We start from the raw sequence: 72,089 nt of genomic DNA on the forward strand, positions 1-72,089 counted from the left end.
TGATTGGTGGCTCGAATCCTGGTACGTCACACATCCCGCGGGGTTCCCGCATGTGGTATTTTGGGGGTGTGACAGTTTTGTCTACTGATAAGCCTGGTAACCTAGTTTAAATAATGCAAACGAAATGAGGTTAGTAACTTAATACAACATTTACGATAAATTCACGAAATAAAAACCCTCACGACGAATGACAAAGTATAGCCCGAATTCAGGCAACACTTAAACATCCATCGGATCGGTTTCAATCGATCGGACATTGTATCGTAGCAGTGATCGAGTTATTACCCTGTAATCGTAGCAGCGTCTCGACCCTTAAACCCTGGAATATAAGCAGAAATTTGTTGTTTTGAAAGGTTTTTTCGAACACAGAAGCCAGGCTATTCAACGTCCAATTTATAACAACTTTTTGAGTTTTACGCTGTCACACCCCCGAAATACCACCCGCGGAAACACCGCGGGGCGTATGACGTACCAGGATCCAAGCCACCAGTCACATTGAACTCATAAATATTTTTAAATAAAACTTTCATTCATTAACATAAAGTGTTGTAAACATTACATATCATTCATTGTATACAGCGGAAGCATAACTCATTTGCTAAGTATTTCGTAAACCATGTGTACATGAACCACTAAGCTTGTATTGAGATTCCATGTATCTCGACCCATGAACCACTCCAGCATCCCAGACAGCAAGTCCCAATGATATAAACCTACAAACCTGCAAGCATGCAGACAAGTGTGTCAGACGAAGCTGGTGAGTTCAAAGTTTTGTTAACGCGTTTAGTTACCAGATGTGAGTGTAAAACAGTTCAACGATTGATTTGATGTTGTTATTAACTCGATTATCGCAGATGGCTACAAGATGTATTTGCCCAACCCCAATGTATCTATCAAAACATTGGTCATGCTTTAAGGAAATTAGTTCACGCCCGTCCTCCCCGGTACGGTGTGAGGGTGCCAAACCTAATAGCGCTATCAACTAATAACCTCGTTGCCTCCCCGGCAACTATCGGTAGATGTAAGGGGTCTTATATGATAGAAACTGAGTATAACAACAAACATCCCAATAAACTAGCGTTCCTCCCCGGAACGTTGCCCGATATCCCTCCCCGGGATGCATACTTGGAAAAAGAGAGCAGTGAACTCACCTTTGATTTGCTCGGTAAGACTTAGTTACGAGTTCAAATTGGTCAAAACGATTGATGCGTGTGTAGTGCGATATATTTTAGATGTATATTTAAGACCTTTTTACACTTTTAGCCAAGTTTTAAATTTATAAAAACACGATATTTACTAACACTAAACACACATATGGGCAAGTGCACCCATCGTGGACGTAGTATAGTGTTGGTAAGATACCGAGGTCGTCCAAGGACACAAGAGCTTTTAATACCGGTTTATCCTCAACGTCTAATCAAATCAAAAAGTGAGAAAAATGTTTTAGTCTAAGAAAATAAAAACTAACTAAATGCTGAAAAATAAAATAAAATAAAAACAGATAGACAAGATGAATCACTTGGATCCGACACGTGTATTAGTATAACCTTTGATTATTTTCGCACTTTTGCACTTGTTTAAGAGATTATCTTAGTTATTGTAGTAGGCCCCTCTTTTGAAGGCGACGTTACCCTCAACCCAGTAGTTTGAGTCAGCAAGGATACAATCCTAAAGGGTCGGATTATTGAAAGATAATGAATTAAGTTATTAATGCAAATTGTGGTAGGCCCCGCTTTCGGCGGTGACGTTACCCTCGGCTAAGTAGTCTGAGTCAGCAGGGATACAGTCCTAAATAGCCGGGTTATAGTATTAATAGTAGTTAACTTATGAGGGGGTCAAAGAGTTTGGATCCCCGCCATCCAATACCTATGGGCATTGAAGGAGATCCTACTAAATTTGACCCAGGTCCCAAGCAGGACCTCTAAACGCTGAACAAGGGCAAGACCCTTACCAAACCGTTCCCTTAACCCCCGACCAGGTAGCCAACATACCTCCATATAGACCGTGGAGATATGAATGGTGAAAATCTTTTATTTTATATAGACAGTAAAATAACGCCAAGACACCACGGACAAACGATAAGGAAAGATCACCTTCAACATAAGTAACTAGTTATTAAAGTCATTAATACAAAACCAAATAAAAAGTGCAAAAGATTAAAAATAAAAAGTATTATACTAAACACTTGTCTTCACCAAGTGATGTAAGAGACTTAGGCAAACATGGCCTTGCTTGTCAAGAACTCTTACGATCAATCTTGGATCCCGAGACGACTCACACACTCTATGATGGACAATGGATGATGGTGGTGGATGATGGTGTTATGGTGGTGGTGGGTGGTGGATGAAGTGTGAGAGAGGTGGTGTGCCAAGGGATGAGATGGAATGAAACCAAGCACTCCTATTTATAGGCTGAACAGAAGTCTGGGCACGGCCCCGTATCCGCTGGACACGCCCCCGTGCCCGTCTGACACTCTCTCTCCTCATTAATTGTAATTGCGAATTACAATTAATGCGCCTGCTGTACTTTCACCACGCCCCCGTGCCCGCTGGACACGGCCCCGTGGTGGGCAATGGAAGCTTCTATAGGTTTGTCTTTTATGCTGCTTCTTGGGCACGGCCCCGTGTCCGCTGGACACGGGGCGTGTTCAGTCTTCTGCTTTCTCTTCTTTGCCTTGGAGGATGCCGTTGAGGGTCCGGGCAGTCTACTTTTATTCCTTTTCTTGTATTTATGCTAGAATTAGTTGTCTTTTTGCTTCTTTTGTGAATTTGAGCTCATTTCATCCTGAAAATACAAAAGAAAGACAAAAACACTCTTTTTCCAACATTAGTACTTAAAAAGGGTTAGTTTTATGCCTTAATTGATGTGATTTATATGTTGCATTTTACACACATCAACGATCCTAACATGATTACCATTGACAATCAGTCATATATTACTCAATCACATGTTCCATACACACATTACCAAATAACACCGTATGATATTATGCAAGTTATTTAGGCACCTATCTAAATGCACAACCAACACATAGCAAGTACTTTATTCGTATACACACAAAACACTTAGTTACTGTCTTGCCTAAGACACACATACCACCATGATAACTTTTATCATTCAGTGCACACATCGGCTTGAGTCTCGGCTTCACAATTTCATCTAATACCATAGTTTAGTACACCATATAGTTAATCATGTTTTATGGTTTCATTACTGTTTGGGTCGCATATCGGTCATGCATTACCAGTCTCTCCTCATTACTCAATGAAATATATAAACGAGATTGGCCCAAACAGGTTCGGCCCACATCGCCTACTCGGCCCAATCCCTTCCCTTTTGTATAAACCCGGCTAGCCCATAACCTAAGATCCCTGTTTTACTTTTGGTTTATGCGGCCCATTACCAACCTGAAACCATGTGGCCCTATTTCAAATAAACAGTGTGCGGACCATTTATTACTCCTATCCCCTGAATTATATCTATTCAACTTGTCAACATGGGGGGGGGGGTCATCATGTGTCAGTTACGAAAATAACATGCAGATTGCAAGGGTTCCATGCACTTTTAACAAATCCACCTTATCATGTAATAGACATTTGAACGGCATATTATACTCATCCCTAAATTAAAATAATGAATCAAACATTATCACCTAAAGACTAACATTTAATCAGGCATTCATCATTCCACAAAACAATTGCTCATCACAGTTCATGCACATAATCATATCATTATTATTGTGACTCTAGCATGGAGAAATCCTGATTTGTTTATAGTTACAATCATTACAATCCAGCACATATTACATGTTTCAACCTTGATCAAACCTATGTGAGCAAACAGTAATCATACCACATCATCTATTAGCATAACATCAATTATTTTAACTATCACCCTAATCTTTGATCTTCAAGAACATCTATATGCAATAAGTATATGTTTAGTAGCATATAAATGCACACCATGAAACAAGAATTGAATAAGCATAATAGACTAACCGGAATAAGGATGATCTTCAAAAGAAAGAGACTTTGACAACAGGGGGGTCCACTGCCGTATGTATTCTTAGGGGGAAAATAGGGTTTACAAGTGGTGATGAAATCTAATACTAAATCCACGTAAATAAGAGAGAGGTAAAGGTGGGCTCGGATTGGGCTTATCTCAAAAAGGGTTATGGAACTTAATTAAAGATGTGTAAATAATATAAGGGATTAGGGCGGTTTGGTTTAGTCCTGTGGGCCGGCACATAGTGATATGGATTGGGGTGGCCTAAAAGTGGTATATGTGGGCTTCACTCACAATGTGCATGAAATATACAAGTGGTTGTGGTTGTGTAAATAATATATGTAACATAGATTCTTGATAACTCCTACTGACTTCTGCCGCCAATAATATATTCTTCGATATGGTGTTGTTGACTTCCTGTACCTATGATGACTGCCGCCCTATATGAAGCCCACGTGGTGCCTCCTTCACAAAAGTCCAGCCGCTGCTAAAACCCAATGATTCTTTGTATTGGTAACGGCCCAATCCAACTAGTTATATGTAACATAACACATGTAACATAAAATCAGCTAGTTATAGCAATACCATAATTAATCCACTCGACTAAATTAACATGAAAGGGAAGCCATCAAGTTATGGTTCGGTCTCATAAGTTCTGAACTACGCGAGTGGATTCCAATAGTTCGGGTCGGTTCTCGCGACGTGAATTAATTCCTCGAATAATAACATAAAGGAAACAAAATAAACGGTTTCTACATTGAAGTTACGAGCTGTCACATCATCCCCGACTTGAAAGAAATTTTCGTCCCGAAATTTAATAAGCAACCCAAAACAGCACGGTGTTAGATCAGGATGGCTGTGGATTTTCCCCAAATGCCACATCATCCCCAACTTGAAAAGGAATTTCGTCCCGGAATTCGCCAATGATATCAGGAGTTGATACAACCGTTTGAACCACTGAGGATACTAGAGCTTACTCCGGTTATTGCACTCCCACGTGAACTCCGGTCCACGTCTTGAGTTCCAACGAACTCTCATGATTGGAAATTGGACTATGCTAACAAACCTTACCTCCTCGTCTATGTCTTTGATTGGCTCCTCGACATTGCAACTTATCTAATAAAGGCGTTACAAATGTTTCATTAAGCACTGCCTTAGATTCGAGACATCAAGGTCATTGTGCACATTACCCAATTCGTCGGGTAACTCGAGTTTGTAGGCCACGCAACCGATTCTTTCCAGAATTCTGAATGACTCAACGCATCATAAATTAAGCTTGTCACGCTTCCCAAACGTACCACACCCTCCCAGGGTGAGACTTCCAGTATGACACGTTCGCCTGGACCGAACTCCCAGTGTCTCCTAAGTTATCAGGTTTCCTGGCGGTCACGCATTGTCGCCACACGATTTCCAGTCTAGATAATCTTCCCAAGAGTTTCTAGTACAAGTCCTGGTCCTATGATTAGGTTGTCACCCACTCTAATCCAACAAGGAGATCGGCACTATCGTCTATACAATGCCTCAAACAGAGCTGTCTGATTACTAGAATGATAACTGCTACGGTAGAACTTAACCAAAGGTAAGTATCCTTCCAATTCTTACTAAAGTCGATCACACACATGCTCGTAGCATGTCCTCGAGTGTCTGGATGGATCGTTTACTTTGACCGTTTGTCCAATGCTCATGGCTAGACGTGAGTCAAGGGTGTTGTGTGTTGTCTGTCATAAATCAAACATAGATCAAAATCAGAGGTAATAGGAGTTGACACCTCGTGGCTAAAAGCCGCCTCTCTCAGAGGAACATTCACAGCTGTGAAGACTCGTCAGTTTCCTTAATTGCAAGAGGGTGTACTGGTTCCATGAGACAATCGACGATCACCCAGGTGATATTGTTTCCGTTTCGAGTTATAAGTAGACTAGAGATAGAATCCATAGCAGTCTGTCCTCATCTCCATATGGGTGTTTCTGATTGCTGATACTCCATCTTGACTTTCCCACAAGTCAAACATCATTCACATACTTTGCTAAGTGGGTCTTCATGCCCGATCACCAGTATAAGATTTATAGGTCCTAACATGTTTCATCAAAATTCAGATAACTAGAATATCGAAGCCGGTGTGCTTTGCCCAACACAAGTTTCATGTCATTTCATACATACTTAACTGAGAAATCTAACATGGGTTAGTGGTAAGGACCATACGAGTGCAAAAGTTGCAATCACCAGGATCACATATGTAATTATTAAATCATTGGCACCAAGCCTAAAAAAATAACAAACCACAATCACCAACTAAACATTTAACTCTTGTTATAATTTTATACCGTATCGACAAGATCTCTCGTATCTAGTTGTGTATCAAACAAAATAAATAAAGTGACATAACTTCAAGGTAAAAATCACACACAAAAAAAAGAGTTAATTGCCAAAATCGTCCATGAGGTTTGGGCACATTTGCCATTTTCGTCCAAAATGACACTTTTGTACCATTTTGCCCCCCACGTTTGTAACTTTTTGCCATTTTCATCCAAACCACTAACTTAGTTTATTTTTCTGTTAAGTTGAATGATATTTGGATGAAACTGTCAAATATAAATCACAGGGACAATTTTGACAATTTACTCAAACTATTTTTAATTTCTTTTATTTAATTAATTTTGTCACATATATAATAAAAAAGAATATACGATTTTGACAATTTACTCAAACTGTTTTTAATTATATATGTGACAAAATTAATTAAATAAAAGAAATTAAAAAAAGTTTGAGTAATTAATTAATTAAAGATTGTGACAATTAACTCAAAAAAAAAAAAATATGAAGCTTTTCCCTCTTTAAAACCCAACGGTACCACTCCATGTCTCCATCATCCCAAACACACGATTACCACTCTCTCTCTCTCTCTCTCTCACACACACACAGTCTGACACACACTTCTTCATGACTCAACGATCCTTTCAATCATCAGTTTCACACTCAATCTTGCATAGTTGCATGATGCTATGGAGAAGATCGAGGAAAAAGAAATGTGCATCATATGTGTTCGACGACATTCAGTAGATCTAACTCGTATCAGTATGTTATTCAGTCGATCAGGTTCGTTTCTTACATGCATTTGCCGATTCTGTTATTTTTAACCTAATTGTTCTCTATTCCTTTTTTCTTGTTATTTTTTGTTAATTGCCTCTCATCAATCACTAGATTATTTAGGTGTTTTTGGTGCTGATGTTTGATTTATTGACAGTGTGTTGTAATTTACCGGACAAATTATTGCAAGTCGGTATCACACGCCAATTACAGGCGGCGTTCGACATTCAGGAGTTGTTACTCGTAATCGGTATAATATTCAATTGATTAGGTTGTTTCTTACTAGCATTTGCATATTCTTTAACCTAAATTTTCCCTCTGTTCCTTTTGTCATGTTATTGTTTGGTGATTGTTTCTAATCTGCTTGTTAATTACTGGTTATTTAGGCGTTTTTTGTGCTGATGTTTGATTGTATTTTAAAAGAAGAAGATGAGAGAACACTAAAAGTGTGCTGGATACTCTCTCAAATGGACAACACTAAAAGTTTTAACTAACTTTTAAAAACTATTAAATGTGCTTAATCTAGGGATTCCCTCCAAAAACTATATAATACTGCCATCAAAGTCAAGTAGGAAATACATTAAATAAATATCTTTAACTAAACATGTTATTTTGCCTAAAATTTAATAGTACAATATTATGCCTCAACTTGTTTGGCACTAATATGGCTTTTTCATGCATGTCTACATGACAATATGACATGTCTCATACACAGTCATAGATAAGCTTCTTAGGTGGACAAACATTAGTATTTGGTAAACCTATTGCTATGGTATATGCATAATCGTGCTATAGTGATGTAATAATCCTATTTCAATTAGCCTTTTTAAAAAAAAAAATCTATTTCAATTAGCTACCAGGAATAATGTGCATGTATGCTCCAACTGTTGAGACTATCATCTTGATGAAATTTCAGCTTGTTATCATCATTGAATTGAAGTTTAAATAAGATTCTTAAACATTACAATATCCTGCAGCTAAAGTCTTCTGTAATATCATGTAGTAATTTCCGCATTATGAAAATCATGTAGTCAGACTCAGAGTTGGAATTTCCTGTTATTAGTCTTACATGTGAACTCCATGTGTTGGAATTTTCCGTTATGATGGTCTTCTTTGATTTTTTCTCTTTTTCATTCGTAACACAGATTAATATATATTCGGGTAACTGGAATGGATGATGGGTTAAACGTCAGAGAAGAAATTTGCTTTGTAATTTATCACATATTTTTGCCAAGTTCTACTCCTCCATAGCTTTATTGTTTGTTTGGCGCATCTCTTTAAGCCACTGACATTATAAACTTGCTTGTAGTTGATTTTTTTTAGTCATAAAAGATAGTACATATCATGTCTTCCGTATGTATTATGATATCTTTAATAAATTGATGAACTCATATGGATTGTATACAGTGGCGGACCCAGGAATTTTTTCATGGGGGTGCGGAACATTTTTAAAAATTTTAGGCCCCTAAGTACATAAGTAAAAAAATCGGTTGTATCGGGTCGGGTCGGGTCATGCAAGACAAAAGAATATCAAACTAAATTTATATATTTCGCAAACACGTCAAACTTTGTACAAACATAATTAAAACGTCGCCCTACGGGTTTTCATTTTTTGAAATCTATCCAAAACATCATCTAAAGCTACTTTCTTAAGCAAGTCTTTCTCTATATAGCATACACAACTATCACTTAAATTCTCATCCCCAATCCGATTACGCAAGTCGGTCTTCACATTCTTCATTGCCGAAAAACATCTTTCAACGGTTGCGGTTGCGACGGGTAATACGAGAACAAGCTTCAATAAGCGATATACCAATGTAAAAGTAACGTGAATATTTGTTGAAACCATTAACCTTACAAGACTTGACAAACCACTTCCGGTACAAAGTACGTCTTCCATTTTTTCCAATTGTCTTCTTTGGCTTTCACGAAGCATATCTTGTCGTTTAGAAGATGCACAAACGGCATTTGTTAAACATGTTATCGTTTCAAAAACTCTCCAAATTGGTGTGTGTTTGTGCGCCACCGCCACAACAACTAGTTGAAGTTGGTGTGCAAAGCAATGAATATAAAAGGCCGAAACATTTTCCTTTAAGATTAGAGCCCTTAGGCCGTTAAACTCGCCCGACATGTTACTTGCCCCGTCATAGCCTTGGCCTCTAATCCTTTTCAAACTTAACCCATAACGTGCCAATATATCATCAATAGCCGTTTTGAGTGTTATTACGCTTGTCTCTTTGACATGAACAAGCCCAATAAAACGCTCCTTAACAATCCCAACTTTATCAACAAAACGAATAACAACCGCCATTTGTTCTTTTTTTGATACATCACATGATTCATCTACTAATAAAGAAAAAACATCATCACCAACCTTTTCCCAAGCAAAGTAGAAGCACTAAGTCTAAGTCGGTATACACGTTTCTCCTTAGGGGTCCTATTGTCCCATTGTGTGTGTACCGCTTGATTTTCGTTAACTAAATCGGCACTCATTTGGAAACATTTGTTGTGTAAACTATTAACTAAACCAACATGTTTTTTAAGTGACACATGTACCTTTTTCCAATTGTTATACCCACCGCACACAAATGTGTCTCTACCATCTCCGAAGTGGCTCCTAAACAAATAGCAACATAAGCAAAACACGCGATCCGATTTTGAGCTATACTCTAACCATCCCTTATACTCATGTTTGTCATACCATTCTTCCTTAAATTTTCTTAACTCGTCACCTTGAAACTTTGTTTGTGGGAATTCGATACCTCTTGGTTGATACGGTCCTCTTAGTATATATGCCCTTCTAATCGCATCCTTTTGATTCACGTTATATGATTCTATCGGCTTGCGATCATACGGATCCGAAGGAAGAGTATCCAAGTCAATTAGTTCGGAAGATGTATCCGCTTTCCTCTTGAGAAATCGCGCCATAACGTCTCTACTCATGGTTCCTATCACAATCATATTGATCCATGACCATAAATTCATCGTTCCATAATCTTTTTGTTTAATTTTAATTTTTAACTTTCAACCATTCAAACAATCAAACCCTAGAATTGTTTAATCAATCACCCCTAAAAATCAACTAAATAACATAACCATCAAAAAAAATCATCTAAGGGACTAAGGGCAGTAAATCAACAGGAAAAATCATCAAAAAAACAATCATAAAAATCATCAAAGGCTAGTAAATCATCAAGTATAATCAATAAAAAAAACATAAAACTCACCTTTGCTGTTGTGTCGCTGCTGTGTTGTTGGATTCCGGTCAGTTTCCGGCCGGAATTCTGGTCGTGGCTGGCTGTTGTGTTGCTGCTGATGAAGATGAAATCGCTGGGCAGAAGGTTCTCTGGTCGTAGGCGGGAGGAAAGAAATTAAGGAAATTGAAGGGGTGTGGGCTAATTGTTAAGTGTTGGGTAATTATTGACTAATGGGCTTTTGGTTTATTGTTGGGTATTGGGCTTATTGTTTAAGTAGTATAGTAGTTTTTTTTTTGTTTTTTTTTATAAAAGATCAGACTTTAATAAAAAATTTATAATATAAATTCAAAATATTTTTAACCCAAGGGGTGCGGACGAAAAATTCCAAGGGGTGCGACCGAAAAATTCCAAGGGGTGCGGACGAAAAAATTCAAGGGGTGCGGACGGGATTTTTTTCGGAAATTTACATTAAAAATTTTTTTTCTCGGGGGTGCGCCCGCCCACCTTGGGATGGTGGTGGGTCCGCCCCTGATTGTATAATGATCTGAATTATCATTCTACTTTTGTTTAACTGTAGCTAAAGTTAAATGATGGGATATTGAGAGTGACGTTCAAGTTTGTGCTAAATGAGTCTGGGAGTGTATCAATTGCGATCGATTCTGTCCTGCAAATTATATTGTATCTGATCATAGTATTTCCTTTATTCATACTAGAACTAGAATCTACTGGTTTTTGTTAATGCTTTTCCTGTTTAAAATGCAGAAACAAATTTCTTAAAGCTGACTCTGCGTATCATGTTTTATCATTTGGATCTTGATAAGTAGCATTCGAGCACATGCAAAAGATAAAATGGTAAAAACTTTTTGTTAGCGATCAATAATCACCTACTCTTTGGCAACTTTTTGACCAAATCCATTGTAATTTGCTACCACTTCCATATATTTGACAGCTGAAGAAAATATAAGCATCTATGCATTGTATATCTTAGCATATCCTGTCTAATGGTATGACCCGAAGTTCATAAGGATGAAGTAACTATTAGACTATGAGCCCACGGGCTTAGTTAGGTTTCTAGGGTTGCTCGTAATCCCTATATATTGTAACCTACTCATTTAGTAACAATCATTCAGTCTTTAGTAATCTTACAGTAACATGTTCTTGCTTCTTTTTAGCTTGTATATTTTTCATTTTTCTTTTATTTTCATTACACGGATTTTATGTTTTTTTTTGTAGACAGGATGATGATGGGTTCAACATCGGATAAATAATGCCCTTTGTAAGTTATCTGATATTTTTTACCAAGTTTTCGCTCCCTCACTGTTTTATTGTTGGTTTACCACATTTGCTTGAACCGGTGATAGTTTAGTTGATTTAGTTAATCGTAATAACTAACTGCTGTAGTAAGTCACCAATTTTCTAGTTGGTTTTCTTAACCACAATATGGATAACTGATTTTCAATTACGTTTCACAATTTTATTATTCTGATTTATTGTTGTTTCTGTAGGTAATTGGTATTAGGAGACAATTGTGACTATGAAAGATGTTTTTTTGTGATATAAGCATCACATCTTTCCCACCATTTTACCTCTTTATTTGTATGCTCTGTTCTTTTGACAAAGCTTTCCTTCATAATTAAATGCAGTTGGATGAATGAAGGCAGATATAAGACCTTGCAAGTTACTGTGTATCTGTTCGGGTAATATGATCATATTAACTCTAAACTTGCATATCTATCTTACATGTCTAGAGATATATCTTCCATTAGTTGTTTATGTAAAACAAATAGGTCTATTATGTTTTTTTTTTATCATGTTTGATATTCTCTAGCACCTAAAGGGATATGAAAAGGAAAAGAACACACCTGGAAGAAGACACTAAGAATCCCATGTTTATTATAATCATTTGAATTCGTTGAGTATGTAATTAATGGATATAATAAGTTAGAAACATGATTGGAATATACTCAGCTCACTAATAGAGGCTATCAGTTCAACTTAAACATGGCTGCCCAGTATTCACAGGATTTAGAAATTCTCAAGGATGAAAACCAATAGAAAAAATAAGTCTTCACAGTCCCACATCGACTAAGTGAACTATACAAAGATGAAGGGACTGCCTATATAAGCAGCGGCCCAAGAAGTGGAAAAGCATACCTTTCTCGGCCTTTTGGCTAAGATCTAGTGTAGTATCTGTTCTTATCAGTTTAATATTTGATATGTGAGCCCCATACCAATCGATAGATGACAAATTTGAAGTAAATTGTCGACGAATTGATTTGGAAAATTGAATATTTATTTTTTCAAATCAATTCATTGACAATTTACAATTGAATATTATATTTATTTTTCCAAATCAATTCATCGACAATTTACTTTAAATTTGTCATCTATCGATTGGTATGGCATCTTTTGGCAAATTAGAAATCATGAACGGTATCGTTTATTTGAACATACCTACTACTACTACACAAAAGTCTACAAATGAGGACTATGTTAGTAACCACAAATTTACTAGAACCATTCCTAGTAACAAAAAATTTAGTAAACAAAAATTTACTAGAACCATTTTTAGTAAACAAAAATTCACAGGATTTAGAAATTCTCAAGGATGAAAACCAATAGAAAAAATAAGTCTATCACAGTCCCACATCGACTAAGTGAACTATACAAAGATGAAGGGACTGCCTATATAAGCAGCGGCCCAAGAAGTGGAAAAGCATACCTTTCTTGGCCTTTTGGCTAAGATCAAGTGTAGTATCTGTTCTTATCAGTTTAATATCTGATATGTGTATACCAATCGATAGATGACAAATTTGAAGTAAATTGTCGATGAATTGATTTGGAAAATTGAATATTATATTCATTTTTCCAAATCAATTCATCGACAATTTACAATTGACAATTTACAATTGAATATTATATTTATTTTTCCAAATCAATTCATCGACAATTTACTTCAAATTTGTCATCTATTGATTGGTATGGCATCTTTTGGCAAATTAGAAATCATGAACGGTATCGTTTATTTGAACATACCTACTACTACTACTACACAAAAGTCTACAAATGAGGACTATGTTAGTAACCACAAATTTACTAGAACCATTCCTAGTAACAAAAAATTTAGTAAACAAAAATTTACTAGAACCATTTTTAGTAAACAAAAATTCACAGGATTTAGAAATTCTCAAGGATGAAAACCAATAGAAAAAATAAGTCTATCACAGTCCCACATCGACTAAGTGAACTATACAAAGATGAAGGAACTGCCTATATAAGCAGCGGCCCATGAAGTGGAAAAGCATACCTTTCTCGGCCTTTTGGCTAAGATCAAGTGTAGTATCTGTTCTTATCAGTTTAATATCTGATATGTGAGCCATTGGCTCACTCGATATTAATCTAATTTTTTATGGGGAAAGGTCCATCACAGTAGCTTGCTATTGGGGCTTTTAAGCGTTGCCTTGGTGTTGCACTACTGCCTTGGCCTGGCGCACCCCTCCAAACCATAGTTAAGAATTTCCTTAAATTCCCATGAGATCTGGACAGCCTGTTAGAATGAACTTAAAACAGATGGTTTGAACTAGTGGAATGAGTGTATAAATTCTTTATTTAATATTATTTTTGTAGGTAATAGGTGTTATTGATGTAAAGGTTAAGGGCATTATTAGTTAGTGGCTTCTGTAACCACCCGCATTACTTCTAGTTCTTTATGTGTGTGTGCATTGTTTTGACAGAATTTTTCGTCATACTAAATTGCAGCTGGATGAACAGAGGCAACATATGAAGAATTGCCAGAATTTTGGATGAGGTGCTACTAATTCTTGTTACAAATTTTTTTTATCCGGGTTAGCGTTGTAACTTGAAACAAAATTATCAGGTAACTTCGTGTATCTGTTGCGCTTACATGATTATTTCATTGGAACTTGCACATCTTTCTTACATGTACTCACTAATAGAGGCTATCTGTTTAACTTAAGCATCTCTGGAGTTAGTCGGGTAGATAAGGGTTCTTAGAAAATTATCAGGCTCATTGTTTTGTACTGAGGCAGTTGAGTATTTACATCATGTTTACTATCTTCAATGTATGAATGATATAAACAATTGATTGCTTTTTATGCATCTGTTGTAGTTGATTATTTACAGGTATGTTAAATGACAACTTATGTTGCTTATACATAATATGACTTTGTTATTAACTTGCTAACAACTTTTATACAACCATATATGATTTTATCTGTAGAGCCTTTCTGCACTTCTGCATATTGACAATATATTTGAACTAGGATATTATGAAAATCTGCAGGAGCATGCTAACTATTTTGTGTAAATATTATTGAAAATCCTCAGTAGTAACTCTGCAGTTTTTAGTCTTCTGTTTTCAAACCGCTGGTTTAGTTGGTGGGCTATTAGCTTACGTAAATGGACATCCCTCATATCATAATTTGCTCCAAGTTAGGTTCAATTGCAGTGAAACAGAAAGACATTGTTACTTCCTTCTGTAAGTATTAGTTTAATACTGAATATTTTCTGAAGTAAAGACAATGGTTACGAGACGAACCGTGAAAGATGGTATCTGTGATGAGGTTAGGGACATAATTAATTGGTTCCATTCTCTGGACACAACTTTTCTTCATAATAAAGTGCAGCTCGAAGAGCTGAGGCAAATATATGAAGAACTGCCAGAATATTTGGAGGAGGTACTGTTAATTCCAGTTACAAATTGTTATAATAGAGTCGACATTGGAACTTGAAACATGAGAAGTAACTTAAACTGATTGTATAAATGCTTAACATGCAGGCGTTGTCATTGGAACTTGCACGTCAAATAGGTATGTTATGTTTTTCTTAACCATGTTTGATATTGTCTAGAACTTGAAGGACACGACAAAAACTAAAATATAGAGAAGTCACTATAAAACCCATGTAGTTTCTTACAATCCTTTTGGATTCAAGTGGGTATATTACCAACGTATATGACTTAACATCATGATCGTTAAAGGCTAGTTTTAATAGATATTAATCCCCATTATCTATAAAAACACAAAGAGCAAAAGTCACTCACAGTCCCACATCCGCTGAATGAAGAACACACAGATGAAGGGACTACCTATATAAACAGAGGCCTATTATGAGATAAAGCATACCTTTCTCGGCCTTTTGGCTAAGATCAAGTGTAGTATCTGTTCTTATCAGTTTAATATCTGATATGTGGGTCATCGGCCCACTTGATATTAATCTTATTTTTTATGGGGGAAGACCCATCACAATAGCTTGCTATTGGGGTCTTTGAGTGTCGCCTTGGTCTTGCACTGCTACCTTGGCCTGGCGCACCCCTCCAAACCCTAGTTTAAAGCCTTATATGGTAGGCTTGCACTACCACCTTGGCCTGGCGCACCCTTCCAAACCCTAGTTTAAAGCCTTATATGGTAGGGAAAGCCAATAAGTTGTTTTCTAAAAGGTGTTTGGCTTAACTTATTCATGTAAAATGACTTATTCCCCTTGTATTAAATAGTCATTTACAAAAGTTCTTAGGAGATTCTAAATGGAATCCCAAACATGGCCTTAGACTACTCTTATTGTGTAGAAAGTGAAGATCTCTTCTTCATGCTTTTATCGGTTAATATTTCCAAATTGGATATTGGATGTGCATTAAGAATTAGAGCTAGATGAATGTATTTTAGAGGAACTTCAAGACTGTAAATTTGCTGTAAGCTGGTTACTTTAAGCATGTCTTGTTTGCGAATGTTTTGTTACAATCCCTAATCTAGAAAACTTGGGTTCTATTTCCAGTTTTTTTCTAATGAAAATTTAGATGTTAAAAGGTTCCACTACCACAATGCGAAGGCAAGAGAACTGGACAGCCTTTTAGGAGAGATATATATATATATCATAAAATCCAAAACCTGTCACTTTCCCATACTGTTTTTATTGACGATGTAAGCAGAGATGCTTGGAACCAGTGGAATGAGTTATCCTAGGTACCAAGATTTGATCAAACATGTAGCAATCTTTGACCTTTTATATGTTCGTAAGTGATGGTGTGTTTTCAGGCAAAAAACACGCCTGGATATGTGGTTTGCTTCAGTATGTGAGTTTTTATGCGGTAACAATTTCAACGTGTATGAGGTAGTTAAACACATCAATCATGGTTACTCATGGGTCTCAAACAAAGGATACTGTGAAGTCATCACAACCAGAAAACAAAGTTTCAAAGCGGGCTTCAGCAATCACAATTTGTGTGACAATTTTTTTCAACCTTGCATGTGGATGTTTCGGGTACACTGCATTTGGGAATGATACACCGGGAAACCTCTTGACAGGCTTTTGATTTTATGAACCTTACTGGCTCGTCGCCTTTGCTAACGCGTGCAGGATATCAAGTATACCTTCTTTACTTCACATAAACAAGTCACCCTTTGACTTTTTAGGTCAAATTAATGGCTTTCTATTTTGATAAGTAATTTTCATTAAAACGATTACGAGGTTCATTATAAATTTTGAAATATCTAGCTACTAGTTTGACCTCAGAAGTCAAACTGTTTTTTACTATCTGAATTTTCTGGTCAAAGCACCAACTTTTCACACTGAAATTCTATTGAGTTTTATCAAAAGTTCTAAAAGACTACATAGTTCATGATCATATTGAATTTTCCACCTTTTCGTTTGACCTCAGTAGTCAAACCGTTCATCAAGAACAATCTTATCCTTCAAGTCAAGCCATGTCTCTTAGAGTTGAAATCCACGTAGACTTTATCAGCTTTCTTAACCATTTGAGTTTCGCTTAAGGTTTTATGTGGATTTTACAAAAGATATGGAATCATGATCTTCTAGTGGGCCTTAAAAGTCAAAATATTTATATTTGTAAACAATAGCTAACACAAACCTTGTCGATTTAAACAAAGGTTCCCCAGCAATCAACTTTTAAAAAGATTCCATGAACTGAAGTTGCCACTTTTACCGTGAGCTTTATCAATTTTTAAAATGATTATGATGTACTGACTTATAGTCTTATAGAGATTATCATATCAGTTTATGCTAAACATAGCTGGTATTAGTCAGGTAAATAAGGGTTCTTAGAAAATCAAAGCAAGATTCAGTTGATGAAATCACAGGGGTTGTATTATGATCAGGTAAATAAGGGTTCTTAGAAAATCAAAGCAAGTTCATTGATGGATATTGAGAGTGAAGTTCAAGTTGATGTCAGCTACCTTGCCATTATGATCCACTATAGCTAGTGTCAAGTCTATTAGTGTATTAATAACAGAAGAAGAATGATCTTTTCTGTATATGTTATGTGATATTATCTCCATCTTTTTCATTTCTTTGTCATCGAAGGAATTCAATCCCCCAAGTTCAGTATGTACCTGTGGTGATTGGACAGCGTTTCTGAAGGTAGCCTTTGCTCTTTGTTTCATCCTTCTTTTTAAGTTCCACTTAGCAGTACTCATTTAACTTAAATGTGCATAGTGCTCAATCTAAATCCTTTACTCTGGTGTCCAATCCTGATGTTTTTCGGCTGAAACCAAGTGTTTGGTTAAAATGTGAGACTCGTTATGATTGTGAAAAAAATAACGAGTCTCACAATCATAACGAGTCTCAATCATAACGAGTCTCACAATCATTTAGAAAAAAATAGTATATTTGTCAATGGGATCTTTATCAAAAGCCGTATCAATTTCAACTTGAAAGCCATTAATTTGACCATAAAAGTCAAAGAGTGACATGTTTATGTGAAGGAGTGAAGGTATACTTGATATACTTCTATTAAATGCATTATAATGCATGCGTTAGTAAAGGCGACAAGCCAATAAGATTCATAAAACCCGAAGCCCGTCAAGAGCTTTCCCAGTGAATTATTCCCAAATGCAGCATACTCGAAGCATCCACATCCAAGGTAGAAAAAACTCGTCACATGAATTGTGATTTCTAAAACCCGTTTTGTAACCTTGTTTTCTGGTGATGGTGACTTCGCAGTATCCTTTATTTGGAGACCCATTTGTAACCTTAATTAATGAGTTTAACTACCTCATACAAGACGAAATTGTTACCGCCTAAGCAACCACCATTTCATAGAAACTCACATACTAAAGCAAACCACATATCCAGGCATATTTTTTTTTTCCTGAAAACACACCATCACTTACAAACATACAAAAGGTCAAAGATTGCTAGATGTTTGATCAAATCTTGGTACCTAGGATAACTCATTCCAAGCATCTGCTTACAACGTCAATAAAAACAGTACCGAAAAGTGACGGGTTTTTTTATACCTTGGCTTTTATGATACATATATCCTAAAAGGCTGTCTAGTTCTCATGTCTTTGCATTGCGGTAGTGGAATGTTTTGACATCTCTATCTTCATTAGAAAATAGAAATCGAACCTAAGTTTTCTAGATTAAGGATTCTAACAAAAATGCATTCATCTAGCTTCTGTTCAAAACGCACATCCAAAATTCTCTTTGGAAACATTACCCAAAAAAGCATGAAGATGTCTTCACTTTCTACAATAAGAGTGGTCAACCTAACTCTAAACTTGTTATAAACCCACTTGTAATTGTAAGGCATAATAGGAAAAAGATACTTCTAAGTCTGTGAATGCATATTTACCAGTAAAACTAGCAAAATTTCAACTATGGTTTGGAGAAGTGCGCCAAGCCAAGGCAGTAGTGCAACACCAAGGCGACGCTCAAAGACCCCAATAGCAAGCTATTGTGATGGACCTTTCCCCATAAAAAATAAGATTAATATCGAGTGGACCGATGGCCCACGTATCAGATATTAAACTGATAAGAACAGATACTACACTTGATCTTAGCCAAAAGGCCGAGAAAGGTATGCTTTTCCTCTTCTTGGGCCGCTGTTTATGAAGGTAGTCTCTTCGTCTTTGAATAGTTCACTCGGCCAATGTGGGACGGTATATGACTTTTGCCCTTTGGGTGTTTTATATCTCAGAACTTAATACCATAAGTAATCCAGATGAATATCTAGTAAAACTAACCTCTGTCAGCAAGTACATCCCAATCCATTGAAGGATTTTTAAGTGGGATTCTAACTTAAATCCGTTGGTCTAACTTAAATATTAGGATACCCCTGAATTTTTTTTTCTAGATCCGCCAACATAAGTCATAATCTAACATTCATGTCAAAAATCAACAACTACAACAGATGCATAACGTAAGTCAGTTGATCATATAATATATACGCTTAAGATAGTTAATATGAATTCCTGACTCCCAAGGCACATTTTAACAAAACACTTGGTTTCAGCCGAAAAACATCAGGATCGGACACCAGAGTGAAGGATTTAGATTGAGCACTATGCACATTTAAGTTAAATGAGTACTGCTAAGTGGAACTTAAAAAGAAGGATGAAACAAAGAGCAAAGGCTACCTTCAGAAACGCTGTCCAATCACCACAGGTACATACTGAACTTGGGGGATTGAATTCCTTCGATGACAAAGAAATGAAAAAGATGGAGATAATATCACATAACATATACAGAAAAGATCATTCTTCTTCTGTTATTAATACACTAATAGACTTGACACTAGCTATAGTGGATCATAATGGCAAGGTAGCTGACATCAACTTGAACTTCACTCTCAATATCCATCAATGAACTTGCTTTGATTTTCTAAGAACCCTTATTTACCTGATCATAATACAACCCCTGTGATTTCATCAACTGAATCTTGCTTTGATTTTCTAAGAACCCTTATTTACCTGACTAATACCAGCTATGTTTAGCATAAACTGATATGATATTATACTTGTTAAAATAATAATAATTATTTTAACTTAACTTTTGTATTTAGGAAAATAGTTAGGTAACTATTTCGTATTCACACTTCTTAATTATTTTATAAGTGTATTTCCTTTCCAAGGATGGGGGTATTTATACATGTACACTTGTAATTCCGAAAAGTATATTTTAAGTCCCACTTAGAAAATATATTTAATTTACTTGTCTAAAACATCTTAATTCCAAAATATACATATTTTTCTCAAAAATATTATATTTTACTTCATAAGCTTTCCAAAATAATAATACTTTATCAAAATATACGTATAAGAGTATTTTTCTGAAATATACATAAGTGACGTTTTAGCGTGTCGTATCGCAATAATAATTTCTTAACTTAAATATTTATTTTGTGAGAATTTTGGTATTATTTTGGAGTCGTAATTTTCATGGTATATAATAGTTATATTATTTTTACCCTAAAAATAATATATCTAGTGCACATAATAAACAAACAATCACACAAGCGTTTTAGTATAAAATATATATTCTAAATATATATTTATCAAATTTTACTTACGAAAATCAACCTCCGGCACTTAGTATTTTTGTAATAAAAATCATGGCGAAGTTTATTTTGAAAACCAAGTTAGAAATTATATTTGTAACACTTGTTAGAAAAATATTTTCTAAGTGTTGAGATTTTAGAAAAATTTCGCCAGAGTTTTCTTTGTAAATGGAGGCGTCCATGCTTACTAGCATATCATTTTCTTTTGTAAAATCATTCAAACAATTAACAACCAACAATCTACAATCTTTAATCACCAATCTTGACAAAAATAAGCATGAACTATAAACTTATGAACTTGAAAAATTTATAAAAACATGTTGTAACTTACTAGTATGCTTAGTAAGTCTTGTTACCTTTAAAAATGCGATTGGTCCTTTAAAAACTTTATTTTTAAAGAGTTTGTATTTTCACAACTTATAGTCATAATTTCTTAAAATATTTCTTTGTGAAATTTTCTTTTTACACAAGTGTTTCTACACTTGTTTACCCATTAAAAGTGTGTTTAGTTTATGTAAGATCCAAGTTTTAACAAAACTTATACCTTTCACTTGGTTCTTTCGAAAAACCACTCATAGATCTTTAGATCTACAAGATTACAACTTATTTTGATCCTTATTTTTCAAGAAAACATGTATTTATTCAAGTTCATAGTTTATGTGTGGATAATTTCATCATCCTACACATCTTTAACTTTCACATCATGCTAGTTCATGTCTTTAAACATGATCTAGCAAGATCATATGGTAAACTATATCATTTTAACTAGCAAACAACAACAATAATCATAACAACACCAGAACAACATGATTTTATCTTTCATTTTATCACTACTTCATCTCATAGTTAGTTTTATGTGAAGACTTGTTTATGTTCTTAGAGTTTCTTAATATTTCACCATTCTTCTTACTATTAACCAACAAAAATGTGAAGAGTATGAAGATCTAAGGCACTTACTACTAGCACAAGGCTAGGGGAGTTCAAGAGCGTAAAAGTGATGGATAAAAGAAAACGAGAGCGGTCCTTGAGCTTCCGAACACACCAAGCTTACTTGTATGATCACTTACACCTTTGGATATCCTTAGATTGTATGAATGAAGCTTGATGGTGGTGGTATGGTGGTGGTATGGTGGCGGCCAAACAAGAAGAAGGAAGGAGAGAAGTTTGTAAGTGTTTGAGTTTGTGAAATGAAATAGGTTATCCCTTGTGCTTATTTATAAACCGATTTTACCATTAACCAATATGTATTATGCTTCTAATCCACCAACATCTACAAATAAAATAATGGAAAGAATTGTGGGGGGTGTCCCCACTTTCTTCAACCGGTTCGAGGGGGGGGGGTAAGGGGTTGGTTTTCAATGGATGTTTACTAATCTGGTTAGGATTTAAAGGTTAAGTTAGTGTGTTATGATGTGTAATATAATATAAGATGTGTTAGGGTGTTCGGGGACCCTAACTAGCTCAGAAAAGTAAAAACAATGTGTTTGACAATATTTTTGTATTCCGGGTAAAGTCCGGTTGTTCGGTTGGATGTTGATCCGTTAAAGTGCTAAATTAATCTTTAAAGTGTCTTTTATGTTACTTTTAGTGACACATTAAATTCCCAACACTTTGGAAAGTATCTAGGACTATTTTGCCAAGTTTTTGCACTTTACTAGCATTATTAAATGCTGAATTTTGGTTATTTAGTGCAGAATTCTGCATTTAAAGTGTGTTTTAGGTACTTCCGGGCACTATAACTATCATCTAGTGACACAGTTTTATGGTCATCACTTCCCTGCACTCCCTACTAGTGTAGTATTCTATCTCTGGCTCACACTGGCCTCAAAAACATTGTCTGTCTAGGTGCTGGCATTGTCAGCATGCTTTCTGGGTTATCCGTTCAGTGTGCTAACTGTGCTTTGTGCATCAAGGTTGTCACTAAGGTTTGTGTGTAATAAATGTAGTGACAGTATGAAATGGGATGCATATGTATGTATGTAACAGAAAACAGAATGCAGTTTAATCACAGTTGTAATCAAGCACAGTCATTACGCATAAATTAATTATTAATTAAGTGTACGTATACCTGTAAATGTGAGGGTTGTCACAAGTTTTCTCTGTTAAGTCCATTTCAAATTACTTATTTACCCCTTGATTTTATTAAAATATAAAAAAATCACACACACACACACACACACACACATATATATATATAAATACTCACTCTATCTAAAACACGCACACTCTAACTCACTCTCTATCTCTATCTTTCTCTCTCAGGAAAAGCCCCACCACCACCTACCATCACCAGCACCACCACTGCCACCACCACCTGCCACCACCACCTACCGCCTCCACGATTGTAATTAAAACCCCCAATGTAATTAAAACCCACAAGGTTGAAGATCTCTGTTAGAGAGAGGAACCGATGAAAGAGAGATAGACGACAGAAGAAGGGGTCGGGTGACAACAGTGGTCATGGGTTATGTTGATGGTGACGACGATGAAAGGGGATGATGATGATGGTTTTTCGGCGACTGAAACGTCAGAGTGGTAGTGATGATGATGACTGTTGACAGTGGTGAACCGTCGGACTAGTCGTGGATGACAGGTCTTAGTAAACTTCGGTCAACTAAGATTCCGCGAAGGTTATAGTATTCAGATCATCATTTTCCGGCAATAATGGTAAACCTGATAACCTATGTTCTTTTGGATTGTTGTGGTGGTGTTGAATGATGGTTTAAGGAGACAATTGTGGGCAATGAAAATGGTGGTCCGGTTTCCGTATTTCTCCCACAGAAGTGGTTGACGGTGTTGTCAAAGGTGGGGATAGAAGTTCTTGGGTGGTGGTGATCGGAGTTCTTTGGTCGTGGTGGAGGAGTTGATCAGAGAGGGTGACCAAAGTTCTTGGGCGGTGGTGATCGGAGTTCTTGGGTGGCTACGATGATGGTGGCCGGTTGTTTATAAGGGATGGGTGAATAAGGTTGGCCCACACTTTTAATAAATCCATGTTTGTTTTTTATTTCTTATAGGGAGGGGTAAATAAGTAATTTCAGATGAACTTAACAGAGAAAACTAACCCCCATCCACTCTAGGGACTATCCGAGTAACAAACTGTTGAACCACAGGGACCACCTGTGTAATTTCAAAAAGTTGGGGACTATAGGTCACTATGCAAAACCACAGGGACCATCTAGGCATTTTACTTGTCAGAGTTAATAGACACCGTTTACCAATACGCATCGTATAGCCCTATACGATGCGTATTAGAAGAGCATGTGAAGACAGTGTTAACCTTTAACAGACCTTGGAAACTGAAGTTACCCTAATGGTATTGATTTAATTTGGCAAAGTGTGCCAATATTATAACCCTTCTCTAATCCCTTTTCTGTTTATTACATATTCACTTTCTTTTTCTAAATCCAACGGTACAGTGGCTTATTAGTATAATACCGTTATAATGAATATTATATAACCCTACAAAAAAGCAACTTGGGTTGCCTCTCTAGAATGAAAGATTGCGACTTTTAAAAAAACCACATATATACCCAATGGTTTGGATATAGACACAATGGTTTGGATGAAAGGTTTTAATATATCACACCCCTTCAAAAAAGTCACAACCTTTCAAACTACTTTTAAATATATCACACCCCAAACAAAAAATCATAAGTTTTAAGTATATCGCACCCGTTACAAAAAGTCACAACTTTTAAATATATCACACCCTTTCAAAAAGTCACACTCTATAAACTACTTTTAAACATATCACGTCCCTTACAATAAATAAACCCATCTTATAAGGTGTGTTATTATTCAAGTGTGTTATGATGTGTAATATAATATAAGGTGTGTTAGGGTGTTCGGGGACCCTAACTAGCTCAGAAAAGTAAAAACAATGTGTTTGATAATATTTTTGTATTCCGGGTAAAGTCTGGTTGTTCGGTTGGATGTTGATCTGTTAAAGTGCTAAATTAATCTTTAAAGTGTCTTTTATGTTACTTTTAGTGACACATTAAATTCCCAACACTTTGGAAAGTATCTCGGACTATTTTGCCAAGTTTTTGCACTTTACTAGCATTATTAAATGCTGAATTTTGGTTATTTAGTGTAGAATTCTGCATTTAAAGTGTGTTTTAGGCACTTCCGGGCACTATAACTATCACCTAGTGACGCAGTTTTATGGTCCTCACTTCCCTACACTCCCTACTAGTGTAGTATTCTATCTCTGGCTCACACTGGCCTCAAAAACATTGTCTGTCTAGGTGCTGGCATTGTCAGCATGCTTTCTGGGTTATCCGTTCAGTGTGCTAACTGTGCTTTGTGGATCAAGGTTGTCACTAAGGTTTATGTGTAATAAATGTAGTGACAGTATGAAATGGGATGCATATGTATGTATGTAACAGAAAACAGAATGCAGTTTAATCACAGTTGTAATCAAGCACAGTCATTACGCATAAATTAATTATTAATTAAGTGTACGTGTAACATTTCGTATTTCTGAACTTTATATTTTTAGCAAGTCGTATCGTACTTTCCCAAATTAATCAATTGTACTCTCGTTGCACTTTATTTCGTTCCAAATTATAAACCGAGACTTGAATCATAATGAAAAATGCATTGTTTCGATCATATGCTTGTTTTAATACTATGTTATGTTATTTCATGTTAAAACACGTTAAACTATGTCGAACACGTAAAAACAGTGGAAAGATATCCTAATCTTGGCTCTCGAAACAAGCATTATCAAGAGACTACCCTAAATCGGGAATTCGTACGTTAATTCGATTAATAACCAGACTTTTGGGGATAAACCAAATAATTATATATATATTTTTAGTTAAATATAACATTTATATTAATTTAATTAATTAAATAAACTAAAAATTAAAAGGTTTACTAAGTTTTTGTAAAGTTGGTTAGTTAAACCTAACCTAGTTAAGTTAGAATCCATTTATATGCTAACTAGGTTAGCTATTTTGTAACATAGGATTAACTATGTTAGTTTTTGTAAGGGAATAACTAACTGAGTTAGAAAACTCAGTTAGTTCAGTTAAGTCTAACAAAAAGAATCAAAAAGGGGGTCTCCTGGGTGAGAACCGCCCTTATACGGATTCGAACTCGAGACCTTGACCTTAACAAGCAACACACTAACCACTCGGCAGGGCATGCCACATCCGTTTGTTTATGGAAATGTTCAACTCTTATACGCAGTTACGTGAACTTTCCTTTTTAAACATTTACCGCCCAAAACTCCAAAACGAGTACAGCCTTGATTTCCTTCTAATCGTCGCCAAATTTTCGGTAATTAATATCGATTTCTTATTTCCTTTCCTTGTTGGCTTGATTAAATTAACGTGTTTCCTTTTTTTTTAATCAATCACGCTCGTTTCCGAGTTTACGAAATTGGCGAAGACCCTATATAAACATCATTGAACAACCCACAAATTCACAAAACCTGTTTACGACACCCACACATCCCCTTTCACCCTCTCTGTCGTTAACAACACTCGCCGGAACCCTCAGCCGCAACCGGAGAAGGCAACCGGAAGAACTCGCGTCGTGTCATCAGAACCGCAACGAAGAACCGTCATTCGCCACTGTTTTCGGTATATCTTGACCCCCCACTTCACCCTTTCATTTTATACTTACCGGATTCTGTTAATGAAAACTAATCAGAAAGTAAAGATATTTGGCGTACTGTTGAATGAAGTTGTAATTGATAAAGAAGATGAAGCCTGTTAAACACTTAATAAATAAATTAAAAACCAAACTCTAGTCACCAAACTGGGCTTAGCCCAGTGGTGATCCGTTCCGATTGTCCAGTCATAGACTCGGGTTCGATCCCGGGCTGTAGCTGGTCTGCTGATATTGTTGTTCGGGCTACCGTTGGGCTCAGTGTCGGCCGGCCTGTTGGCCAATTTTTTTTTTTTAAATTGTTGCTAGCACTATAATTGTTATTATTATTATTATTATTATTATTATTATTATTATTACAAAATATCAGATTTATAATAATATTATTATTTATAATCAGAAATAGTAATATATATAAATTCAGGATTATTAATATTAATCAGATTTATTTTTCTATATTAACCAGAATTATTATTATTAATATATATATCCGAATTATTATTAACAGTAATATATATTATCAATATTGTTATTAATATATATGTTAATCAGAATTTTTATCATTTTTATTATTATTATTATTATTATTATTATTATTAATCAGAACTATTATCAAGCGTGAAATCAGTATTTATTACATTTAAGATAAATCCAATTATTTCTAAAACAAATTATTATAGAAACTATTTATTTTTATCAGTCATATTATTTATTATTATTACCATAACATACTTAATATTTACAATATTACTAAGTTTATCATTTTATTTTAATATTGATCATCACATCTTGTTATCACCATTCAACGAATTAATATCCCACACATTGTTATAAATTCCCATTATCGTATTAATCTTTTCTTACCAACATTAATTAACGAATTCCCAATCACAATAGGGTAAATCTCTTGCGCTTGTTACAACTCTCTTGGATCCAATTCACTCCCTAATCTCTTTTCCAAGAAACGCAACGCAATCTAAGGTGAGTATACATGACCCATTTTCTATTTTCCACTTTTGGGTGCAATATGTATTACATATCAAACATCACAACACATTAAACATTTTATGCACACTCATTCCATATTCTATGTGACACACTCTATTCATGTTAGACATGTTATGCTACTGTAAACACCTAATGACTATGTGTTCATTAACTTCGTACAAGCCTCCCCTAACAATGGTAGCGCTATAGGTTGAGAAACGCCCCTCCTGTTCTACGAGCAGGTATTGTTAGGTTAAACTATGTCAACCTACTCAAACTCGTTTGGGTACACTTTAATTGCGTTAAACTTTGGTTTGGGCACATAGAGTAACATCGTTTCGAGTATATACTGTCAATATGGTATGGTATTTCACATTTGGAATTGAGTAAACATTTTAAACATGTATATACTATGTATGAAAACTTGTATACTCGCCAACATGTTTTTGTTGACATTATTTTAATACATATTGCAGGTTGAAAGTACAAGATTCAAGAATCAAGCTAGGATGAACTCTAGAAACCCACATAACATTTGAATTATTGTTGAACAATATGTTGTGTTGTTTGGAACTATGTATTTCACTTTAAAGTTTATGAAATGAATTAAATAAATTATTGTCACATTTAGTGTTATGTTGTTTTGAGCAATTTGTTCGTCTCATCCCGATGTTTCCGCCATCGGTTGGGGTGTGACAGATTGGTATCAGAGCCATAACTATAGGGAATTAGGTAGGATTGCCTTACTTTTGCCTAGTCTATAGTAGGAGTACTCTGATACCAGATTGGTATCAGAGCCATAACTATAGGGAATTAGGAATGCCTTGCCTAGTCTATAGTTTAGGAGCTTTTTCATTATGTGTTGCTTAAAACAACTTCCCTTCTACCTTCTTTGCTTCCCTCTATTTTCTTTTGGACTCTTAATATACATGCCTTTCCTAAGGCTAACACAATACACTTGGAGGCTTTGAAGACACTCATGTAACACAATCGAAAAGACTCATCAAGATAGGGGTGATTCCCACACTTGGTGATGATTTTCACTCAGCTATACTTTGATTTTTGCACGAAATCTACCCTCAAGTTAGGAGTGAAATCCAAACCTTGATGGGAGTTTTCCATTTCATATTCTAGTGGACCCTTATCTTAGGATAAGTACCAACCACATTAGGGTACGATGTTATCAAGTTAGAGGTGATACTCGCATCTTGATTAACTAGTCCCACTCCTCGATTTTCGCTCTCGCCAAAGTTTCGATTTCCCAATCGATTAAGGACGTGTAGTAACTGGAAGGACAAACATCGTTAGTCGCTCCTCGATGAGAGTGTTTGTCTATTAGGCCAAAGCACGTTTCCTTAGTTCGAGAAGGTCTTCGATTCACTTTGGAAGTGTCATACGTTACGTTCCGTGACAATCCATATTTTACGTTAAATCTCTTTTTATGTATTCTCAATTACTATGTGTTTTACGTTTGAGCGTTTTTGTTCATTTCTAGCTAGTAGACACGTTACGCACTATTGGCGCAATCTAAAACAATTAATGTTACTCTCTCGTGAACACATTAAATTTATTATGCTTTCATCATACATGCTACACTATGTGAAAACCCATGTCACTTTATTCATGTTATATACTATGTGAAATTCTATGTGAAACAAGGTGCTATATGGTGCATTCATGAAAACAAGTTTTTCCTAAACAAACATTATGATCAAGGTCTCATCTATTTAAAAAAAAAATCACCTTTTCTAAATTCTTTCTCTTAGATTTCGAGAACGAAATCTCCTAAAGTAGGGGAGACTGTAACATTTCGTATTTCTGAACTTTATATTTTTAGCAAGTCGTATCGTACTTTCCCAAATTAATCAATTGTACTCTCGTTGCACTTTATTTCGTTCCAAATTATAAACCGAGACTTGAATCATAATGAAAAATGCATTGTTTCGATCATATGCTTGTTTTAATACTATGTTATGTTATTTCATGTTAAAACACGTTAAACTATGTCGAACACGTAAAAACAGTGGAAAGATATCCTAATCTTGGCTCTCGAAACAAGCATTATCAAGAGATTACCCTAAATCGGGAATTCGTACGTTAATTCGATTAATAACCAGACTTTTGGGGATAAACCAAATAATTATATATATATTTTTAGTTAAATATAACATTTATATTAATTTAATTAATTAAATAAACTAAAAATTAAAAGGTTTACTAAGTTTTTGTAAAGTTGGTTAGTTAAACCTAACCTAGTTAAGTTAGAATCCATTTATATGCTAACTAGGTTAGCTATTTTGTAACATAGGGTTAACTATGTTAGTTTTTGTAAGGGAATAACTAACTGAGTTAGAAAACTCAGTTAGTTCAGTTAAGTCTAACAAAAAGAATCAAAAAGGGGGTCTCCTGGGTGAGAACCGCCCTTATACGGATTCGAACTCGAGACCTTGACCTTAACAAGCAACACACTAACCACTCGGCGGGGCATGCCACATCCGTTTGTTTATGGAAATGTTCAACTCTTATACGCAGTTACGTGAACTTTCCTTTTTAAACATTTACCGCCCAAAACTCCAAAACGAGTACAGCCTTGATTTCCTTCTAATCGTCGCCAAATTTTCGGTAATTAATATCGATTTCTTATTTCCTTTCCTTGTTGGCTTGATTAAATTAACGTGTTTCCTTTTTTTTTTAATCAATCACGCTCGTTTCCGAGTTTACGAAATTGGCGAAGACCCTATATAAACATCATTGAACAACCCACAAATTCACAAAACCTGTTTACGACACCCACACATCCCCTTTCACCCTCTCTGTCGTTAACAACACTCGCCGGAACCCTCAGCCGCAACCGGAGAAGGCAACCGGAAGAACTCGCGTCGTGTCATCAGAACCGCAACGAAGAACCGTCATTCGCCACTGTTTTCGGTATATCTTGACCCCCCACTTCACCCTTTCATTTTATACTTACCGGATTCTGTTAATGAAAACTAATCAGAAAGTAAAGATATTTGGCGTACTGTTGAATGAAGTTGTAATTGATAAAGAAGATGAAGCCTGTTAAACACTTAATAAATAAATTAAAAACCAAACTCTAGTCACCAAACTGGGCTTAGCCCAGTGGTGATCCGTTCCGATTGTCCAGTCATAGACTCGGGTTCGATCCCGGGCTGTAGCTGGTCTGCTGATATTGTTGTTCGGGCTACCGTTGGGCTCAGTGTCGGCCGGCCTGTTGGCCAATTTTTTTTTTTAAAATTGTTGCTAGCACTATTATTGTTATTATTATTATTATTATTATTATTATTATTATTATTATTATTATTATTACAAAATATCAGATTTATAATAATATTATTATTTATAATCAGAAATAGTAATATATATAAATTCAGGATTATTAATATTAATCAGATTTATTTTTCTATATTAACCAGAATTATTATTATTAATATATATATCCGAATTATTATTAACAGTAATATATATTATCAATATTGTTATTAATATATATGTTAATCAGAATTTTTATCATTTTTATTATTATTATTATTATTATTATTAATCAGAACTATTATCAAGCGTGAAATCAGTATTTATTACATTTAAGATAAATCCAATTATTTCTAAAACAAATTATTATAGAAACTATTTATTTTTATCAGTCATATTATTTATTATTATTACCATAACATACTTAATATTTACAATATTACTAAGTTTATCATTTTATTTTAATATTGATCATCACATCTTGTTATCACCATTCAACGAATTAATATCCCACACATTGTTATAAATTCCCATTATCGTATTAATCTTTTCTTACCAACATTAATTAACGAATTCCCAATCACAATAGGGTAAATCTCTTGCGCTTGTTACAACTCTCTTGGATCCAATTCACTCCCTAATCTCTTTTCCAAGAAACGCAACGCAATCTAAGGCGAGTATACATGACCCATTTTCTATTTTCCACTTTTGGGTGCAATATGTATTACATATCAAACATCACAACACATTAAACATTTTATGCACACTCATTCCATATTCTATGTGACACACTCTATTCATGTTAGACATGTTATGCTACTGTAAACACCTAATGACTATGTGTTCATTAACTTCGTACAAGCCTCCCCTAACAATGGTAGCGCTATAGGTTGAGAAACGCCCCTCCTGTTCTACGAGCAGGTATTGTTAGGTTAAACTATGTCAACCTACTCAAACTCATTTGGGTACACTTTAATTGCGTTAAACTTTGGTTTGGGCACATAGAGTAACATCGTTTCGAGTATATACTGTCAATATGGTATGGTATTTCACATTTGGAATTGAGTAAACATTTTAAACATGTATATACTATGTATGAAAACTTGTATACTCGCCAACATGTTTTTGTTGACATTATTTTAATACATATTGCAGGTTGAAAGTACAAGATTCAAGAATCAAGCTAGGATGAACTCTAGAAACCCACATAACATTTGAATTATTGTTGAACAATATGTTGTGTTGTTTGGAACTATGTATTTCACTTTAAAGTTTATGAAATGAATTAAATAAATTATTGTCACATTTAGTGTTATGTTGTTTTGAGCAATGTGTTCGTCTCATCCCGATGTTTCCGCCATCGGTTGGGGTGTGACAGATTGGTATCAGAGCCATAACTATAGGGAATTAGGTAGGATTGCCTTACTTTTGCCTAGTCTATAGTAGGAGTACTCTGATACCAGATTGGTATCAGAGCCATAACTATAGGGAATTAGGAATGCCTTGCCTAGTCTATAGTTTAGGAGCTTTTTCATTATGTGTTGCTTAAAACAACTTCCCTTCTACCTTCTTTGCTTCCCTCTATTTTCTTTTGGACTCTTAATATACATGCCTTTCCTAAGGCTAACACAATACACTTGGAGGCTTTGAAGACACTCATGTAACACAATCGAAAAGACTCATCAAGATAGGGGTGATTCCCACACTTGGTGATGATTTTCACTCAGCTATACTTTGATTTTTGCACGAAATCTACCCTCAAGTTAGGAGTGAAATCCAAACCTTGATGGGAGTTTTCCATTTCATATTCTAGTGGACCCTTATCTTAGGATAAGTACCAACCACATTAGGGTACGATGTTATCAAGTTAGAGGTGATACTCGCATCTTGATTAACTAGTCCCACTCCTCGATTTTCGCTCTCGCCAAAGTTTCGATTTCCCAATCGATTAAGGACGTGTAGTAACTGGAAGGACAAACATCGTTAGTCGCTCCTCGATGAGAGTGTTTGTCTATTAGGCCAAAGCACGTTTCCTTAGTTCGAGAAGGTCTTCGATTCACTTTGGAAGTGTCATACGTTACGTTCCGTGACAATCCATATTTTACGTTAAATCTCTTTTTATGTATTCTCAATTACTATGTGTTTTACGTTTGAGCGTTTTTGTTCATTTCTAGCTAGTAGACACGTTACGCACTATTGGCGCAATCTAAAACAATTAATGTTACTCTCTCGTGAACACATTAAATTTATTATGCTTTCATCATACATGCTACACTATGTGAAAACCCATGTCACTTTATTCATGTTATATACTATGTGAAATTCTATGTGAAACAAGGTGCTATATGGTGCATTCATGAAAACAAGTTTTTCCTAAACAAACATTATGATCAAGGTCTCATCTATTTAAAAAAAAATCACCTTTTCTAAATTCTTTCTCTTAGATTTCGAGAACGAAATCTCCTAAAGTAGGGGAGACTGTAACATTTCGTATTTCTGAACTTTATATTTTTAGCAAGTCGTATCGTACTTTCCCAAATTAATCAATTGTACTCTCGTTGCACTTTATTTCGTTCCAAATTATAAACCGAGACTTGAATCATAATGAAAAATGCATTGTTTCGATCATATGCTTGTTTTAATACTATGTTATGTTATTTCATGTTAAAACACGTTAAACTATGTCGAACACGTAAAAACAGTGGAAAGATATCCTAATCTTAGCTCTCGAAACAAGCATTATCAAGAGACTACCCTAAATCGGGAATTCGTACGTTAATTCGATTAATAACCAGACTTTTGGGGATAAACCAAATAATTATATATATATTTTTAGTTAAATATAACATTTATATTAATTTAATTAATTAAATAAACTAAAAATTAAAAGGTTTACTAAGTTTTTGTAAAGTTGGTTAGTTAAACCTAACCTAGTTAAGTTAGAATCCATTTATATGCTAACTAGGTTAGCTATTTTGTAACATAGGGTTAACTATGTTAGTTTTTGTAAGGGAATAACTAACTGAGTTAGAAAACTCAGTTAGTTCAGTTAAGTCTAACAAAAAGAATCAAAAAGGGGGTCTCCTGGGTGAGAACCGCCCTTATACGGATTCGAACTCGAGACCTTGACCTTAACAAGCAACACACTAACCACTCGGCGGGGCATGCCACATCCGTTTGTTTATGGAAATGTTCAACTCTTATACGCAGTTACGTGAACTTTCCTTTTTAAACATTTACCGCCCAAAACTCCAAAACGAGTACAGCCTTGATTTCCTTCTAATCGTCGCCAAATTTTCGGTAATTAATATCGATTTCTTATTTCCTTTCCTTGTTGGCTTGATTAAATTAACGTGTTTCCTTTTTTTTTAATCAATCACGCTCGTTTCCGAGTTTACGAAATTGGCGAAGACCCTATATAAACATCATTGAACAACCCACAAATTCACAAAACCTGTTTACGACACCCACACATCCCCTTTCACCCTCTCTGTCGTTAACAACACTCGCCGGAACCCTCAGCCGCAACCGGAGAAGGCAACCAGAAGAACTCGCGTCGTGTCATCAGAACCGCGACGAAGAACCGTCATTCGCCACTGTTTTCGGTATATCTTGACCCCCCACTTCACCCTTTCATTTTATACTTACCGGATTCTGTTAATGAAAACTAATCAGAAAGTAAAGATATTTGGCGTACTGTTGAATGAAGTTGTAATTGATAAAGAAGATGAAGCCTGTTAAACACTTAATAAATAAATTAAAAACCAAACTCTAGTCACCAAACTGGGCTTAGCCCAGTGGTGATCCGTTCCGATTGTCCAGTCACAGACTCGGGTTCGATCCCGGGCTGTAGCTGGTCTGCTGATATTGTTGTTCGGGCTACCGTTGGGCTCAGTGTCGGCCGGCCTGTTGGCCAATTTTTTTTTAAAATTGTTGCTAGCACTATAATTGTTATTATTATTATTATTATTATTATTATTATTATTATTATTATTATTATTATTATTATTATTACAAAATATCAGATTTATAATAATATTATTATTTATAATCAGAAATAGTAATATATATAAATTCAGGATTATTAATATTAATCAGATTTATTTTTCTATATTAACCAGAATTATTATTATTAATATATATATCCGAATTATTATTAACAGTAATATATATTATCAATATTGTTATTAATATATATGTCAATCAGAATTTTTATCATTTTTATTATTATTATTATTATTATTATTATTAATCAGAACTATTATCAAGCGTGAAATCAGTATTTATTACATTTAAGATAAATCCAATTATTTCTAAAACAAATTATTATAGAAACTATTTATTTTTATCAGTCATATTATTTATTATTATTACCATAACATACTTAATATTTACAATATTACTAAGTTTATCATTTTATTTTAATATTGATCATCACATCTTGTTATCACCATTCAACGAATTAATATCCCACACATTGTTATAAATTCCCATTATCGTATTAATCTTTTCTTACCAACATTAATTAACGAATTCCCAATCACAATAGGGTAAATCTCTTGCGCTTGTTACAACTCTCTTGGATCCAATTCACTCCCTAATCTCTTTTCCAAGAAACGCAACGCAATCTAAGGTGAGTATACATGACCCATTTTCTATTTTCCACTTTTGGGTGCAATATGTATTACATATCAAACATCACAACACATTAAACATTTTATGCACACTCATTCCATATTCTATGTGACACACTCTATTCATGTTAGACATGTTATGCTACTGTAAACACCTAATGACTATGTGTTCATTAACTTCGTACAAGCCTCCCCTAACAATGGTAGCGCTATAGGTTGAGAAACGCCCCTCCTGTTCTACGAGCAGGTATTGTTAGGTTAAACTATGTCAACCTACTCAAACTCGTTTGGGTACACTTTAATTGCGTTAAACTTTGGTTTGGGCACATAGAGTAACATCGTTTCGAGTATATACTGTCAATATGGTATGGTATTTCACATTTGGAATTGAGTAAACATTTTAAACATGTATATACTATGTATGAAAACTTGTATACTCGCCAACATGTTTTTGTTGACATTATTTTAATACATATTGCAGGTTGAAAGTACAAGATTCAAGAATCAAGCTAGGATGAACTCTAGAAACCCACATAACATTTGAATTATTGTTGAACAATATGTTGTGTTGTTTGGAACTATGTATTTCACTTTAAAGTTTATGAAATGAATTAAATAAATTATTGTCACATTTAGTGTTATGTTGTTTTGAGCAATTTGTTCGTCTCATCCCGATGTTTCCGCCATCGGTTGGGGTGTGACAGTACGGATACCTGTAAATGTGAGGGTTGTCACATTCTCTCCCCGTTAAGAAAATTTCGTCCCGAAATTTTAGGTTCTGCTTCTAGTTGCAGGGGTCTTGGGAAATAAATGGGGGTATTTCTCTTTCATACGATCCTCACGTTCCCACGTGAATTCTGGGCCGTGTCTTGCATTCCATCGGACTTTGACGAGCTTGACACTACTCCTGCGTGTCTTGTTAATCTTCCAATCGGTAACCTCTACTGGTTCTTCGACAAAGTGGAGCGTGTCGTCAATATGAACTTCGTCGGCTGGAATGACAACTGTCTCTTGAGTCGGACTCCTTTTCAGGTTTGATACATGGAATGTGTCACAGCCCCCAACCCGGTTTGACCCGTTTCAGGAGCCGCGGGACAGAAATCCTGCAGTACTTAAATTTTAGGCGACAGCGGAAGTCTTTTTAAAACAGGATCTTTTAATAATTTGAACTGCCCGTTTTATAACTGAGGGATAAAATCCCATAATTTACAATAATGTGATTTCTCCGGGAAATCTTTATTTTCAAAACATGTTTCTTTTATTTATTTACACCGAGCCACTTTTCTAAGCTGGGAGTGCTTCACGACACTTCTCTTTCTTTGCTCACAACATATCACCTGAAACATGTTTGAAAAAGGTTTTGTCAGCGGGGAAATACTGAGTGAGTTCATTCAGGTTTTAGGAAATGACCCATAGTTATAAATTACAGCATAAGAGAGATTACAATGGTTCATATCTTATCTTTATCTGGCTTTCTGTCACAATGGTGACAAGTCACAATGGTGACGATGGTCATACCACTATTAGGTCAATGAACTCTAGTAGTGACGTTCCTCCCTAGTAGGTCAATGAACCTAACTGGGAGAAATAGTAATGTGCACAATACCCCACTAACCAATAAATTAAGATATCCACGACTTAGTCCCTGTAATTATAACACTTTGAAAATAATTTGGAGTATTGTAAAACATTTGATAAAAAGAGAATGACTCACATTGTAGATTTAACGAGCAGAATATAAGCCTACTGATTAGCCTTGATTAACCTAATTTAAATAATAATGCACACACACAACCGGGTTAGTGATCAATACAGCATTTACGATAACTCACGAGATCAAATTCTCACAACGAACGACAAAGTGCAATACTTAAACATCCATCGATTTAACGACGAACGACAAAGTATAACCCTATGTGGGCGGCACTTAAACATCCATTGGATATATTGATCAGTCGGAAAATGAATCGTAATAGCGATCGAGTTGTTACCCTGATTGCGGCAGCACTTCGTGACCCGTGTGTGTTTTAAGAGTATACAGAGTATAACTCAGTGTGTATTTCGACTTTGAACGTCGTTTGAGCAGCATAAACCGACTGCCAATGTCTGCTATTTATACTAATTTTTGGGACAGGCTTACGGACCGTAAGCCATATCCCTTACGGTCCGTAAGGGACACCTATTTACCATAGAGCGGCCACGGTTGGGACTAGCTATGCTGAATCAATGAAATCGACCAATCAGGACTAAACAATGTTTTAAGTAGATAACCATCCAACTAGGGTTTGCCCCCCTTGAGTTTTAGGGGCCCTGATCCTGATTCCGATTTTTCTGAAAATTTTAGGGCTAATGCAGAATTACTTGGGTGTCTCAGTTATGTTTTCCTAATTGACTTATTATCATCCTAAGTATTGATTTTAGTGAAAGTTGTTACATCCTCCCCACCTTAAGAGAAATCTCGTCCTCGAGATTTACTGAAAACAGATGAGGGTATTTCCGCTTGCCGTTTCGACTGTAAAGATTTGCCTAAGTTCGATTAATGATAAGTTAAAAGTTTGACGGAATGAAGTATTTATAAAACTTTGGTTTGCACCAGAGTCAGATAATACTTTTTGTGTAAATGTTGTAACCTAGGACGTACCGGCTATCACATCTGGAATGAGCTCTGCTTCCTGAGCAGTCAATTGAAAGGCTCTTGCATTCCTTTTTGCTTCTTCTGCAGGTTTGGCTTTAGTGTCAGATGGTCTGTTTAGTTTTGGACAATTTGGCCTAAGATGTCCAGTTTCTCCACAGTTGTAACAAACTGAAGATCTCTTCCTCCTGCAGTCTTCTTCCTGATGCCCTGGAATTTTGCAAAAATTGCAATATCCCTTGCATCTTCCAAAATGCTTTCTTTTACAAGAATTGCAAAATGGACTAGTGGAAGATTGTCCATTCCCTCCTTCCTTGAAATCGTTATGGTTACCCGAATGGATTACCTGGGTAATCTTTTGGGCTACTTCCTTCCTTCTATTTTCTTCTCTTGTCCGTACTAGTTCGTCAGTCAGAGTATTGGCTAAATCCACCGCATCATCAATCGTGCGAGGTTTCGCAGCCTTGACGATGTTACGGATTTCAGAAATCAATCCCCAAATATATCGAGAAATAAGTACCGGCTCTGGCGAAGCCAGGGTTGGTACTACTCGAGCATACTCGAAGAATGTCGAAGTATACCCTCGACAATCTACATCCACCATCCGGTGGGTTAGAAACTTATTTGTCATTTGTTCCTTTTCATATTCGGGACAGAATTTTCTTTCGACAAGACTCTTAAATTCTTCCCAGTTCATAGCATACGCCATCCTTCTTCCTTTTGCTTGTAACACCGTATTCCACCATTCTAGCGCCCCTTCTTTGAAAAGATTTGACGCATACATGACCTGATCATCCTGAGCACATTTACTTATGGTAATTACTACCTCAGTTTTCTCTAACCAACGTAGTGCAGCAGTCGCTCCTTCATTGCCTGCAAACTCAGATGATTTACAAGCAAGAAATTCTTTGTAAGTGCAACCATGTGTTGCAGCTTTTATTTTCTTAGGGAGCGGAGCTTGTCGTGGCTCATTATCATGATTAACATGATCATTGCCTCCGTTTACGCTGTTACTGAAGTTGTCTTCAGAAATACGTTTGCTAGGAATGATTTGTTGTGGTTCTATTGGGTTTTTAACAGCAGCAACGATTGTTGGAATAGCATTGGCTATCCCTTGAGCAATCATTGTTGGAATAGTGTTGGCGATTCCTTGAGCAACGATATTTTCTATATCCTGCCTAGTCATATATTGATCCCCTGATTGGTGTTCAGATTGATTAATCTCGTTAACTGGTTCGTTATTAGCGTTTTCCATCTGATAATTACTTTATAGATAAATAATTAGTATACAAGAAATAGTCCAAGGTTACACTTAATTGCACATAATCACGTAAACAAACAAGATTTGTAAATTTTCTAAAATTTCATTGGTTTTATTGATTATATCATACTTTTATATACAGCCATTTTTATTATTTATTTCACACATACTGATTTTACTATTACTATTACATAACCATAGTTCCATAATCTCCTATTCTTTGTTAGATAATATTCTAGTAACGGCGTTCCCTCTCATCTGTCCCCCAAATCTCTTGGATTTTATTCCCAATCTCCATTAGTTCTTCAGCAAAGCAAAGTTCATCCGTATTCTCGTTACTTATTGGTGGATTTGGTAAAGGTTCTGAATTGAGCTGAGGAAAAAGCTTATAGGGATGGTTTTGTAACTGTATTTCACTAGTCAACCATTCGTCTATTTGCGAGTGGATTGAAGGGTTTGGAATAGCTGGTTCTAAGTTCATCGGTAGTTGTGTTTCAAAAGAATGAATAAAAACATTTCATTATCAGGATTAATAATACTATAGTTTGCCATTGTAAAATCTAGCTCTTCCTGAGATGGTAATTCTTCCGTTTGCCTAGAACCTTCCCCAATTTCTATTTTCTTAGGTTTTTCGAGAGGTAAAACGTTGAATTCTATAGGTTCTTCTATGTCTGGTATATACCTATTGAAATCTCTGGAAACTTCTACTCTTACTGGATAGAGATTTAAATTCTGAAGGGCCTCAAACAAGTCACTCATGCTGTTTAGTAAAATACACACAATTATTAAGTTAAAAATTCATAACAAACTTTTGCAGAAAAACTTTTAAATATTATTTTATATTGGGTAACTATCAAAGCAACTAAAATTTAAAATACATTAGGTTTTATTTGTAATTCTTATGATTTCCCGAATAAGACTTCTAGACTGTAGATAATAAAGGTACTAATACTGGAGTTAAATTTGCATTAATTGCTACCTTGGCTAACATATAAAGATTTGTCCATACTGTGCACCATTATTCAGATAATAGAACACATAATCACGAAATAGTAATTTAATAAAAGTTAAGTATTTTCTAAATACTTAATTGGCTTAAATCAGTGGCTTGAGAAGTGGCTCTGATACCACCTTATTTCTGTCACGGCCCCCAACCCGGTTTGACCCGTTTCAGGAGCCGCGGGACAGAAATCCTGCGGTACTTAAATTTTAGGCGACAGCGGAAGTCTTTTTAAAACAGGATCTTTTAATAATTTGAACTGCCCGTTTTATAACTGAGGGATAAAATCCCATAATTTACAATAATGTGATTTCTCTGGGAAATCTTTATTTTCAAAACATGTTTCTTTTATTTATTTACACTGAGCCACTTTTCTAAGCTGGGAGTGCTTCACGACACTTCTCTTTCTTTGCTCACAACATATCACCTGAAACATGTTTGAAAAAGGTTTTGTCAGCGGGGAAATACTGAGTGAGTTCATTCAGGTTTTAGGAAATGACCCATAGTTATAAATTACAGCATAAGAGCGATTACAATGGTTCATATCTTATCTTTATCTGGCTTTCTGTCACAATGGTGACAAGTCACAATGGTGACGATGGTCATACCACTATTAGGTCAATGAACTCTAGTAGTGACGTTCCTCCCTAGTAGGTCAATGAACCTAACTGGGAGAAATAGTAATGTGCACAATACCCCACTAACCAATAAATCAAGATATCCACGACTTAGTCCCTGTAATTATAACACTTTGAAAATAATTTGGAGTATTGTAAAACATTTGATAAAAAGAGAATGACTCACATTGTAGATTTAACGAGCAGAATATAAGCCTACTGATTAGCCTTGATTAACCTAATTTAAATAATAATGCACACACACAACCGGGTTAGTGATCAATACAGCATTTACGATAACTCACGAGATCAAATTCTCACAACGAACGACAAAGTGCGATACTTAAACATCCATCGATTTAACGACGAACGACAAAGTATAACCCTATGTGGGCGGCACTTAAACATCCATTGGATATATTGATCAGTCGGAAAATGAATCGTAATAGCGATCGAGTTGTTACCTTGATTGCGGCAGCACTTCGTGACCCGTGTGTGTTTTAAGAGTATACAGAGTATAACTCAGTGTGTATTTCGACTTTGAACGTCGTTTGAGCAGCATAAACCGACTGCCAATGTCTGCTATTTATACTAATTTTTGGGACAGGCTTACGGACCGTAAGCCATATCCCTTACGGTCCGTAAGGGACACCTATTTACCATAGGCCGGCCACGGTTGGGACTAGCTATGCTGAATCAATGAAATCGACCAATCAGGACTAAACAACGTTTTAAGTAGATAACCATCCAACTAGGGTTTGCCCCCCTTGAGTTTTAGGGGCCCTGATCCTGATTCCGATTGTTCTGAAAATTTTAGGGCTAATGCAGAATTACTTGGGTGTCTCAATTATGTTTTCCTAATTGACTTATTATCATCCTAAGTATTGATTTTAGTGAAAGTTGTTACAGAATGTATCATGAACGCCATTGAGTTCAGCAGGTAGGTCCTACTTGTATGCTACAAGCGCAATCCTTTGTAGGATTCTGAATGGGCAAATGTAGCGTGGATTCAACTTCCCACGCTTCCCAAAGCGTGCCACACCCTTCCAGGGTGAAACCTTCAATAAAACCATATCTCCCACCTCAAATTCCAGAGGTTTCCTTCTTCGGTCCGCATAACACTTTTGTCGATCGCGAGCCTCTTGATGCGCTCTCGTATCTGTGCAATCTTGTCTGTCGTTTTTTAGACCAATTCCGGACCAACTAGTTGTCTATCACCTGCGTTAGCCCAGCAAATCGGTGATCGACATTTGCGTCCATATAGAGCTTCGAACGGTGCGGCTTGAATACTTGCGTGATAACTGTTATTGTATAAAATTCGACGAATGGTAGGTGAGTGTCCCAACTTCCACCTAAATCCATTACGCAAGCTCGCAACATGTCTTCTAAGGTCTGAATCGTTCGTTCACTCTGTCCATCAGTTTGCGGGTGAAATGCTGTACTTAGATTCAACTGAGAACCAAATGCTTCTTGGAAGGATTGCCAAATCCTTGACACAAATCTTCCATCCCTATCAGAGATGATTAAGAGAGGCACTCCATGTCGTGCAACGATCTCTCTCATGTATATCTCAGCTAGTTTACTCGTGTTGTCTTTTTCCCTGATTGGCAAGAAATGCGCAGATTTCGTTAAACGGTCCACTATTACCCAAATTGTATCGTGGCCTTTGGGTGTCCTTGGCAATTTCTTTATGAAATCCATTGAAATCTGTTTCCATTTCCATTTGGGTATTTCAGGTTGCTGCAGAAGACCTGAAGGCTTTTAGTATTCGGCTTTTACCTTGGCGCAAGTTAAACATTTGCTAACATATACTGCAACATCGCCTTTCATCCTAGGCCACCAATAGAAATCCTTAAGGTCTTGGTACATCTTATCTGCTCCTAGATGAATTGAGTACCGTGACTTGTGAGCTTCATCGAAAAATGACCTTTCTCAATCCACCAGACAGAGGAACCCAAATTCGTTTCATAAAGCATAAGGTTCCTTCCTCGTTTGGTACTAACTGCTTCTCCATCCGACGGAGATATTCGTCCTCAATATTCTTTCTTTCAGAGCTTCTCTCTGCGCGGCACGAATGCGCAATGAGAGGTCTGTATGGACGATCATTTCCAAAGCCCTAACCCTTATACGCTTGATCCTTTCTTTTCGACTTAGGGCATCGGCGACCACATTCGCCTTCCCTGGATGATACTTGATTTCGCAGTCGTAGTCGTTCAACAGTTCAACCCAGCGTCTTTGTCTCATGTTAAGCTCCTTTTGGTTGAATATGTGCTGCAGACTCTTATGATCAGTGTAGATGGTGCATTGCGTACCATACAAATAATGTCTCCAGATCTTCAACGCAAATACCACCGCACCTAATTCCAAGTCGTGCGTGGTAAAATTTTTCTCATGAACCTTTAATTGGCGAGAAGCATACGCAATAACTTTCTGTCGTTGCATCAACACGCAACCTAAACCTTGCCGTGAAGCATCGCAGTATACCACGAAATCATCCGTTCCTTCAGGTAGCGATAAGATCGGTGCATTGCAAAGCTTGTCCTTCAATAACTGAAACGCTTCTTCTTGTTTGTCTCTGATGTATTGCAAAATACATCGGTATTCGCGTCGGTTTTAGTCGTTAGTTAGTTAGTTTTAGTGTCGGTTTAGTTTAGAATGTACATACTATTGATTTATTTGTGTTTCCAGGTCTTTATAGCCAAAAGGAGCGAAAACGAGCAGAAATCTGGAATGGCGGAAGGCTGGCACGGAAACCGAGGAAGTCGGGAGCTGAAACGAAGAAAATTTGCAGTTCTGGAGCTCCCAGGCGGGCCGCGTTGACTAAATAGGCATGTTTAGGCGCCCCGCCTTGACTTAAAGAAGGATCAGAGGAACAATACCCTCTCGCGCCCCGCGTCAACTTGGACAGGAACTCTAGGCGGGCCGCGAGAGGTTTGTAAAAAGAATCAGAAGTTTATAGCTTAGGCGACCCGCATAAGATCAGGCCAACATTTCACGCAGGCCGCCTAAGGACGTTGTGTCGGTAGAATTACGAGGATTGCATGGCAAGTTAGGGTTTGTGGTTATATATGAAGATATACGCGTACACAGGGGATGATTGACGAACTAGGGCAACTTTGGGGCTGTTTTGGCTGCTGATTGAGGGCTGTGATCGTGTCGGAAGCATACCGGAAGCGTGGAATCATCGAGAAAGCATTCTTGAGCATTCGGGAGTGAAGATTCGGGTTCTACATACCTATTTCTTGCATTCTTTGTTTGTTTAGACTTTGTTATCGATGAATTCAGTTGATACTATGTTATTGATATTGTTTTTGACTATGTTTCTCGGCTAAAAACCACAAACTACCTAGGTGATGACTATGGCATGACAAAGATTGGATTTTTATATGATTATTGATGTGGTTGTGATTTTTCTTGTATTGTAAACACTATGATAGTTTGTCTTGGTGCGTTTGTATGCTTGTGATTTCTTATTTATCGTTTATTTGTTCCATTCAATTCTTGGTGACGGTCTTTATCACGGAATAGAGTTGAATTAGGGTTTTTGACTTAGGTGAGTGTCTATATCACATAATAGGTCATTATTTCTCTAGGGTGAAAAGTGCACTAGTAACCTTAGGAACAATATTCGGTAATTAATTAAAATCAAGTGTGCTGCTAGACTCGTCGCGGAAAGGCTCGAGGACATTGGTAGGTCTAGGAGTAGTTAAAAGGAGTTAACCACCCATTGTCTATCAAGCCAAGTTTAAACCCATAGTTGCTTTAGACGTTCGTGCGGCAAAGTAGAGCGTCTTACATAAGCACTTTCAAGAAACTAGAGGACGGACAAGAAATCTAGAAAACCGGTAATTTAACAACCTCTAGGGAATCTTAGTGTGCTCTTGAGAGGGATTAGGGGTCCTTAGATTTCCCTAGAGGTGAGAATTTCAAGATCCCGGTTTCACACCACATCATTATCATTTAGGAATCCATTCCGAGTTTAGCCTGCGTCTAGCCTAGGTAGTCTTCATTCTCACTGATCAGACCCTTTGCTTGTGTTCGTGGCTTGCTTGCTAGTAGTATTTTATTATTTTATTTAGGATTTTTAGAAACCCCCCCCCCCCCAAATTAATAAACAATTTAGTATGTCGTGTCAGTCCGAGTCTAGATAGAGTCGTAGCGTAGTCAATAGAGTCTTGTGGGTTCGATACTCGGACTTACTTTAGCTTTACTACATTCGATCGGTTCACTTGCCGATTGTGTGTTTAGGGTTTAGGTCGAGTCTTAGTTTATAAATTTAAAGCTTAGAGAGTCTAGAATTAGGGTAATTTAGTTAGTTTTATTTGACCCATTTTCAGCACATCAAGTTTTTGGCGCCGTTGCCGGGGACTCTTGGCGATTGCGCTGATTACTTTGTTTGGACTTACTTGACATATTACGTGCTATTTTGTTTCTTTGTTTGAGTCGTAGGTGTCTAAGTATTTTAGTGTCTTTTTATAGTTAGTCGAGTCGTTTAGTAGAGTCGTCTTACTTGTTTGTTTTCGGTTTTTGCAGTGGATGCCCCATACGCGCTCGCAGGGACCGCCGCCGTTGCCGCTTGCACTCAGGTCTTCCTTCTCGTCATCTACATCTGAGGTACGTGCTTCTAGCTCTACTTCATTTTCTCAGTCCACCCCAGTTTTCGATCCTACACCAAAATCTTCACCCCACAATTCCCCACCACCCTCCCGACCACCTAGTCCACCACCCGTAGCTCACATGGCCCGTAGGACAGTTTACGACCAGGCTACCACCGGCTTCGCCGGTGGTAATTCCCCCATCACCCTTCCTGAGATCCCGAACGATCGGTCTTGGCAGATACCATCCTACATTATGACCGCCATCACCAATTCCTGCCAGTTCCATGGTCGTGACGACGAGGATGCCCCCGCCCATATCAATCGCATCACTCGTCTCTGCAGCACCTTCTCCATTGAGGGTGTCAATCTTGATGCTAGGTATCTTCAGGTTTTTCCGTTCTCACTTGCTGGACGCGCAGCCGTCTGGTTCGATTCCCAGCCTGCTGGCACTTTCCGTACTTGGGCAGGCCTTCGCGATGCATTCTTAGCCAAATATTTTCCGCCAGCCAAGGCATCTCGCCTTCGTGACCAGATCCACTCATTTCGTATGGAGCCAGATGAGCCGTATCATCTGGCTTGGGAGCGTTTTCAGACCCTGATCACCCGTTGTTCTCAGCATGGTCTATCTAATTGGGCGTTAGTGGAGAAGTTCTACAATGGACTTACTCCAGAGATTAGGGCTCGTTTCGACACCTCAGCAGGAGGTCAGCTTATGGGGAAGAAGACAGTTGCAGAGTGCAACGATTTGTTTGAGAGTTTTGCCCACTCCGATATGGACTACAGCACTACCAGCAGGACTTCCATTCCTGTGCGTACCACCTCGGCCGGTCGAGGGGTAAACCAAGTTAGCTTGGATTCATCGGTAGCTGCTGCAGTCGAGAGAGCGAAAGAGGAGATTAGGCAGGAGATGAGGCAGGAGTTGAGTGAGATAAAGAAGAAAGTCGATAGGTGTGAAGTTTGTCGAGGAGGGCACGATACCATAGATTGCCCCACGCTCACTCTTGAGCAGGTAGAGTATATAGCCGGTCAGCCTAGGGGTCCCACGAATCCATTCAATAATTCTAGTTCCAACTGGCGCGGTAGTGGTAATTCGAGTGGGTATCGTTCGTCTGGAAATCCTCCTGGATTTTCATCTGGTCAGTATCAGAGTAGAGGGCCCGGTATTTACACGCAGTCTAGTTCAGGGCAGTTTAGTGGGTCGGGGTCTAGTGGTCAGTTTTCGAGTAGGGGACCACCTCAGGAGAGTCAAGGTGGTGGGAAAGCTCCTGAGGTTAGCACGAGTAGGTTAGAGGAGATGTTTGCTCAGATGATGACGCGTAGCGATGCATTCATGAAAAATCAGGAGCAAATCAATAAGAATAATGACCTTCAGTTCAAAAATCAGCAGGCCGCCCTCCTCGACCTTCAGAGGACAGTAGGCGGAATTGCTCAGCAGTTACAGGAGCACCCACCGGGTCAGTTTTCGGGAAACACTTTCCCGAATCCAGCGAATCAGTCAGCGAAGGCGATTACGACCCGTAGTGGGAGGAGTGTAGGAGAGGTAGTTAGAGAGAGAGAGGTCGAAGAGGTAGAGGAAGAGGTTGATGAGGAGATTGAGATGGAGGCTCCAGGCAAGGTGCACACGAGGCTAGCCCCAGCAAGTACCGCACACGCCGAGGAGTCACCAGTAGAGCAGAGAGTGGAGAGACAGCCGACGAGAGGTCGGCCGGCACCGGTTATTGATCATTCTCGCCTTCCATTCCCCGCCCGTGCCAGGCAGCAGAAATATGCTCAGGAGTACGGGAAATTCCTCGAGATGTTTACTCAGTTGAAGATCAATCTTCCGTTCATCGAGGCGCTTCAGTCTATGCCTAAGTATGCGAAATTCCTTAAGGATCTTTTGAAGCGTAAGGAGAGAATCGGTGAGCTTTCGAATATTCCATTGACAGGGGGTTGTTCCGCGGTAGTCTTGAATAAGCTACCAGAGAAGTTGACCGACCCTGGCACATTCACGATTCCATGTTTCTTCGGGGGAGCCGCTACCCCTTCTCACGCCTTAGCCGATTTAGGAGCCAGCATCAATCTGATGCCATTCTCGTTGTATGAGCGTCTTGGTCTAGGAGAGCTTACCCCCACGCGCATGTCATTGTCCTTGGCTGACCGATCAGTCAAGTATCCTCGGGGGGTAGTAGAGAATTTGTTGGTGAAGGTCGATAGGTTTGTGTTCCCAGTAGACTTCGTTGTTCTTGATATGGAGGCCGATGAGAGAGTTCCTATTATTCTTGGCCGTCCATTCCTTCGAACCGCAAAGGCGATCATTGACGTCTTTGACGGTAAGATTTCTCTTCGTGCGGGTGACGAGGTTGTCACATTTGAGATCGATAGAGCGATGCAGCATCCTAGTTGTGGAGATGATGTTAGTGGGCCGTGTCATTCTGTCTATTTTCTTAATTCATTCATGTCTTGTGTCGACACGTGCTTCGAGTACATTAGTGGAGCCGATCTGGTAGGTGAGGGAGTTGTTGACGAGCATTCTAAGGATGAGGTAGACGAGATAGAGGAGGAGTGTTTAGATGAGAGCGATGAGGTTAGTGCTGAGCCATTAGGGCTAGATGCGATTAGTGATGAGAGTACTCCGGTAGAGATTCCACCGCCCTTAGAACTTAAGGTTCTTCCATCCCATCTCGAGTACGCGTTCTTAGGAGAGAAGCCGGATATGCCTGTCATCATTTCGTCGAAGTTGACAGAGGAGGAGAAGTCGAGGCTGATTGAGGTGCTTAGAGAGCACAGTGATGCGATTGCATGGAGGCTATCCGACATCAAGGGCATCAGCCCTACCTTTTGCACGCATCGCATTCTGATGGAGGACGTCTTCAAGCCTGTAGTACAGCCACAGCGTCGGTTGAATCCGAACATGCAGGAGGTAGTGAAGAAGGAGGTGATGAAGTTGTTAGCGTCTGGGTTGATCTACCCCATTTCTGATTCAGCTTGGGTGAGTCCTACGCAGGTTGTCCCAAAGAAAGGGGGGTGACGGTTGTTCTGAATTCGAAGAATGAGCTTATTCCGTCTCGCACTGTTACGGGTTGGCGTGTGTGCATTGACTATCGAAAGTTAAATGACGCCACTCGTAAAGATCATTTTCCGCTCCCATTCATTGATCAGATGCTTGAGCGTCTCGCGGGTCAGCAGTTCTATTGCTTTCTCGACGGGTTTTCGGGTTATTTCTAGATTCCTATTGCACCAGAGGATCAGGAGAAAACCACTTTTACATGTCCATATGGCACATACGCGTACCGACGCATGCCGTTTGGATTATGTAACGCTCCTGCTACATTTCAGCGTTGTATGATTGCGATCTTTCAGGATATGGTCGAGAGTTCGATGGAGGTGTTTATGGATGATTTCTCAGTTTACGGTAATTCTTTCGAGCAGTGTCTAGCGAATCTTGAGAGGATGCTGAAGAGATGTGTGGAGACGAAGTTGATGCTGAACTGGGAGAAGTGTCACTTCATGGTGACTGAGGGGATTGTGCTAGGGCACAAGATTTCGCGAGCAGGTATTGAGGTTGATAGAGCGAAGATAGATACGATTAGCCAGCTTCCTCCGCCGACTAGTGTCAAGTCGGTTCGTAGTTTTCTCGGTCATGCGGGATTTTATAGGCGCTTCATTAGGGATTTTTCCAAAATCACTCGCCCCATGACGCGACTGTTGGAGAAGGACATTCCTTTCGTCTTTGACGAGGAGTGCCTTCGAGCGTTTGAGTTTTTGAAGGAGAGGTTAGTGAGTGCACCGATCCTCGTATCGCCTGATTGGAGCTTACCATTCGAGCTGATGTGCGATGCGAGTGACTACGCAGTTGGTGCGGTGTTAGGGCAGAGACGGGAGAAGCATTTTCACCCGATTTACTACGCGAGTAAAACGCTGAATGATGCCCAGGAAAATTACACCACCACGGAGAAGGAGTTGTTGGCGGTGGTGTTCGCGTTCGATAAATTCCGATCATATCTCGTTCTTTCAAAGACCGTCGTGTTCACTGATCATTCTGCTCTGCGTCACTTGTTTCAGAAGAAGGACGCGAAGCCGCGTCTTATACGATGGATTCTGCTTCTTTCCGAGTTCGACATTGAAATTAAGGATAAGAAGGGGGCAGAGAATGTGGCAGCGGACCACTTGTCCCGCTTAGAGGATCCGAAGCGTGAGGAGATTCGTGAGGAGGCGATAGGAGACAGATTCCCTCACGAGTCCATTGATGCTGTCACGGCAGGAGCCGTAGACCTCCCGTGGTTTAGCGATATCGCCAATTATTTGGCCGACGGATTTGTGATGGAGAGTTTGAGTTTGCAGGAGAAGCGCAAGTTGACGAGGGACGCTAGGAAATACATTTGGGACGACCCCTATCTCTTCAGGATAGGCGGTGATAGAGTCCTGAGGAGATGTGTGAGTAGAGAAGAGGGCGAGGGTATCCTGAGGCACGTGCACGAGGGATTGACCGGCGGACACCATGGCGCGCATGCAACCGCGCAAAAGGTGTTTGATTGTGGTTTTTATTGGCCGACAGTAGTAGATGATGCGGTCGAGTTTGTGAGGAAGTGTGACCGGTGTCAGCGAACCGGTAACATCTCATCCAAGGATGAGATGCCCCAGAATCCCATTCAAGTGTTAGAAGTCTTTGACGTTTGGGGCATCGATTTCATGGGACCATTTCCATCTTCGAGTGGAAATCGGTACATCCTCGTTGCGATTGATTACGTTTCGAAGTGGGTGGAAGCTCAAGCTTCGCCCACTAATGACGCACGAGTGGTGGTGAGATTCTTGAAGAAGTTGTTTACGCGATTCGGTACGCCTAGAGCCATTATTAGCGATCGCGGCACGCATTTTTGCAATGCGGTTATGGAGAAGGCGTTGGAGAGATACGGGGTTACGCACCGCTTGTCTACCGCGTATCACCCACAAACGAGCGGTCAAGTGGAGAATGCAAATCGAGGAGTGAAACGAATCTTAGAAAAGACGGTAGGGAAGAGTAGGCAAGATTGGTCCGACAAGTTGGACGATGCGTTGTGGGCTTTCCGAACCGCCTACAAGACGCCATTAGGTACGACACCGTTTATGGTCGTCTACGGGAAAGCGTGCCACTTACCGGTCGAGTTAGAGCATCGGGCTCTTTGGGCGCTCAAAACGGTGAATTTAGATTTGACCGAGGCCGCTAGGAGACGGTTTTTCCAACTCCATGAGTTAGAGGCGCTTCGTGACGCCGCATATGATCGTTCTTGGAGTATCAAGGAGAAGTCGAAGGCGTTGCATGATAGGAAGTTGCGAAAGTTGAAGGAGTTTAAAGTGGGCGATCGGGTGCTATTATTCAATTCGAGGTTGAAATTGATCGCCGGGAAGTTGAAGTCAAGATGGTCCGGGCCGTACGTCGTGAAGGAGGTTTTCCCGTACGGTACCGTCGAGTTGTTTGATGAGGAGAGTTCGCATGTGTGGAAGGTAAACGGGCATAGGTTGAAACACTACATAGGAGGTCCCATCGATACCGCCGAAGAGGAAACCGTTCCTCTTTCGGACCCGCCTAGCACCGCCACGTAGGTTCTTGAGTGAAAACTCAAGTGTAGAGTTTGTATATTGCGTCGTTGTCCGTGTCGTGTCTTTAGTTTAGTTTTTGTGCGTTTTTGCGTCATTTGTGTCGTTTTGTGTGTTTTTGCGTCGTGTGTGTGTCGTAAGTGTTTTTGCAGGTTTCATCGCCTTTACGGAGCCGAGATCGATCACCGAACAGCTGCACAGGTACGTTTAACGCTGAAAACGCGTAAATAAATGCAGGGGGTAAAATGGGAATTAATGAGAATAAATTTTTGCTGAAACTTGCTGTTGCTGTTAACCAAACAGCAGTTCTGCACTGTCCATGCGGCCCGCGTAGGGTTCTTCCCTATCTAACGCGGCCCGCCTGGACTTAAAAGGACGTGCAGATTTAACAAACACTCGCGACCCGCCTTCACTTACCATTACCTTTCACGCGGGTCGCTTGGGTGTTAAAAGGGTTTAAAAATAATAAAGTTGAAGCGACCCGCTTCATATTGGCTTCACACTTGATGCGGGTCGCGTAACAGTCACAGTCGGTGCCCCTTTCAAAACCCCCAAATGCTGTTCATTTGAAACCCTAACCATATTTTTCCATCTCCTCCGGCGATTAACAAACCACCATCACCACCGTTTTTCACCCCATTCCCCACCGCTTCCACCGCATACCACCATTCACCACCGCCTATCACCATCCCCGCACTGAAAACCCCACAACCACCCTCTTCACCACCCTCATCACCGCCGTGAAACACCACCTGTCACTTCCACCCCTGAGACCACCACTGCACCACCGACTTCCACCCCTTTCACCCTCACTCATACCACCTTCACCACCTGCCACCGCTACTGAACCACCAACATCACCATCTCATCCGCTTTTCTGAGTCGTCGGCTACAAGGTATGATTTCCTGCATTATGTTTATGTGTCGAGTCAGTGGTTTGTCTGATGTTTTGTCCTTTGTGTATTGAGTCGAGTTCAGTTAGGGCAGTGTCGGGTCTGAAAGTCTTAGTTTAGTCGAGTCATTGGTTACAGGTCCTTATTTGATGTTTGTAGCAGTCACTTATGTGCAGTCCGGTTACTCAGTCAGGACCACAGTTGAGTCGAGTCAGTCGTGTCATAGTGTAGAGAGGGTGCGGGCGGTTCGGGTTGGTTTGTTTGTATTGGTTGATTTGCTTTGAGAGGTGTGCGAACGGGATGCGACATAGAGAAATTAAGGGGGGGTGGTTTTGTCCGCGAATTTTGTGGTCATATTAATTGGCGCGGGCATTCTGCTTAGGAGAAGTGTGGGGAGGCGTCACGCGTTTTTCACATAAAAGCTACACTTTTCACAAACATAACGCGCCTCGCTTCCGTTGTTTCCGCACTTGGGCCATTTTGATATCTCGGCACTTAGGATTGCTCGAGGGCGAGCAAGGTGCCGGGAGGGGGTACAGGTTGTAAATTTTTGTAAAATGAGTCATAAAGTGTCGTAGCGTCTAGTTTGCGTCGTTTAGGGTCCATTAGTGTGTTTCGAGTCATAGTTGCGTCTTGTTAAGTCGTGTCGTGCGCGTACTATTGCACCACTCGATTTTAGGCCACGTCGCCCGTACTCAATCTCCATTCGGGCGAGGTTGGCCTAGTTTCGGGTTGTTGTGTGATATGCACTTGTATCGAACGACGGCCGCGAACGAAATGCTATACGGCCGTCGCCCGATTGTACAATATTATAATATTATTTTATTATAAAAAAAAATATATATATATATATAAAAACAAAAAAATTCCAAAAAAATCAAAAAAATTCAAAAAGACCAAAAATAGCTTGCGATTACTAACGGTTCACCTGTTTTGCATGTTTGTTTGATTCTTTGTGAACAGGATGTCAGGTGAAGGATCATCGTCGGGTACCAAGCGCAAGAGGCGCACTACTCGTTCACAGACGGCTGCACAGGAGCAGCCGGGTGCTCCGGTGCTTCGGGAGATTAGGTATAGGGATGCTGGGACCCCACACGGGCAGAGTGAGAGGCTGGTTGAGAGCCCGTTGCTGCGTTTTGAGGTAGGATCATACGAATACATGAAATTTGGGGCATTGAAGAAGGTGAGGTTGTTAGAAAGTAGGAGGATTGACTGGGAGTTGGTTAGGAGGTTAGGGCAGGTTGAGAGAGTTCAGGAGCTTCTGGGAGATAAGTTTAGGTGGGCGGTGGAGTGTGAGTGGCCGCAGTATCTAGAGCTGACTATGGAGTTTCACTCCACATTCATTTATAGGCACCCAGGGGGGTTTGATCAGCCAGATGTAGTGTCATTTGCATTAGGCAAACAGGTTTACAATATGAGTCTGATACAGTTTGCAGAGGCGACAGGGTTGTATTCGGCTGAGGAGGTTGGGTCAGATGAGTTTAGAGGTTTACTGAGGCAGGTGTTGAGAGACCCGGCAGAGGCATGTGTTGTGAAGGAGGATTTAGCACGTTTCTGGCGCACCATTGCTATTTCACCATTTTCTAGCAATTTGGTGGCGTCAGACATTAGGGATCCGGTTTATAGGTTCGTGCATAAGATTTTGTGTTCTACGTTGATAGGAAAGCACGAGGGAGATAAGGTGAACCAGCACAGTTTGTTTTGCTTGATGTGCATGGTTGAGAGGCGGCCGGCCAACTTAGCTAGTATTTTGGCGTGGTCCTTGGCGAGGCCGAAGAAGGGCGGTGATACGGCCAGGTTGTATGGTGGGCCGTATATCACCATGTTAGCAGCCAATTTGGGAGTGTTTGCTGAGTTTCCAGCAGATAGGATGACTGCGGGACCCGCTCCATCTCTTGTGGAGTTGAGGAGTCTACAGCTAGCCAGGATTGTCACATTCACTGAGCCGCTAGCATGGACAGAGATTCTGCCAGCACCACCGTCTCCGGATCCGACTGCCGAGGAGGCAGCGACCACTACGATTCCGGAGCGGTACCAGGTGCCACTTCAGCGACATCAGCTCCCAGCACGGGAGTATCCATTCAGGCAGCCGCGGTCGGAGCCGCTTACTTTAGAGGGTTTGTATGATCGGGTGGAGCAGGTTAGGCATGAGATGCAGCTGGGTTTTCAGGGTTTGTATGATTACTTTCAGCTACAGTTACCACCGGCATTGCAGCCGCAGCAGGGGGTCCCGCTGCTGGAGAGGAGGAGCATTCTGGTGGAGATGCATGAGGACGAGCAGCAGTGATTACAGCGGTTATATCTTTTGTTTTATTTTTATGCTGTTTTTGATCCTCGATAGTCGGTTTGTATAAATACGATATATTTGGTTGGTTGGGTTTTTGGGTTGGATGATACTTGTTGGTTGATGCTTCGATGTTTATATTATTTTGGGTTTAGTATGTTTTGAGTGATAGGTTGATTTTGATGCCGTTTCCGTTCGCGTGTCCGAGTTAGTACAGTTTGCTGAGCGCGTTTTGGATTGGAGGGCATGTGTGGTATCGACTGGCATACTGACAGTCTCACATATGATTCAGCTAAGTCGTTCCACTTGTATACTTGTATATTTATTTATTTATTTTTGTTTTTAGGTTTTTAGGAGTCCGGTTTCCATCCTTGCATTAGGGACAATGCAACATTCAAGTGTGGGGATGGGAACTTGTAGATAGTGAGTCATAAATTAAGAAAAAAAAAATAGAAAAATGTCTTTTGAAATAAGAAGTTTGCAAAATAAAAACGGAAAATGATAGAAAAGTCGGGTCTTTGATCGGGTTCAAATAATAATAATATGAGATAAAATATTCGTGCTTGTGTCTAGTTTGGGATGCGCGGGTAGGCTTGATTCGGTTTCGGGTTCCTTTGATATTAATTATACCTAATTGTCGGTCTACTAGTGGGTTCTCATCTAGGGAAAGTGGGGAAATTGAAACCGCCAATAATAGTATAAGGGATGCCGTTATAAGTTAAGATCGTTAGAGTTTTTGGTCATTATCTCGTTGAAAAAAAAAATAATAATAAATAAATAAGCGAGCTAGAAACTAAATGAAAGTAGCCATTCTATGTAATCTGTGGTTGGGGATAGCGACTCTACAGCCGGAATACCGCTAGAATGTGTGAAATCGACCTTGCAAAATAAATAAAAAGTACCGAGGCCTATGTAATCTGTGGTTGGGGATAGCGACTCTACAGCCGGAATACCTCTAGGATTAGGGAAAGCAACGTCTACGCTCGTAAATGAAAAAAAAATGAAAAAAAAATGGAAAAATAGATTTGATTTTAAACTCTCTTGATCTTGGTATAAGGCGGTTAGGAAATAACCCAGTGGTGGTTCCTTTTGTCCTATAAGCTTGAGGGGGGAGTAGGTGGACTTGCAATTCGTAGCGTGAGACCCTAGGTGGATTGACCGAACTTGAACCTAAATTGCATGATAAGGGCTTGAAACCGGGTTGGGTTTAAGAGGATCATTATACTTGCAATCGCGGCTAACACGAGTATCGATTTAATAAAATAATCTAAGCTTTTGTCCCGATCGACTATCTTGACTATGATTCCGTTTGCATTATTCTTTTTCGAGGACGAAAAAAAGATAAGTGTGGGGATATTTGATGTATTGCAAAATACATCGGTATTCGCGTCGGTTTTAGTCGTTAGTTAGTTAGTTTTAGTGTCGGTTTAGTTTAGAATGTACATACTATTGATTTATTTGTGTTTCCAGGTCTTTACAGCCAAAAGGAGCGAAAACGAGCAGAAATCTGGAATGGCGGAAGGCTGGCACGGAAACCGAGGAAGTCGGGAGCTGAAACGAAGAAAATTTGCAGTTCTGGAGCTCCCAGGCGGGCCGCGTTGACTAAATAGGCATGTTTAGGCGTCCCGCCTTGACTTAAAGAAGGATCAGAGGAACAATACCCTCTCGCGCCCCGCGTCAACTTGGACAGGAACTCTAGGCGGGCCGCGAGAGGTTTGTAAAAAGAATCAGAAGTTTATAGCTTAGGCGACCCGCATAAGATCAGGCCAACATTTCACGCGGGCCGCCTAAGGACGTTGTGTCGGCAGAATTACGAGGATTGCATGGCAAGTTAGGGTTTGTGGTTATATATGAAGATATACGCGTACACAGGGGATGATTGACGAACTAGGGCAACTTTGGGGCTGTTTTGGCTGCTGATTGAGGGCTGTGATCGTGTCGGAAGCATACCGGAAGCGTGGAATCATCGAGAAAGCATTCTTGAGCATTCGGGAGTGAAGATTCGGGTTCTACATACCTATTTCTTGCATTCTTTGTTTGTTTAGACTTTGTTATCGATGAATTCAGTTGATACTATGTTATTGATATTGTTTTTGACTATGTTTCTCGGCTAAAAACCACAAACTACCTAGGTGATGACTATGGCATGACAAAGATTGGATTTTTATATGATTATTGATGTGGTTGTGATTTTTCTTGTATTGTAAACACTATGATAGTTTGTCTTGGTGTGTTTGTATGCTTGTGATTTCTTATTTATCGTTTATTTGTTCCATTCAATTCTTGGTGACGGTCTTTATCACGGAATAGAGTTGAATTAGGGTTTTTGACTTAGGTGAGTGTTTATATCACATAATAGGTCATTATTTCTCTAGGGTGAAAAGTGCACTAGTAACCTTAGGAACAATATTCGGTAATTAATTAAAATCAAGTGTGCTGCTAGACTCGTCGCGGAAAGGCTCGAGGATATTGGTAGGTCTAGGAGTAGTTAAAAGGAATTAACCACCCATTGTCTATCAAGCCAAGTTTAAACCCATAGTTGCTTTAGACGTTCGCGCGGCAAAGTAGAGCGTCTTACATAAGCACTTTCAAGAAACTAGAGGACGGACAAGAAATCTAGAAAACCGGTAATTTAACAACCTCTAGGGAATCTTAGTGTGCTCTTGAGAGGGATTAGGGGTCCTTAGATTTCCCTAGAGGTGAGAATTTCAAGATCCCGGTTTCACACCACATCATTATCATTTAGGAATCCATTCCGAGTTTAGCCTGCGTCTAGCCTAGGTAGTCTTCATTCTCACTGATCAGACCCTTTGCTTGTGTTCGTGGCTTGCTTGCTAGTAGTATTTTATTATTTTATTTAGGATTTTTAGAAACCCCCCCCCCCAAATTAATAAACAATTTAGTATGTCGTGTCAGTCCGAGTCTAGATAGAGTCGTAGCGTAGTCAATAGAGTCTTGTGGGTTCGATACTCGGACTTACTTTAGCTTTACTACATTCGATCGGTTCACTTGCCGATTGTGTGTTTAGGGTTTAGGTCGAGTCTTAGTTTATAAATTTAAAGCTTAGAGAGTCTAGAATTAGGGTAATTTAGTTAGTTTTATTTGACCCATTTTCAGCACATCAGTCTCCCCGATCAAACTTCTTGTCTTTCTGAGTAAGGGAAGTCAAAGGTTGAGCGATTTTTGAGAAATCCTCGATGAATCTTCGATAATAACCAGCCAAACCTAGAAACTGTCGAATCTCGGTTGGCGTCTTTGGAGTTTCCCAGTTCTTTATCGCTTCGATCTTTGTTGGATCCACATGGATTCCATTTCCATTAACCACGTGTCCAAGAAATTGAACTTCGCATAACCAGAACTCGCACTTCGAGAACTTGGCATACAACTTCTCCTTTTTAAGTAGCTCCAAAATGGCTCTTAAATGCTGTTCGTGCTCATCCTTCGTCTTCGAGTAGATCAAAATGTCATCGATGAACACAATCACGAACTTGTCGAGGTACGGCTTACAAACTCTGTTCATCAAATCCATAAAAACGGCTGGCGCGTTTGTCAACCCAAACGGCATCACCAGAAACTCGTAATGTCCATATCGAGTTCTAAAAGCAGTCTTAGGAATACTTTCCTCTTGAATTCTCAACTGATGATAACCTGATCGCAAATCGATCTTTGTGTAGAAACTTGAACCTTGCAGCTGATCATATAGGTCATCAATTCTCGGCAGAGGATATCTATTCTTGATTGTCAACTTGTTCAGTACTCGGTAGTCGATACACATGCGGTAACTACCATCCTTTTTCTTGACAAACAAATCTGGAGCTCCCCAAGGCGAGAAGCTTGGCCTGATAAATCCCTTGTCTAACAACTCCTGAAGTTGCGTCGACAACTCCTGCATCTCCGAAGGCGCAAGTCGGTAGGGTGCCTTAGCCAGAGGCGCGGCGCCTGGAACTAAGTCAATGTGGAACTGACTTGTCTTTGCGGTGGTAATCCTGGCAAGTTTTCTGGAAAGACTTCAGGATATTCTTTTACGACAGCTAATGTCTTCGATCTTTGGCTCAGTAGCTTCTTTATCCACGATGTGTGCCAAGAAGGCAACACATCCCTTCTGTAAACACTTTCTAGCTTTCAGACAGCTAATGATTCTCAAAGGCGTATCGCGCTTTTCTCCGTGAACTACGATCGTCTCTCCATCTTCGATTGGGATGCGAATGGTCTTTTCGTGACAAACAATCTCGGCTTTGTTGCTTGACAACCAATCCATCCCAACCACCACGTCGAAGCTTCCCAACTCGACTGGTAGTAGATCCAAAGTGAACTCGCGTTCTCCCAGCTCAATCACGCATCCTCGGACAACTTCATTTGCTTCAACTAGCTTTCCATTAGCCAGTTCAATTGAGTACGGAATATCTAACTTACTAGCAGTTAACCCAAGCATATTCTTAAATTTTAATGATATGAAACTATAATCGGCACCAGTGTCAAATAGAACAGATGCAAAGCGTTGGTTTATAGGGAACGTACCAGTGACAACGTTTGGATCCTCGCGCGCTTCCCTTGCGCCTATGTTGAACACTCTTCCACGGGATTGATTCAACTTTGGGCATTCCCTCTTAAAGTGCCCAACATCTCCACAATTAAAACATCCCGGTCCTCGACCATTTCCATTTCCATTTCCATTTCCATTTCCAGCTTGAGTGTTGTTTTGGTTGCGATTTCCATTCCCAGCTTGATTCGCAACATTTCCACGGTTTCCATTTCCGCCATTTCCTCCTTATTGGCGGTTTCCATTACCATTCCCATAACCACGATTACCAACACGCCCAGCACCAGTTCCGGCCCAACACGTATCCTTCGTGTGGCTGTTCTTTCCACATGACTCGCACTTCCTCAATCTGCACTAACCAGAATGATGGCGCTGGCACGTATTACACTTTGGCAGAGTACCCTTGTAACCCTTTCCTTTGTTTTCGACACCGGTTGTGGCTCTGGCCGGTGTGCTTGATTCACCCTTCTTGTTCACATTACCGGTACCTTGCTTGAAATTGGAGAATTTCCGCTTGTTTTCACCAGACGACTCCACATGAGTCTCTTCCTTCTTTGGCTCAGATGCTGAAAACTTGTTCAATCGAATAGCTTCCTCAGTAAGTGCCACAATGAGATCTATGCCTTCAGTGATTGTTGCAGGCTTGGACGTGGTAACCATGCTCATGATCTGAGGTGCCAATCCCTAGATAAAGCGCTCAACACGTTTGAACTGGGTGTGACCATGTACGACACTACATGGGACAAATCATGAAATCTCTGAACACATTCTGCAATCTTAGAACCTTCCATCCTTAGGTGCCAGAACTCAGTCTCTAGCTTCTGAATTTCAGCACGCGAACAATACTTCCTTCTCATGAGCTCCTTCAGCTCATTCCATGATAACGCATAAGCAGCAGCTTCTCCTAAAGTTTGCACTTGCAGATTCCACCACGATAGGGCTCCATCCAAAAACAGCCCTGAGATGTACGTCACTTGTTGCTCAGGAGCACACTTGCTCATCCTTAGGACAGAGTCTGTCTTTTCAGCCCACCTAACAAACGCAACAGCACCTCCAGTGCCGTCGAAATTTACGGGCTTGCAGTCGAGGAATTGCTTGTAGGTGCACCCTGCACATACGTTAGAATTTACAAATGGTATTAGCGGACGTGCTAAAAATATCCAAATGTATCGTTGTATATCTCAAACGACTTAACAATTACCATTGGGTGGATTGTTATTGTCGTTGTTGTTTGAGACATTTCCACTCGTTTCGGCATGAGATGCCGCATATTGTGCGATAGCTGCGGCAATGATCCCTTGAAGTTCCGCCTCAGTAGTGGGCATGCGCGGGTCGCGTCTTGGTGGCATCTTCTAAAAGAGTGATCATGTAGGTCAGGTCATAATAAATAAATAATATGCGTACGTAATAACATTTATCAATCACATAGCATCACATGTTATAAAATTAAACATATAATTCAACAAAGCATGTAGTGAGAACGTTGCCATTGAGCTTCATTAATCATGACCACAATGTTGCTTTACATGTTTAATAGTACATCACATATCCAAATAAGATCACGGGGCTACATCACCCCTAAAAATACAAGTCTGTCTACACATATCATATACAAAAAGTGTGATCTCTCAAAAGTCTTCATAAACTGGCTCAATCGCGACTTTCTCACCAAAAAGATCGACCTGCATCAAACCAAAAATACCTATACTGATGGCGGAGGAGGAGGAGGAAAACGAGAGAAAAGCAGGCGACGCATGTGCAACCAGTCCTCCTCTAAAGCACGACAGACGCGCAGCAAATATGCAATCTGCTGCTCAGATGTCAAGAAACGAACGTCTGAATCAGGGGAAAGCGGACGTGGAGTGTGCGGTGCTGCAAATGGGGTCTGACAGTGACAAGGCGGACGTGGAGCTCTCTCTAACTCCTGAATACGACGGTTCAGCGCGTCCTGCTGTAGCTGCATCGACGCAAGTATATCCTCCGTGGTGTACCCCACATGAAATGGATGGTACGGATCAGACAATGGCATGACAGGGGGCGTAGTCCATAAAAATGGCTCGCTCGATGGAATGAAAGATGGTGCAGTAGGTGGTGCAACATGAGGAAACTAGGGCATGAATGGAAAAGATGATGACAGCACGGGTGTAACAGAAATAGGCGGCTGCCTCGATGACCCCTCTCCAGGATGAGGTGGCGGTATGTCCTGGAGGAACGTAATGGAAGATCAGTACGATGGGCGTCTATGGTGTGTGGGGGAAACAATGAGATATCAGTGGGTGCAGAAACATGTGCTACTGGAGGTGTGACAGGTAGCACAAACGGTGGGTAATCGTCATCATCATCGATCCACCCGTTGCGGGTGTCGGCATAACGAGGATCTATGTGAGCGGCGAAAGGTGCGCGGTCAACCATTGCCGGCACGGGATCAGGTAATGGTGCATCAACAACAGGATCATCCACTACTGGTGGAGCAACAACGGGATGATCAGCAATGGGTATATCATCAACAAGAGGTGCAATGGCCGGTGCACCCATATCAGGCGGTGCAACGGCTGGGGCATCATCAAGAACGGGGTCATGGTCAACAACAGGCTCTGGGGCCATGACGGGCTCGGGATTAACAAGATCCATATCAAAATCAGCAGGAATGTCAAACAACGGATCAATAGGAGCTATGGGCGCCTCTAAGGGCTGGTCCATATGAATAAACTCGATGTCATGGTCAGGATCGAAATTAGGGGGAAAGACTGGATCAAAATCATCATCGACCTCATGGTCAAGCTCGAACTCGTGTGACGAACCAGGTGCAGCGGACATCGCCATGTCGGGGTCGGCGTCAGGAGAGTGATGCTGCACTCCCAGAGTGTGCAAAGACGCAGATGCCACAAACTCCAATGAATCTGGGACAGGTGAACCAACAGGAAGCTCCTCTACGGGGGCCTCAGCAATGGGAAGGATAACGTCAGCATCGATCGGGGCCCCGCCCTCATAGTCGTCCTCAGGCGGACCCTCCTCGAACAGATCAATGTCATCATCGGATACGACATCGAGTGGCACATCTACCATGGGGAAAACAGCAAGCGGAACAGGAGCAGGGATCACCGCAAGAGGTAGATCCCCAGCAGGAATGCCATCAGCAGGCTGTATCTGAACTCCGATGTCTGGCAGAGTGAACGACTGGAAATCATTGTCGTCTGTGCTCATGGTGTCTGATGTGTATATGTCTCCCTCTGATGGTATATCGTTATCTAATACAACCGCCATGGGGTCTATTGTGTCTGATACTCCTGTGTTTTAAGAAGAAACCATGGTGTCTGTAACACAATCACATACATGCATATATATCAATCATGAAGTCAAATAAACATGTAAGTCACAATAAAGCAAACAAGTAATTCTCCTAGTCTAGGGAGACTACCCTCCCAGTGTCTCAGACTGAACTTCCTAGCCTCTCAGACTAACTCCCTGGTCTCTAAGACCAACCTCCCAGTCTCTAAGACTAAACCTTCCCAATCTCTAAGATTGAACCCTTCAGTCTCTAAGACTGAACCTCCCTCAGCCTCTAAGATTGAACTTTCCCAGCCTCTAAGGCTGAACCTCCCCAGCCTCTAAGACTGAAATATAATTTTTGAAAAAGAAGTGTATTCGTGTCTTTTTGTTTGTAAAAATGTTTTGTAACCTGGACGTTTTAGTGTATGCAATGTAAAAATGTTTTCGTGAGAGCCCTAGTGATTATAGTCTAGACTCGAGAAGGAATCCTAGTTCGCTATGATCGATGCTCTGATACCAAGCTGACACACCCTGGCTTTTGCGGAAGCGTGGGTTTATTTGGTGTGACTTCTTAATACCATAGCACAATCACAACAATACTATATGAAAATAAAACACATGATAGTCATCCATTCATCAAGTTTTAAAAGTTACTACAACAACATTGTTTTAAAAAAAGTCGACACATAAAAAGAACTACAACCATGACATAATGAAAACATGTTCATACGACATAACAAAAGACTTGACTAAAAATACGGTTTAAGACTTGTAACCCGTCCAGGCAAGGGTCACACCTCCTAAACCTGGATGACATCATTAATTCCTACGCAGCTTGCCACTATTGCACACATCGCCAGATCCATTAATTTCCTGAAATACATGTAGTTTGAAAAATCAACAAAAAGTTGAGCGAGTTCATGTAAAAGTGAGTATGTATAAACCTTTCATGTATAAATAAAAGTCCCTGGTATGTAGCAATAAGGAAAAAGAGATCACCAATGGGTTGCAAAGCCACTCGTATGTGTGAGAAAGTGCAGAGAAACTCAAACCTAGCAAATTTGTCACCAGGCTTCGGCTGTAAGACACAGTCACCTCTATGGTCCGCCCCGGCCTCACGGGTGTGGGCTCGCTACACCCAAATAGATCTATCACTCTTGTGTCCCTCGGTCCTAACAACGAGGATTAATGGCCTCATGTGTTGTACCCACCCCTCACATGATCTAGTAGTATGAACCCTCCCTACACTAACCATACCGTGTAAATAAATGTTTGTAATAATTGTCGCATGTATTTCACCCCCGAGGTATAAAACAGAAAACAGTAAAGAGAAAAGGGGGACATGAACTCACAGAAGTGCGTAGCCTGTAACGTCAATCTCAAACTCGATCTGCTGCGTGACGACCTACACGTACTAATGTCTATTAGACGGATGGGCCGTGCCTTGGCTTAGGATTTAGTGTTTTGAGTTGTGTTACTTTGATATTATACTTGTTAAAATAATAATAAATATTTTAACTTAACTTTTGTATTTAGAAAAATAGTTAGGTAACTATTTCGTATTCACACTTCTTAATTATTTTATAAGTGTATTTCCTTCCCAAGGATGGGGGTATTTATACATGTACACTTGTAATTCCGAAAAGTATATTTTAAGTCTCACTTAGAAAATATATTTAATTTACTTGTCTAAAACATCTTAATTCCAAAATATACATATTTTTCCCAAAAATATTATATTTTACTTCATAAACTTTCCAAAATAATAATACTTTATCAAAATATACGTATAAGAGTATTTTTCTGAAATATACATAAGTGACGTTTTAGCGTGTCGTATCGCAATAATAATTTCTTAACTTAAATAGTTATTTTTTGAGAATTTTGGTATTATTTTGGAGTCGTAATTTCCATGGTATATAATAGTTATATTATTTTTACCCTAAAAATAATATATCTAGTGCACATAATAAACAAACAATCACACAAGCGTTTTAGTATAAAATATATATTCTAAATATATATTTATCAAATTTTACTTACGAAAACCAACCTCCGGCACTTAGTATTTTTGTAATAAAAATCATGGCGAAGTTTATTTTGAAAACCAAGTTAAAAATTATATTTGTAACACTTGTTAGAAAAATATTTTCAAAGTGTTGAGATTTTAGAAAAAATTCGCCAGAGTTTCCTTTGTAAATGGAGGCGTCCATGTTTACTAGCATATCATTTTCTTTTGTAAAATCATTCAAACAATTAACGACCAACAATCTACAATCTTTAATCACCAATCTTGACAAAAATAAGCATGAACTATAAACTTATGAACTTGAAAAATTTATAAAAACATGTAGTAACTTACTAGTATGCTTAGTTGTAACACCTCGAAATTTTGTGTCCAATAAATAAATGACACGTGTCAAATACGACAAAAATAATATAAACCCGGATTTAATTAAGATATGCGGTAGGATTTTTCGAATGTGTCGACATGTTAATTTTATACCTCTGAGCAACTTCGTTATCATAAATCCCGAGACCCTAAGCAAATTTAATCTAATATATCGTAATCCGGTAATTTCCAATAATCAAAAGAGTTCATTTTACTAATAATGGATCTTAAAGAAATAATGAATAATTGTAAACCCCATCATTGAAGGCCCATAATGCATAATGCTAAAGGACCAAGAATGGGTTAAAGAGGGTCTCATACTGACATTTCCCATACCCAAAACACAATGATGTAAGTTGACCGTTCAATGCATGAAAGGTTAATTTTTTTGCCACTGATGATCGTTTACGGACCGTAAGGGCCAAGCCTTATGGACCGTAAGGGGATGAAGGGGTAAAAGTTTTTCCGCCATAGGCTTAGGGACCGCAAGGACCAAGCCATACAGTCCGTAAGCAACGCCCAGCGACAGAAAGTTGGCTGTTGGCTGTTTTAAACGGTAAAACATTAATGAGAGGATCTTTCCAAAGATATGGGCGACCCCTAATCATGTTCTAGCACCAGGGGACAGTTGTTGATCATCAAGGAGCATGGGTAGGCCTTGTTGTGATGATCCCATGAACTTCCATTGCCTATAAAAGGCCACATTGTTACAACAAGTTCCTCACACCTTGTTCTGCCTTCATTGATCACATCTGGAGCTCAAGAACACTCTCAACTCTTCTCTTATCATTGCATAAGACCTCTGTAAGTTGTTCAACCCTTTATGGTTTAATTTTGCTTAGTTTTAGCTTAAAAGTCAATCCGTCGTAATTAACGATTGACTTAACGGTTAATCACAAATGGTCCAGTGATTAACCGAATCAAAGGTAGTTATAAGATGGTATTTATGTGGGTAATAAATCCTTAAAAGGGTTCCCCCTGATCACCACTCTAACTAGTTCAAATGACGAGTCAAACATGCTTAGAAAAAGTCAACAGGAAAGCTATTTTGCAATTTATGCATAAACTATAATGTAGACGATTTGTAACATGTTTGAACATTCACAAAACATGATAATAAGTTTATAAACTAGTCTAAGCTTGTTTGATCCGGCCATTTATTGTTTTGACCCGGTTCGGAGCCGAATGTCGCAAAAGTTTGACTTTTGCTTTGACTTCAGCTCTGACCCGTTAAAGTGAGAATTAGATATGCCTTAGGACTCTCTTAGGACCAGGTTACATGATGGTATAACCCTCTGTGGCCGGTTCGTTGTTTGTCCGACTCTTTTACGCGTTTCTGTTAATTGCTTAAAAGTTAACCGTAACGCCCTTTTTAAATTAAAACGAGAATTTCGGACATGTGAAGGAATCATAACCTTAGTTACTGATTTCTAAACATGTCCCTAAAATTTCATGTCAATCCGAGGTCCAGAATAAGAGTTATGCTAAATAGCGCAAATTACGGAACTTTAGTAATTTAATAGCGCAATTAGCATAACGCCTATCTAAACCCAGATTTCGACACAAAACCTTTTACCCACTGTTGGAAAATAATATTTTGGGATTTTTAAAGATTTTTAATTATTTTTAACCTGCTCATAACCTGCGGTTATGGCTACGGTTCGGTAAATACCGAATATGCCCTTTTCGGCCATAACTTGAGTTCTACAAGGTCTTTTGACCCGATTCCAGTTGCTACTGATTTTAAATAATAAATAAAGTATTTTAGACTTTATAAACTGTTCGGGAAACTCAGATTTCCTGTAGAACTCTAAAAACCTCCTTTTAATCTTTAAAAAGACCGAAATACCCCTACGGGGCATAATATCAACTTAAACTCGTTACGGGCATTATGGAAGGTATCCTACTGATACCACAACCTCTTTAAAGTATATTGACTTAGGAAAACAGTGTAGGACTCTTACGGTTACCCGTTGCGCCTTTTGCGCGCACGGTTCGGCTTATGTAACTAGTTTACATAAATTAGCCGATACGGGTCAAACCATATTGTTTTGACCCCAAAATCCAGAGTGTGAATATTAAACCCATATAAAACAAGCCTTCAAACTTGTTGGGTCAGAATCACATTCCATTCCCAGTTTTCGCCTTTCACGCGATTAAACCGTATCTATCCTTTGAAACTGACCGGTCTAGGCTACGGCTAATATAAAGACCCGTTAGGATTCTAATAGGTTGTTTTAAAAACTTCGTTCCAGAATAGGAGCCCAGTAAAAGATATCTGTGATTTAATCAATTAAGGACTATACTTGCAAAGGTAAATACTTTTAACTTATTTTCCGTATTACGGGCTTGGGGTACGGTATCTAAAATACCGCTTGGTCGGGCAATTGACCCCAACTCATTTGTAGTTGGGTATTATCAATGTGACCCGTTTAAAACTTGTTTTGTTGGCTTAACGCCTTTGGGGGCTTAATGACCATGTCCCGGATATCCTTGGCATCATTTTACGAAAATGGCCACGACCTCGACATCCGGGTGTAGGCGTACACCCGGCATTGTGTCTATATTAATTAAAGGTGTAACCGTTGGTTTACCCACCTCGGTTTTACGCTATGTGGTGTGTCTATTAAACTTTAACCTGGCACGACCCGGGCGACCGAACGCATAGCAAGCATGTAATTCTTTACAAGATTTAATTGTAAATTATCCCAAGTTATAAAAGAGTTTGTGCCTTGTGCATTCAAATCAATTTTAATAAACATTTTACAAAAGTGTCGGTTGAATGTATTTACCAGTGTAAACTGACGTATTTTCCCAAAAAGATTAACTGCAGGTACTAAACGTAATCGGCTGGCTATAGCTCCTTAGCATCTTAAAGAGTCTCGCAAGCTTTTGATGCCTTGTCTGTTGAACAATACTTTTTATTATTTTGATCCCCCTGTGGATACCATTCGACTATTTGTGATACATTCGATATTACAATCAATGGTTGACTACATAATACTGCCATCAAAGTCAAGTAGGAAATACATTAAATATCTTTGACTACACATGTTATTTTGCCTAAAATTTAACAGTACAATATTATGCCTCAACTTGTTTGGCACTAATATGGCTTTTCCATGCATGTCTACATGACATGTCTCATGCGCAGTCATAGGTAAGCTTCTTAGGTGAACAAACATTAGTATTTGGTAAACCTATTGCTATGGTATATGCATAATCGCGCTATAGTGATGTAACAATCCTATTTCATTTAGTTACCAGGAATAACGTGCATGTGTGCTCCAACTGTTGAGATTCTTAAATAAGATTCTTAAATATTACAATATCCTGCAGCTAAAGTCTTCCGTAATATCATGCAGTAATTTCCGCATTATGAAAATCATGTAGTCAGACTCAGAGTTGGAATTTCCTGTTATTATAGTCTTACATGTGAACTCCATGTGTTGGAATTTGCCGTTATGATGGTCTTCTTTGATTTTTTCTCTTTTTCATTCGTAACACATATTAATATATATTCGGGTAACTGGAATGGATGATGGGTTAAATGTCAGAGAAGAAATTTGCTTTGTAATTTATCACATATTTTTGCCAAGTTCTCCTCCTCCATAGCTTTATTGTTTGTCTGGCACATCTCTTTAAGCCACTGGCATTATAAACTTGCTTGTAGTTGATTTTTTTTAGTCATAAAAGATAGTACATATCATATCTTCCGTATGTATTATGATATCTTTAATAAACTGATGAACTCACATGGATTGTATAATGATCTGAATTATCATTCTACTTTTGTTTAACTGTAGCTAAAGTTAAATGATGGATATTAAGAGTGACGTTCAAGTTTGTGCTAAATGAGTCTGGGAGTGTATCAATTGCAATCAATTCTGTCCGGCAAATTATATTGTATCTGATCATAGTATTTCCTTTATTCATACTAGAACTAGAATCTACTGGTTTTTGTTAATGCTTTTCCTGTTTAAAATGCAGAAACAAATTTCTTGAAGCTGACTCTGCAGCTCACCAAGCATTGCAAATTTTCCAACTGACAAACATCTAAGCCACATAGGTAATGGTAGAGCAAAAGAAGGGTAATATTTTTTTCTTCATTCTGTTTTAATGTCTCGAAAGTAAAGTTTTAATATCTGTTTATTTGCTGGTTCTCTGTTTTTGGTATGATGAATATGGTGTAGAGATTGCATTTTTCTTTTAAGTCTGCTTTGCTTTCAAATTTATATCTAATAGATGTTTTCTATTTTAGTGTGTGACACCTACGGGTAAACTTCTTTTAAGGTAAACCTGGATACCAAGTTTAACTTCAGTAATTTTAGAACTTTGCCTACAAGTTCATACTGTCGGTGTTGGATGATTGGTTATTCTGTAATAGGACATGGTACAGAAACACTTGATATAAGTCACTGAGTTAGGGCAGAAACACTTGATATAAGTCACTCACAGTCCCACATCGGCTGAGTGAAGAATACATATATGAAGAACTGCCTATATAAACAGCGGCCCAGTAAAGGAATAAGCATACCTTTCTCGGCCTTTTGGCTAAGATCAAGTGTAGTATCTGTTCTTATCAGTTTAATATCTGATATGTGGGCCATCGGTCCACTTGATATTAATCTAAATTTTTATGAGGAAAGGCCCATCACAATAGCTTGCTATTGGGGTCTTTGAGCGTCGCCTTGGCGTTGCACTACTGCCTAGGCTTGGTGCACCCCTCCAAAACACAGTTAATTTTTTCATTTTCGGAACAGATTTTATCTACTTTTTCTCTATCCAGACAAAAAGTAAACATAAACCCATTTATTGGTTTTATTATAAGCAAAGGAATTCCTAATATTTTCCTTCACATCTTTTGAATAATATTATAAGCAGGTGTTTGGAATCCGTGGAATAAGTGTACAAATTCATGATCCTGCTGCTGGTTGCTTTATAACTTTTTCCCATAAAGGATGCAACTCTTGAAATTTTTTCCCTCAGGTCCTCACTGAGTCACAGTTCTGTTTTGACTCTGTTTTAATAAAATTTAGTGTTCACCTTTTGCATTCACTCAGATCCTTTCTGAGACAGCTCAAGATGAGAAATATAAGGTGCCTTCTTGTATGTTGTATATCTCTTAATAAACTTTGATAGAATCCTTACAAAGAAATGGAGAGATTCATGACAAGGGACTTCATTTGGACAGACAAAAAGGCTCAAACTTCCAAGTTTACTAATCCCATCTCTAGTTAACCTCTAATACACCTTTTTAGGTTGTTAAGATTCAGTTTTTATCAATTAAACTTCTATAGTATTTCACAGGATTTAGAAATTATGAAGGATGAAAAAAAACCAATAGAAAAAATAAGTCTATCACAGTCCCACATCGACTAAGTGAACTATACAAAGATGAAGGGACTGCCTATATAAGCAGCGGCCCAAGAAGTAGAAAAGCATACCTTTCTCGGCCTTTTGGCTAAGATCAAGTGTAGTATCTGTTCTTATCAGTTTAATATCTGATATGTGGGCCATCGGTCCACTCGATATTAATCTAATTTTTTATGGGGAAAGGTCCATCACAATAGCTTGCTATTGGGGCCGTTGAGCGTTGCCTTGGTGTTGCACTACTACCTTGACCTGGCGCACCCCTCCAATTCCTAGTTAAAAGTCTATTATTTAATGCCCAATAGTGTATTATTATTACTTTAACTAGTATTAAGCCCTTGCGTTGCAGCGGTTGTTGTAAAACTGTATCAAGTAGTATCAATGCTATACTACTCTCATCGACCACCAACACCGGAAAACCTCGTAAAAACAAATTAAATAAAAACGAAAAAAATAACGCCGAGCGAAAAGCAGACGTAAAATCTTTGAATCACGAACGCTCGTTGCAGAGAAATTAAACCGAAACGTAAAACATAGAAAAAAATTACCAAGTCAATCCAGGACGCGCGTTGGTCGAACTTGTTAAACGGAGAAAAATAGATGTGCTGCGACGGACCAGTCAAACGGAAAAAATATACGAAAAAATGTTGAACCCCACATGCACGTTGCGGTGCATTAACTCTCAAAATTTAGAATGAAACGAAAAACTTGGGAAAAATGATAAATATGGTGGACCAAGATTGAAAATAAGAAAGAGTTGGAATTAAATTGCAAAAGATGAAAAACTTTAGGTTAAAAGTAAAAATAAAAAGGATCTAAATTGCAAACTTGAAGTTATTTATTAATCTTGGATAAAGATAAGAACAAAAATAAATGATATCTATATTAGTTATTAATATTAATATCAAAAAGAAATTTATTAAATAGTTATAAATAAAATTTATGAGGATGAAGGAGAGAATGCCATGTGGCATTATTTGGAGTCTTTTATTATAAGTTAGATTAGATTAGAGTTTTTTTAAACAGTTATAGGTGTTAGGTTTATTGCTTTGCCTTTTAAAGAAGTTTTGTTATATTCCATGTTAAAAGTGAAGATAAAGTTCTAAAATGATACAACTGATGAGAGATTTTGAAGAGAGGTTGGATGAATGCATTTTAAGGCTATGAATTTGCTGTAAGGTGGTTGTCAGTTTACAGCAAATTCAAAGTCTATCACAGTCCCACATCGGCCGAGTGAAGAACACAAAGATGAAGAGACATCCTATATAAACAGCGGCCCAAGAAGAGGAAAAGCATACCTTTCTCGGCCTTTTGGCTAAGATCAAGTGTAGTATCTGTTCTTATCAGTTTAATATCTGATGTGTGGGCCATCGGCCCACTCGATATTAATCTTATTTTTTATTGGGAAAAACCCATCACAATAGCTTGCTATTGGGGTCTTTAAGCGTCGCCTTGGCGTTGCACTACCGCCTTGGCTTGGCGCACCCCTCCAAACTTTAGTTAAAAATTTTTTGTTTAGTTAAGAATTTTCTACAATGCCCATGAGATCTGGACAGCCTGTTAGAATGAACTTAGTGGTATGAGTATGTACTATCTTTATTTAATATTATTTTTGTAGGTAGTAGGTGTTATTGATGTAAAGGTTATGAGACTGTGAAAGATGGTTTTTGTGATGAGGTTAAGGGCATTATTAGTTAGTGGCTTCTGTAACCACCCGCATTACTTCTAGTTCTTCATGTGTGTTCATTTTTTTGACAGAATTTTTCGTCATACTAGATGAGTTTACAATGCAAACTTAAGAAAGCCTGTTGAGCCTGAAAGCAGCCTTTGATCAGATGCAAGCAACATTCTCAAAACTAGAGAAACAAGGAACAATGGTACCAAGAAATGAGGGTGACAGAATCAGTAACAATCGTTTAACAATGGTACCATATATGATTTTATCTGTAGAGCCTTTCTGCACTTCTGCATATTGACAAGATATTTAAACTAGGATATTTTGAAAATCTGCAGGAGCATGCTAACTATTTTGTGTAAATATTATTGAAAATCCTCAGTAGTAACTCTGCAGTTTTTAGTCTTCTGTTTTCAAACCACTGGTTTAGTTGGCGGGCTATTAGCTTACGTATATGGACATCCCTCATATCATGATTTGCTTCAAGTTAGGTTCAACTGCAGTGAAACAGAAAGACATTGTTACTTCCTTCTGTAAGTAGGGTAAGGTTCATGCGAGAACCACCTTTATTGCGAGAACCAATGTGAACACAACCTAAAATAGCTAAAAAAACCTAACCCCCACCCCTCAAAAACCTAAACCACCCCCCCCCCCAAGCTAAAATGCTAAAAACTAAATCCCCAAAAAACCTAAAAAAATCAAAAAAAAAAAAACTAAAATTTTTTTTTTAATATTTTTTAGTAGCCAAAAAAAAAATTTAAAAAAAAAAATTTTTTTTGGCTACCAAAAGTAGCGATTTTTATATAAAAAATATTAAAAAAAAAAATTTGTGTGTTTTTTTAGCTATTTTTAGGCATTTTTGGTTGTGTTCACATTGGTTCTCGCGGTTC

The 72,089-nt window shown here is 38.6% G+C and overlaps 2 long non-coding RNA genes, 6 other non-coding genes and 2 pseudogenes across 14 annotated transcripts in view; 9 read left to right on the top strand and 1 right to left on the bottom strand.

Moving 5' to 3' along the window:
* Nucleotides 1-6,869: 6,869 nt before the first annotated feature.
* LOC110928547 lies at nucleotides 6,870-14,262 on the top strand. Of its 7 annotated transcripts, none has more exons than XR_002586450.2 (7): nucleotides 6,870-7,098; nucleotides 7,247-7,339; nucleotides 10,864-11,138; nucleotides 11,236-11,290; nucleotides 11,520-11,562; nucleotides 11,930-11,983; nucleotides 14,046-14,262. It is a non-coding gene; the product is annotated as an uncharacterized LOC110928547 (long non-coding RNA). The 7 variants fall into 7 exon arrangements; XR_004889917.1 differs by lacking the exon at nucleotides 11,930-11,983 and having other exon boundaries at nucleotides 14,021-14,094; nucleotides 14,164-14,262; XR_002586448.2 differs by lacking the exon at nucleotides 11,930-11,983 and having other exon boundaries at nucleotides 10,864-10,964; nucleotides 11,049-11,138; nucleotides 14,021-14,262.
* LOC118490781 lies at nucleotides 12,437-12,601 on the top strand (annotated as a pseudogene).
* Nucleotides 13,005-13,179, top strand: LOC118490779 (annotated as a pseudogene).
* On the top strand, nucleotides 13,590-13,785 carry LOC118490733. Its single transcript, XR_004889983.1, has one exon. It is a non-coding gene; the product is annotated as a U2 spliceosomal RNA (small nuclear RNA).
* A 1,164-nt stretch (nucleotides 14,263-15,426) lies between the features above and the next one.
* Nucleotides 15,427-15,622, top strand: LOC118490739. The gene has a single exon (XR_004889989.1). It is a non-coding gene; the product is annotated as a U2 spliceosomal RNA (small nuclear RNA).
* A 3,305-nt stretch (nucleotides 15,623-18,927) lies between these two features.
* On the bottom strand, nucleotides 18,928-19,123 carry LOC118490738. Its single transcript, XR_004889988.1, has one exon. It is a non-coding gene; the product is annotated as a U2 spliceosomal RNA (small nuclear RNA).
* A 49,561-nt stretch (nucleotides 19,124-68,684) lies between these two features.
* On the top strand, nucleotides 68,685-68,880 carry LOC118490721. Its single transcript, XR_004889971.1, has one exon. It is a non-coding gene; the product is annotated as a U2 spliceosomal RNA (small nuclear RNA).
* Nucleotides 68,881-69,455: 575 nt separating this feature from the next.
* LOC118490704 overlaps nucleotides 69,456-72,089 on the top strand; it is a 6,877-nt gene continuing 4,243 nt past the window's right edge. The window contains exon 1 of the long non-coding RNA XR_004889918.1: nucleotides 69,456-69,710. This is a non-coding gene — a long non-coding RNA (uncharacterized LOC118490704). The remainder of the gene's footprint in view (nucleotides 69,711-72,089) is intronic.
* LOC118490742 lies at nucleotides 69,595-69,790 on the top strand. Its single transcript, XR_004889992.1, has one exon. It is a non-coding gene; the product is annotated as a U2 spliceosomal RNA (small nuclear RNA).
* On the top strand, nucleotides 70,819-71,014 carry LOC118490724. The gene has a single exon (XR_004889974.1). It is a non-coding gene; the product is annotated as a U2 spliceosomal RNA (small nuclear RNA).

Source organism: Helianthus annuus, chromosome 3 (assembly GCF_002127325.2).
Source record: "Helianthus annuus cultivar XRQ/B chromosome 3, HanXRQr2.0-SUNRISE, whole genome shotgun sequence".
NCBI lineage: Eukaryota > Viridiplantae > Streptophyta > Magnoliopsida > Asterales > Asteraceae > Helianthus > Helianthus annuus.